Raw genomic sequence first — 72,089 nt, 5'->3', positions numbered from 1 at the left:
GGAGACGTATTTTAACATTGTTATAGCTGAGGAACCTCACAACACCTAAGGGCAGGTAAACTAATCATAAAAGGAACCATGTGTCAAAAGCTGAAGCTTACGGACTGTGCTTGAACCAGGAATCGTTGACTTTATGACAGACCAGAATCCATCCAGACCATACGTACTATCCTTTCTGTCGTACGAATAGATTCCCACCAATTCTGCTAACTGTACTAGAATTTGAGTATTTGTACCATAATCTTGAAGCCGCTCAAATGCATTCATATTCTGCTGTACTCCTAAAATAAAACAACGTCGTTAGAGCTGTTTACTAATTTCCATGTGTAGTACAGAACAAATACGAAACAGAATCCTCTACACTCCTGTTTGTTACATTGATAATGCTGTAGAGAACTCGGTGATTTTTCAGAGGCACATGCAGTATACAGACGACGAAAACCGTAACATTTGCCTGACTCGACAAGTAAGATAAACTTAGTACGTGTCTAACACATGAGTACTGGCTTAACAGTTCAGTTCCAGTTAAAAAAAAAAGAAAAACTGATTGGATGCGAAACATAAAGTAAGTACTTTCCAACTCTTTAAATTAATCCATATGAGTGTGTGGGGAAGGGCGGGCGGCGGGGGTGGACCATGTCTTTAAAGCGATACTTTAGTTGAAGCAATGTATTATCAGTGTTCTGTAAAAGTAGAAAAAGCTTTTCAAAACTACAATGAGGTGACAAAAGTCACGGGACAGCGGTATGCACATATACAGATGACGGTAGTATCGCGCACACAAGCTACAAAGGGGCAGTGCATTGGTGGAGCTGTAGTTTCTACTCAGGTGATTCACGTGAAATGGTTTCCAACGTGATTATGGCCGCACGTCGGGAACTAACTGGCTTTGAACGAGTAATCATTGTTGGAGCTAGACGTTTGGGACATCCCATTCCTGAAGTCGTTAGGGAATTCAATATTCCGAGATCCACAGTGGCCGGCCGATGAGGCCGAGCGGTTCTAGCCGCTACAGTCTGGAACTACGCGACTGCTACCGTCGCAGGTTCGAATCCTGCCTCGGGCACGGCTGTGTGTGATGTCGTTAGGTTAGTTAGGTTTAAGTAGTTCTAAGTTCTAGGGGACTGATGACCTCAGATGTTAAGTCCTATAGTGCTCAGAGCCATTTGAACCACAGTGTCAATAGTGTGCCGAGAATACCAAAATTTAGGTTTGCATAGAGTTGTCAGTGCTAACAAACAATCAGTACTGCATGAAATAACCACCGAAGTCAATGTGGGACGTACGACGAACGTATCCGTTAGGGTGGTGAGGCGGAAGCTGACGTTAATGGGCTGTGGCAGCAGACGACCTACGCAAGTCCGTTTGCTAGCAGCACGACATGGCCTGCTGCGCCTCTCCTGGTCTCGTGACCGTATCGGATGGACCCTGAAAGATTGGAAAATCGTGACCTGATCAGATGAGTCCAGATTTCAGTTGGTAAGAGCTGAGAGTAGTTTCGACTGCGGCGCAGTCCTCACAAATCGACTGACCCAGGTTTTCAACAAGGCACTGTGCAAGTGGGTGATGGCTCCATAATGGTGTGGCCCGTATTTAGATGGAATGGACTGGATTCTCTGGTCTAACTGAACCGATCATTGACCGGAAATGGTTATGTCCGGCTACTTGGAGACCATCTACAGCCATTCAGGAACTTCATGTTCCCAAATAACTACGGAATTTTCGTGCATGGCAGTGCTCCACGTCAGCGGGCCACAGTTGTTCGCGATCGGTTTGAAGAACGTTCTGGACACTTCGAGCGAACTATTTGGCCACCCAGATCGCCCGACATGAATCCCATCGACCATTTATGGGACTCTATAGTCAGATCGCACACAAAATCCTGCACCGGCAACGCTTTCGCAATTATGGACGGCAGTAGAGGCAGTATGACATCCGACGGTTTATTGAGTCCATGTGTCGTCGAGCTGTAGCACTGCATCGAGCAAAAGGAGGTATACCGTAACTTTTGTCTCCAATCTTGATTGTGAAAGGTTATAGATTAACCTTTTTTCGAAAGGTTCACGATTAATACTTATGATTAGTTTTCCTCTTTTTTTAAGTTAATGAGAAATATGCAGTTCTACCCCGAATTTTAGAAGCTACGATTATTTAATCCGAACTGCAATATGGTATATTAGATTTTCTATTTTTTTCTGTTTAAAGGAAATGGAAAAAACGAGTGAGGGAGATGGGTAAAGAAAACGGAAAAAATATACAAGAAAACATCAGGGTTACAAAAACAAATAACTGAATGGGAATAGGACATAGAACTATTGTAAGTAGGCTGTTTAGGTTTTTATGTCGGTAACGCCACGTAGCGCTCTCTATTGAAATCGGTGACTGCGCTCTGTGCAGTCTGTGGCTGGTTGGACTTGCTGTTGGAAGTTATTCGCCGGTGTAATGTTGGACACTTGGATGTGAACAGCCGGTAGCATTGGGCAGCTGGAGGTGAGCCGCCAGCAGTGGTGGATGTGGGGAGAGGGATGTCAGAGTTTTGAGAGCGGACGATCTGGACGTGTGTCCGTCAGAAAAAGGAAATTTGTGACTGAATGTCACGAATATATATATATATATATATATATATATATATAATTAAGGTAAATACATTGTTTGTTCTCTATCAAAATCTTTCATTTGTCAACTATACGCCTATGAGTAGTTAGTGCCTTCAGTAGTCAGCATCTCTTATTTAGCTGTCAGTATTGGCACTCGCTGTATTGTTCTCTATCAAAATTTTTCATTTGCCAACTGTACGCCTATGAGTAGTTAGTGCCTTCAGTAGTCAGAATCTCTTATTTAGCTGTCAGTATTGGCGCTCGCTGTATTGCAGTAACGAAGATTTTTGTAAGGGCATGTTAGTCAGGGCTATTCTTTTGTAAGGATTGTTGAAAGTCAGATTGCGTTGCGCTAAAATATTGTGTGTCAGTTTAGAAATGATCAGAATAAGTAAAGAGAGAAATGTCTGAGTACGTTCAGTTTTATTCAGCTTTATTGGTATCAAGTAACGTAGGAGTTTTACCGGCACAGTCATTCTTTACATTCAAAGGAGAAGTTTCACTATCAGTTCAGTTAAAACCAAATTCGGGAAACTGTTACAGAGTGAAATTTAAGATTTATGATTGTACAATGAAAGCAGTCATTACAGATATAATTTTACTTATTTTAAATTGTGCTCCTTGATGTCGGCACGTTTGGTCATGTTGCAAGTTTGAAGACACGATCACAGTGCTAGAGACATGTTTGAAATAAGTTTTATACCCATTCCCCATTTCAGCGCTAACTGTGAGAGAACATTCACAAAAGTGAACTTAATTAAAACAAAATAAATTAACGCAGCAGTTACTCCCATTCTAATGACTGATTGTTGAGGAGTGAATATGTCTAGGAAAAGAGTTAGGTTGTATGAAATTCTGGTCGATAGTAGTCACGATGAACAGCTTAACCTAAACTTGAAGCAAATGAACAAGACGTAAGTGCAGAGGATTTTATTTTCTACGCTGACAAGAAAATAAGTTAACGTTATGTAGATATTCTGCATTTATTAATTTCATGATTTGCATCGCAGTGGTTCCTTCCAGAAAAGTATTACAAAAATGTTTTAATCATGAAGATATTGTGTTTTCATGTTTATGTATAGCAGCAAAAAGTTGTATTAAATTATTGCTTTAGAAGTACTTATGTTGTTGTATATATTACGTAAAAGAGAGGAGGAACTATTCATTTTACAGTTACAGAACCATCACTCTTGATTATGATTTTCAGTTTTGTGAATATGCCCAGAATGAGACACTCCAGTACTCCAAACTGGAGGCACATGCACTCTAACAACAACCAAAAACTCTTCTGAAGGTGAAATTGGTTTGTAGTGCTACAGACCAGTGGAACTTAATTTCTAACTAGAGTAATCAATTGTTCTCGTTATTTCTGCACACTTCAGTTTTCCAAACAGGAATAGGAAGACTAATTTATTCATCCCACTGCTGATTTAAGTGGTAATCACACTACAGATGCGTGAGTGGGAGAGTTACTTTTCGCAGAGGTAGATAAAAGAACCATTAACCGGTAACATTCGGAGCGAAATTTGAGTGTGATCTTATATCTATCATCGTTTAGAGCACTTGTAGATTTAGAGAAAGTTTTTTACATTGTTGATCAGAATAGACTCTTTAAAACCATGAAGTTTGCAGAGATAAAAAACAGGAAGCGAATGGTTGTTTACAGCTTGTTCAGAAACCTGGCTGTAGTTGTCAGTCAAAGGACATGAAACGGAAGCAGTGGTTGAGGAGGGAGTGAGGCATGGTTGCAAGCTATCCCGACATTATTTGATCTGTACAGTGAGCAAGCAGTAAACGAAACAAATGAGAAATTTGTAAAGGGAATTTAAGTTCATGGAGCAGAAATAAGAACTGTGAGCTTTGGTGATTATATTGTAATTCTGTCAGCGTCAACGGAAGACATGGAAGTCCATTTGAACGGATAGTGTACCGGAAAGAGGTTATAACACGAACATCAACAAAAGTTAAAGAAGCTTAATGAAATTTAGTCGAAATACACTAGGCATCGTTGAGAGAACTGTATTAGGAAAAGAGACACTAGAAGCAGCAGAAGAGATTAGCTATTTGGGCAGGAAAATAGCTAGTGATGGCCAAAGTAGAGGGGACGTGAATAACAAACTGGCTACAACAAGAAAAAATTTCTTAAATAGATAATATCACATCGCCTGAAGATGATCAGTATGAAACTTACCGAAACATTGGCGAAGAACGACGCTCTCACTCGGCTGATAACCCAGAGAGACTTCATCATAGAGATTTTCAACATCTACTGTAAATTTAAGCGTTAGGAAGCCTTTTCTGATAGTATTTGTCCGGAGCGTAGCCTTGTATGAAATTGAAACGTGTACGATAAGCAGTTCAGACAAGAAGAGAACAGATATTTTCAAATGTCATGCTACAAAAGAATTCTGGCGATTAGATGGGTTGATCAAATAGCTTCTGGACAGATACTGAATAGAATTAGGGAAAAAAATTGTGGAAAACTTGACGTAAAAAGGCTATTGGTTGGCTGGACACAAGTAGAGGAAACTGTCTCTTTGGTTATGCGGTGAAGTAGGGAAAGAGGAGGGGGTGGTAAAACTGTAAAGGGCGAGCAAGGGATGAATAAGTAAAGCAGGTTCAAATGGATGATGTAAACTACAGTAGTTATTGAGGGATGAGGCTGACGCAGACAGACGAGTTTGAGAGCTGCATAAAACCAGTCTTTGGATTGAAGACCACCATCTCAACAATTACAGAAACGATTTTTAATGAGATCCTAACGAAACCAATATCGTTCTCCTGGTCAATACGCTGGTCGTTTTAGCGTGCACTATAAAGAAATCTAAGCGTTTACCCAGTGATGCAGCTTTCAGAATTCACGATATTGAACTAGAATGATGAGACAACCTGGTTCCGGCCCTTTTTATACAGCAAGTGAAAGCGGGAGGATCCCACTGGTGGCGGCTGCGTTCCAGCAGTCGGTTTAGTCCAGTGTACGGTACTTGTGATAAACGCCCCGTGGGCCAGCTGGCGATTATCGGAGCTGCAAACAATTCAGACCGTACTGAGCCACCACTAATGACGTCAGTCCCATATGGCGATTAGCCGCAACACGCCATTGCGCATTTGATGTGGCGGAGTTATCCCATCCTCGCGATGGGTCCATTAAACACTCCGCTTTGCTAATTTGCTGGCGCTCGTTTTAGCTGTGCCTGCGCCGCACGCCACAAAGCCGGAACGCCATTCGTTCCGGCGGTCGTAATTTTAGTCACACTCAGCACTTCCAGCACTAATTCAGAGCCGATATCTAAATCAGTGCCAGCGAACAGCCAAATATTTCACGGAAAAATGAGGAGCTGTTTCCTGCGGTGTGGAGGCTACGCTCATTACTAGTGACGGGAACATTGCAACACTTCTCCTTAAAAGCAAGTCTCGGGGAGTAGTAGAGTTGTGTTAGATGCAATGCTTAGCTGTGGCCCTAGAAAGCGTCTTTATATGGATGTTTGTAAAAGCATGAGCCGTCATTCTTGAGGGGGCAGTCAAGCTGAAACCATTCGAGCTTCTGTAAAGGCATTATGCTACTCCGCTGCAGAGTATGCCTGTCCTGTTTGGTATAAGTCAACACATGAAAGGCAGGTGGCTATTGCCCTAAATGGCACATGCAGAATTATAACAGGCTGCTTGAAGTCAACTCCAGTCAAACGGCTCTACCACCTTGCAGGAATTGCACCACCTCCTGTTTGACGAGAAATAGCAGCAAACAGGGAAAGAACGAAACTGGAGCAGGAGGAAGCGTATCCCACACGTAGGCAACAACCCTACCCACAAGGACTAAGGTCAAGGAAAAGTTTCCTCAGAACATCGGAGAAACTAACAACCACTGATGAAGAAGCCAGGCTGCAACTGTGGAGGGCTAAGACATCCCACCCTCCTGGTTGGAAAAGATTTTCAGAAACTTTACCCCCGGTCGTGATGAGAATTGGCCAATCTGGAAGTCCTTGAATAGGTTGAGGTCAGGAGTGGGGAGATCACGGATTAATCTGGCAAAATAGGGATAAATTGCAGCCGGCCGCGGTGACCAAGCGGTTCTAGGCGCTTCAGTCCGGAACCGCGCTACTGCTAAGGTCGCAGGTTCGAATCCTGCCTCGGGCATGGATGTGTGTGTTGTCCTTAGGTTAGTTAGGTTTAAGTAATGCTAAGTTCTAGGGGACTGATGACCTCAGATGTTAAGTCCCATAGTGCTCAGAGACATTTGAACCATTTTTTTTTATAAATTGAAGGAAACAAAACCCAATGTGACTGCGGGGAAGAACAGACTGTTCAGCATACGCTTCAGTGTCGACTGTGTTCAGCTACCTTCACATAAGGCAATGTAAAATGTATTGGAAATGGCCAAATTTATGTCGAAGATTATATAAAGTGTATTGATCTGTCAACAATTGTGTGAACTGTGTTTTATGTATGTTTCTGACACGAAAACAATAGTAATTAGATGTAATGTGAATGCTGTTTGCATGATTAGATAATAATGACTATTTTGCAGTGACCAGTTTTAACGACTTTCGCTACTCGCACCTGAGCATATCGGACCCCCTAGGAGGCATCACAAGAGCGCCCATGAACGCGATAAAATAATGGTCTCAGTTCGGCGAGGAAGTGAATCCACAAATTTCTTCTGGTTTGACACATCCAGATGAAACCACTCATTGATCATTAGTTCTCGTTGAACTATCAGTTTTCCGAGATGCTGATAATTCCAAATTGTTTCAGACATTTTCTGTGGGTTTAAGATAGGGTAATTCAGCTGACAAATCAATGTGCGATAGAGTGTCTGATTGTCTGTCAAACAGGAACACACGCTTGTAGCCTTATAAGCAGGACTTCGTCGTTTTGGAAGGCGGGAGTGTTCTCTGCACACTCAACTTGAAGGTGTAGTTGAAAGGACAATACGTGCTCACCGAGAATGTTGAAATACACATCCTCGTTAACATCCACGGTGATTTTTTTTAAGGAGACAGCTCGTATTTTCTCTGGTGAACTTATAGTTTACAGGGTTTTCGCAAGCTGTTATGGGGACCGGAAACTAATGTCGTTTCTGCACATGTCGATATTCGTTTACCACTTCGCAGCTAATTGCATACTTCAAAGTAGTGACAAGGAAATTTTAATATTAGAATGACTTGTTTACTTGCAAATAATTAGATCTTAATTTTTTTGAGATTTACGGTGAAATAGCCAGCCAAATAACAGACGAGATACACATCCGGCATCGTATGCGTTTTGAGTTTCGCAAGGGTATTGCAACAGTTGCTACCAAACAAAAATGGTTCAAATGGCTCTGAGCACTATGCGACTTAATTTCTGAGGTCACCAGTCGCCTAGAACTTGGGACTAATTAAACCTAACTAACCTAAAGACATCACACACATCCATGCCCGAGGCAGGATTCGTACCTGCGACCGTAGCGGTCGCTCGGTTCCAGACTGTAGCGCCTAGAACCGCACGGCCACTCCGGCCGGCCTACCAAACACATCTGCGACGTTTACCTAAATACATGAAACGTTAGTAAACGCGAAGATTGATTCTGTAGGTTTAAATTTGGGCATTTTGATCTTTCCTACTCTTGTCGATCAGGAAGACCAACAGATTTTGGCGAAAGTGGAAGCAAATCCGTGTCAAGCAATGGAGGAACTGTCGAGCATTGTTAAACAACCTTGGTCGACCATTCAAGAACATCTGCAGCAGATTGCTGAAGGCAAACAAAGCTAATGGACTCATGATACTTAATGCTTCAGCGGCACAATGAAGAAGGGTTTCACGATTGCTCGATCGCTGGAGATGAAAAATGGGTCGTCTATGATAGTCCAAAATACAAAACGCAGTGTCTCTCTCCGAATGAATCGTCACGAAATACGACTAAGCCAGGTTTAGAACCCAAAAACGCTCACGTGGGTGTTTGGTGGGATATTGACGGAGTCTTTCATTTTGAAGTGTTGAAACCTGGAGAAACTGTGAAAGCAGACCTTTTACTGTGAACAACTGGATCGAGTACATCAGTCTTTAATTGAAAAGTGCCCAGCGAATGTCAACAGAAAAGGCGTTATTTTCCAGTACGGTAATGCAAGACCGTAATGCGCAAGACAAACCCTGAAAAAATTAATGAATTGGGGTGGGAGCTATAGGATTTCATTTCATTCCAATCTCTACAACATTTTCTAAGAGGAAAGAAAAAATCTTAATATGTGGCTGCTATCCAAAAACCAATTGCTTAGTATCGTTCCGTCACTGAAAATTTGCACACTGGATGGAAAACGGTCGTTGATAACGATAGTGATTACTACAATGATTAAAAATAAAAACGTGTTAACAATTTGTGTGTTTCCAGAATGATGATGATTAATTTATCTGTTTGATTTTAGAGTAAAAAACGACAATACTTTTCTGTTCCTCTAGTACTGTGGCTCGTACATGAAATACAGAGAAGGAAGAAAAGTTCCGCTTTTAGAAAATTCTGTTCTGAGTATCTACACCATTGTGTTCTGGAGTCACGCTCCTATCTTCACATATCTTACTGTAGATGAAATCACGTCTGCATGCTGCTCGTTAACCAGCATCGAGCCTACTGAACGACTGCTCCCAGTTACCCAACGTGCAATAACGAGGATGTTTATAGATTTATCTGTACAGGTAATACATCTAGAGAAAAGATTTTGACTGCCCAAATATGCGGCAAGGATCTCAGAAATAAAATAATTACAGTGACTGAAATTTTACGTGCAAGTTTTCTGTTTTATCATGAGTATAGGTCTAGATACTGTTTTAAAATACAGTTGCATCGACATTCTCTTGTCTTTGAACTAACCGACAGCAATAAGTTACCATTTGTTACGTATTTTGATCGATTTGGACATTTGAAATAGTTAAAAATATGGGCAATTCAAATTTATAGAATAAAAAGAAACTCATTGAGGATCACACCGAAACATGGGAAACAGAAAACGAAAAGCAACTGTTTTTTCACAGGCGAGAATCCTCGATTTTTATTTTTTTCTCACGGGTAGATCCTCGATTTTTATTTTTGTAGCTAATCCAGGTGTAAATATAGATGATTCTCTGAAAGTATTTGTATGGAGTGTAGCCATATAAGGAACTGAAATGTGGATGATAACTAGTTTAGACAAGAACAGGATAGGAGCTTTCGAAATGTGGTGCTACAGAAGAATGCTGAAGATTAGATGGGTGGAACACGTAACTAATGAGGAGGCACTGAATAGAATTGGGGAGAAGAGGAATTTGTGGCACAACTTGACTAGAAGAAGGGACTGGTTGGTAGGACATGTTCAGAGGCATCAAGGGATCACCAGTTTAGTATTGGAGGGCAGCGTGGAGGGTAAAAATCTCAGAGGGAGACCAAGAGATGAATACTCTAAGCAGATTCAGGAGGATGTGGGTTGCGGTAGTTACTCGAAAATGAAGAGGCTTGCACAGGATAGAGTGGCATGGAGAGCTGCAGCAAACCAGTCTCTGGACTGAAGATCACAACAACAGCAACTGAGAAAGAAACGTCATGATATTCGGTTATATATTAACGTCTACTATTACATTGTATTTCGGCTGTTCATTGAACCAAAAGACGACTCCAGCAAAATTAGAATTAATTGCAATAGTATCGAAGGAAATTGACGGAGATCCGAAATGTGAAATAATTTGGGTTAAAGCAGGCTCAAACATGGTAATGGGATGTCTCTATAGGCCCCCTGGCTCAGCAGCTGTTGTGGCAGAGCACCTGAAGGAAAATTTGGAAAATATTTCGAGTAGATTTTCCGACCATGTTATAGTTCTGGGTGGAAATTTTAATTTGCCAGATATACACTGGGAGACTCAAACGTTTATAACGGGTGGCAGGGACAAAGAATCCAGTGAAATTTTTTTAAGTGCATTATCTGAAAACTACCTTGAGCAGTTAAACAGAGAACCGACTCGTGGCGATAACATATTAGACCTTCTGGTGACAAACAGACCCGAACTATTCGAAACAGTTAGCGCAGAACAGGGAATCAGCGACCATAAAGCGGTTACTGCATCGATGATTTCAGCCGTAAATAGAAGCATTAAAAAAAGATAGGAAGATTTTTCTGTTTAGCAAAAGTGATAAAAAGCAGATTTCTGAGTACTTGAGGGCTCGACACAAAAGTTTTGTCTCAGGTACAGATAGTGTTGAAGATCAGTGCACAAAGTTCAAAACCATCGTACAATATGCATTAGATGAGTATGTGCCAAGCAAGATCGTAAGAGATGGAAAAGAGCCACCGTGGTACAACAACGGAGTTAGAAAACTGCTGCGGAGGCAAAGGGATCTTCACAGCAAACATAAACATAGCCAAAGCCTTGCAGACAAACGAATGTAGTGTGAGGAGGGCTATGAGATAGGCGTTCGATGAATTCGAAAGTAAAGTTCTATGTACTGACTTTGCAGAAAATCCTAAGAAATTTTGTTCTTATGTCAAAGCGGTAGGTGGATCAAAACCAAATGTCCAGACACTCTGTGACCAAAATGGTACTGAAACAGAGGATGACAGACTAAAGGCCGAAATACTAATTGTCTTTTGCCAAAGCTGTTTCACAGAGAAAGACTGCACTGTAGTTCCTTCTCTAGATTGTCGCACAGATGACGAAATGGTACATATAGAAATAGATGACAGACGGATACAAAAACAATTAAAATCGCTCAAAAGAGGAAAGGCCGCTGGACCTGGTGGGATACCAGTTCGATTTTACACAGAGTACGCAAAGGAACTTGCCCCCCTTCTTGCAGCGTTGTACCGTAGGTCTCTAGAAGAGCGTAGCGTTCCAAAGGATTGGAAAAGGGCACAGGTCATCCCCGTTTTCAAGAAGGGACGTCGAACAGATGTGCAGAACTATAGACCTGTATCTCTAACGTCGATCAGTTGTAGAATTTTGGAACACGTATTATGTTCGAGTATAATGACTTTTCTGGAGACTACAAATCTACTCTGTAGGAATCAGCATGGGTTTCGAAAAAGACGGTCGTGTGAAACCCAGCTCGCGCTATTCGTCCACGAGACTCAGAGGGCCATAGACACGGGTTCCCAGGTAGATGCCGTGTTTCTTGACTTCCGCAAGGCGTTCGATACAGTTCCCCACAGTCGTTTAATGAACAAAGTAAGAGCATATGGACTATCAGACCAATTGTGTGATTGGATTGAAGAGTTCCTAGATAAGAGAACGCAGCGTGTCATTCTTAATGGAGAGAAGTCTTCTGAAGTAAGAGTGATTTCAGGTGTGCCGCAGGGGAGTGTTGTAGGGCCGTTGCTATTCACGATATACATAAATGACCTTGTGGGTAACATCCGAAGTTCACTGAGGCTTCTTGCGGATGATGCTGTAGTATTTCGAGAGGTTATAACAATGAAAAACTGTACTGAAATGCAGGAGGATTTGCAGCGAATTGACGCATGGTGCAGTGAATGGCAATTGAATCTCAATGTAGACGAGTGTAATGTGCTGCGAATATATAGGAAGAAAGATCCCTTATCATTTAGCTACAACATAGCAGGTCAGCAACTGGAAGTGTAGTGGACTGACAAGGCAGCCAGTCCACAGTGATGGGTAGCCGAAAGAAAGGCACACGTACACACACGCCAACTGGCGTGAATTCTGGAACAGGATAAGTATTGAATGCTAATAAGAAAAGTATGCAGCTCCTCGAATACTTAACTTTTATTTATCCTTGTTGTATACATCGTTCTTCTTGTTGAGACATTTCATGCGATAACTATCAAACTATGTAAGGCTAATGGCGCCTTGCTAGGTCGTAGCCATGGACTTAGCTGAAGGCTATTCTAACTGTCTCTCGGCAAATGAGAGCAAAGGCTTCGTCAGTGTAGTCGCTAGCAAAGTCGTCGTACAACTGGGGCGAGTGCTATATCGTATCTCGAGACCTGCCTTGTGGTGGCGCTCGGTCTGCGATCACACAGTGGCGACACGCGGGTCCGACATGTACTAAATGGACCGCGGCCGATTTAAGCTACCACCTAGCAAGTGTGGTGTCTGGCGGTGACACCACAGGAAGCAGTTAATTCCATAAATTATCTGGGAGTAGGCATTAGGAGTGATTTAAAATGGAATGATCATATGAAGGTGATCGTTGGTAAAGCAGATGCGAGACTGAGATTCATTGGAAGAATCCTAAGGAAATGCAATCCGAAAGCAAAGGAAGTAGGTTACAGTACACTTGTTCGCCCACTGCTTGAATAATGCTCACCTGGTGTGGGATCCGTACCAGATAGGGTTGATAGAAGAGATAGAGAGGATCCAACGGAGAGCAGCGCACTTCGTTACAGGATCATTTAGTAATCGCGAAATCATTACGGAGATGATAGATAAACTCCAGTGGAAGACTCTGCAGGAGAGACGCTCAGTAGCTCGGTACGGGCTTTTGTTGAAGTTTGGAGAACATACCTTCACCGAGGAGTCAAGCAGTATATTGCTCCCTCCTACGTATGTCTCGCGAAGAGACCATGAGGTTAAAATCAGAGAGATTAGAGCCCACACAGAGGCATACCGACAATCTTTCTTTCCACGAACAATACGAGACTGGAATAGAAGGGAGAACCGATAGAGGTACTCATTTTCCAATGTTCAGAGGAAAATGTCGTAGTCAAACGCGTTATTAAGACAATTTATCCCAAGTTCCTGTGTCATTGTCTGTTAATGACAATTCATGTGGAATAATGTTTTGCTTTGTGCGTTCTTCATTCCAGTTATAAATTCATCTATTTACTCTGAACGTATCTGCGTTCCTCAATGCCCGTTTACTGCGCTGATGTTTTTCACAAATCAAGTACGACATGATATATTTAGGGTGAAGTCTTTTCGTTTGATAGAGTTTATAACGTTAATGGCCAACTATGACTGCATTCGCTTAATTAACCACTATCGCTGTGCAAGAACGTAAAACGGTAGTGAAAACTCATTAACACTGTAATTGCTTTCCCACATTACTTTGAACTCGTAATTCTGAGTTAACGACTTGTACGTAACTTCTCATTTTCTCTTAATGTGTAGGGTATGCAAATAACACTCACTGTGAAAATTTACGGCGTACGTGGTACTGCAGCGGAAAGTTACTGCATTTTCACAAAGAAGAACGCTCTAGGACAGCTTGCGGTGTGGAGATGGCGAGCTAAGTGCAAAGAGAAATAAAGTGATGTAATTTTATTCACTTTGTAGCGCCGCAGCCTTGTTGACTTCATGCTGTGAATGTCACAGACAGCCGAGGTGGAAACAGTTAAATATTTAGAATGTCTCGTGACGTTTGAAAAAGATTTACGAGACCAGATATGAACCTGGATTTCCTGCTTTTCGCGAGCAGCCACTCCAACAATTTCCATAACACTGAGTCACACGTTTACTATGCAGTTTTCACTCATTTTGAATGTTAAATTGCCTGTCTTGATCTATGTATATACTCGGCAAGTCACCTTACCTTTTTTTTAATGGTACTTTGTGTACCAGCATCACTTCCCCTCTCCTGTTCAGTTCGCGGGGAGAATGTTGTTTGTAAGCCTCTGCGTGGCCTCGAATCTCTCTAATTTTACCTTCATGGTCATTTCGTGACGTATATGGAGAAGAAAGCGATATGATGGTTGACTTTTCTAGGAACATCGAAAGAGGTAGCTCAGCGGTTAGCACCCTGGGTTGGCTCAAAAAGCAGAAATCGAGGATTTACCCGCGAGAAAAAAATAAAAATCGAGGATTCACGTCTATGAAAAAAAAAGAAACAGTTGCTTTTCTTTCACTGTTTCCCATGCTTGTTTCGGTATCATCCTCAATGAGTTTCTCTTTATTCTATAAATTTGCATTGCCCATATTTTGTAACTATTGCAACTGTCCAAATCGACCAACATACGTAATAAATCGCAGCTTATTGCTGTTGGTTAGTTCCAAGAAAAGAGAATGGAGACCATACTTTGTTTAGTCGATGTGCAATTGTATTTTAAAACAAACCTGTACACAAGATAAAACAGGTAACTTGCACGTATAATTTCAGTCACTGTAATAGTTTTATTTCTGAGGTTGGTGCCTCGTATTTCAGCAGTCAAAATCTTTTCTCTTGACATTTTATCTGTACACACAAATCTATCGACACCCGCGATATTGCAGGTTCGGTAATTTGGCGCAATCTTTCAGTAGGCTCGATGCTGGTTAACGAGCGTGCAATTTTCTGTTTGCAGACGTGAATTCGGGCGGACGACGGGTCAAATCCGCTACCAGCCATCCAGATTTAGGCGTTCCGTGATTTCCCTAACTCGCTTAAGGCAAAAGCCGAAATGGTTCTTTTGAAAGGCCAATTTCCTTCTCCGTCCTTCTCTAATCCGAGCTCTTGCTCCGTCGCTAATGATCTCGTTGTCGACGGGACGTTAAACACTAGTCTTCTCCTCCTCCTCTTCTAGGAACCTACGCTTTCGGAATTTGAGCTGTGAAACTCGCTTCGATGCAGAGCGCCTCTCTTGCAGCGTTTGCTGTGAAGTTAGCTGAGCGTCTCCGTGTCGCTATCGCACTTACTGTGTGAACCTACAACGAAACGCGCTGCTATTCTTTAGATCTTCTCTGTTTCCTCTATCAGTCCTGGTACGCATCGCAGACCGTCGAACAATGATCAAGTACTGGTGAAACGGGGTTTTGTAAGTTATCTCTTTGTACTTCCTCAGGATTCTTCCAGTGAATCTCAGTCTGGCATCTGCCTTACCTGCGATTAATTACACGTGATCACTCCACTTTAAATCGCTCTGTACAGATCGTCCTAGATATTCTACTGATTCTATCTATCGCTTGAGCCTTGTCCCGCAGTTACACAGGGTCAGTCACTGTTATTCGGATTTGGCATGTTAATGTTAAGGGGTGGCCGGATGCCCTTCCTGCCGCCATCCCGTACCCCCCCCCCCCCCCCCCCCCCCGGGACGGAATTAGTGTACCCTAAATGCCTGCATCGAGTGTAGTCCATGGAATCATGGAATAGTCCGAATGTGTTCAGATGTCTGCGAGCCGAGTAACTGAGGCGGAACATGGAGACCAGCCCGGTATTCACCTAGCGGGATGTGGAAAACCGCCTAAAAACCACATCCAGGCTGGCCCTCGCCGTTAATCCGCCGGGCGGATTCGATCCGGGGCCGGCGGGCCTACCCGAGTCCAGGAAGCAGCGCGTTAGCGCTCTTGGCTACTCTGGCGGGTTAGATATTCCATTGATTGTCCTGAAATAATGTAATCATACAGTAATGTTTGTGCTCGATACGTTAAATTTATTTATGTTGAGGGTCAACTGCCAAACATGCCGCAAACTTTGATTCTCTTTGCAGGTCTTCCTACATTTTGCTACTTGGGAAGAGAACGATGGCACACATCTCCTTCGTGTAAGGAGAACCACCACCAATTGCGAATAGCCAGCTATTTACAAAAAATTAAGACCTCCTGCACGTCTCCAGTCCTGAGTCTTTCAATGTAACCCGTGCCATCGCCAACAATTTGCCGAAACTACTTCCGAAGATTCTGTCACGGGATAAGAAGGGATGGAGTCGGTAGAGAACCGTAATTTGCCGTACCAGAGGGCTGAATAATTTACAGTCTTGTGGAAGGAAGGAATCATTTTTGTTTTCGTATTGGTACATGCAGTACACCTAGATCAAAACGGTAGGAGTCATTAGGGCCGCACAATGAATACGTGACGGAACCACAATCGGTATTAGCACTTGCACTAAGAACTGTTTTGATTTGTACCTTCACTGACCCAGTTTGTAAAACATGTTGAGGGGAATCTTGCAACGTACCTGCTCTAAAAGATTTTATTAATTCTCTTTAAGGATTTGTACACACGCTCCTACAGTGAGGTGACAAAAGTCATGGGATACCTTCTAATACCGTGCCTGACCGGCTTTTGCCCGGCATAGTGCAGCATCTTGGCGTAACATGGACTCAGAAAGTCGTTGGAAGTCCCTTGCAGAAATACTGAGTCATGCTGCCTCTATAGCTGATAATTGCGCAAGTGTTTCTGCTACAGGATTTTGTGCACGAACTCACCTCCCAATTGTGTCCTATAAATGATCGATGGAACTCATGCCGGGAGATCTGGGTGGCCAAATCATTCGCTCTAATTGTCCAGAATGTTCTTCAAACTAGTCACGAGAAATTGTGGCATGGTCAAATGGCGCATAGTCAACGATACAAGCTACATGCTTGTTTGGGAACATGAGGTCCATGGATGGCTGAAAATGGTCTTCAGGTAGCCGAACGTAACCGAGGACCTAATCCATTCCATGTAAACAAAGCCAGACTACCAGCTATCACAGTGCCTTATTGACAATCTGGGTCCTTGACTTTATTGTGTCTGCACCACACTCGAACCCTATCATCAGCTCTTACAAACTGAAACCGCGTCTCATCTGACCAGGCCACAGTTTTGCAGTCGTATAGGGTCCAACCGATATCGCCACGAGCCTAGGAGAGGCGCTGCGGGCGATGTCGTGCTGTTAGCACAGGGACTCGCATCGGTCGTCTGCTGCCACAGCCCATTAACGACAAATTTCGCAGCACTGTCCTAACGGACACGTTCTTCGTACGTCCCAAATTGATTTCTGCGGCTGTTTCATCCAGAGTTGCTTGTGTGTTAGCACTGACAACTCCATGCAAACGCCGCTGTTCTCGATCGTTAAGTGAAGGCCGTCGACCACTGCGTTGTCCATGATGAGAAATAATCCCTGAAATTTGATGCTCTTAGCACACTGTGGATCTCGGAGTATTGAATTTCTCAGCGGTCTACGAAATGGAATGTCCCATGCGTCTAGCTCCAAGTACTATTCCACGTTCAAAGTCGGTTAACTCCCGTGGTGTAACCATAATACCTCGGAAACCATTTTACATGAACCACCTGAGTACAAATGACAGCTCTGCCATTCCACTGCCCTTTTATATCTTCTGTACGCGATGTCACCGCCATCTGTATATGTGCATATCGCTATCCCACGACTTTCGTCATCTCAGTATATTGAGACGAAAATATACGCAGTGGGTGTTCTAATCACAATTTAATCATGGACATGGCCAAGTACTAAAGCCTCACAGTATGTGACTACGTGTTACAAAAGGCGCAAACCTCGTGAACTCTAAGAGTGGATAAAAGACATTGAAAAAGATATTGAGAGTGGGCGTAAGAAAATAAAAGAACGAATATCGGAAGCAAGACTGTCCAAATGGCCAGAAAACGTGCTAAATTGGCGCTTGGTCGTTACACACGCTAAGATTAGCTAAAGTCAACTAATTCTGCGACTGTAATCGAGGAATAGAGGAATGATCAATAGTTTTCACGAAGCATGGTGATTTCGTTATCCACATCAGGCAGCGGAGCTTATCATGTATAGCTCCATCGCCTCGCATTCACTACGAAAGTGCACACCCACAGCAGAGTTATATCTGCAATTCCGCACAGCCTGGAGTTGTTACATTTTCTGACCAACCTAACAAAGATGCAAGCGTTTCTGTGGCCAAAGGCTTTCCTGCTTCAGAAGCATCGACACTGACGCGATATCTTTGCTTCTGGAGGTATTTCGTCTGTTGAAGGCTGACGAAGCGCTAGACTGTGACGAATTAATGATTATTGTCGGACATCTAGGCAAGGGAGGCAACTATCCGTTTGTGGGAAGGTAAATGAAAACTTTAACCTTATTTGCAATTGTAAAAAGTAGCCCAAAATTGTACGGGAATTCACGTAAAAGATATACACTTCTAAAATCGGATCATTCTTTTGAAAACAATAACTTTGTACTTCAACAAGCAAGTTAAAATAGAGCCCAGGGATTTTACCTTTATTCATGTAAAACATACAGTCTTGTGAAACTGGTTGAATCTTTTTGAACGCTGTAGTGTTTTGATTAAATAGAGCTAATTTTTACATCGAGCACTCTAGTTAATAGCAGAGACAGTAAAAGTTTACAGAGAGACTGTGATGGAATTTCGTCCGTCATATGTTTTAGGCGAATTTCATTCTTTTTGTTGTTCCTCTGCACTACTTCACTTGTTAGCCACAGAGAAAACCGGTTGCAGTTAGACCCCATTGTTCGATTAGCTTGCTTAATATTACTGTCACACTGAATCTAAAAATATATTATTAGGTCAAGTGGCATAAGCTGATCTAGCATATTTGCAAAATAAATAACAAAGCTAAGGTAAAGAGATGTACTGCCTCAGTGTACTGAATTCTTAGTCGTAGCAGCCTTGATCATTATTTAAGCACTCACTTCTATTTCATCGTTGTGTAACGTGGGAGAGGAATCAGCAGGCGCACGGTGCGTGTTGTGCTAAAGAAGAACTTGACCTGTCAACTCCACTGTGTTCAGGAGTTATCATTGGAGGATTGTGACAGGCGGATGGATTATGGGGAAATTTTTCTGTCTGGTATAACGATTGGCCGGATTTGTTCACGAATATTATTTGGAGCGATGAGGTGGTGTTTCACGTTGTGGGATTCGTCAGGCGACACAATTGCCATTATTGGTCAGAAACAAATCCAGAAATGAAACTTCCTGGCAGATTAAAACTGTTTTAATCTGCCAGGAAGTTTCATATCAGCGCACACTCCGCTGTAGAGTGAAAATCTCATACTGGAAACATCCCCCAGGCTGTGGCTAAGCCACGTCTCCACAATATCGTTTCTTCGAGGAGTGCTAGTTCTGCAAGGTTTGCAGGAGAGCTTCTGTGAAGTTTGGAAAGTAGGAGACGAGGTACTGGCGGAAGTAAAGCTGTGAGGACGGGGCGTGAGTCGTGCTTGGGTAGCTCAGACGGTAGAACACTTGCCCGCGAAAGGCAAAGGTCCCGAGTTCGAGTCTCGGTCCGGCACACAGTTTTAATCTTCCAGGAAGTTTCATAACAGCGCACACTCCTCTGCAGAGTCAAAATCTCATTCTGTAAATCCAGAAATGACAATCGAAAAATCACAAAGTCTGGTAGTCTGTGAGCACCATCGTCTCTTTAGTCCATTATTACTGCGGCACACCTGAACAGCGACCGGTATCACCAGATGCTGAATGAATATGGATGGCCACTGATATCACAGTGGGAGAATGTTACGGATACCTTTTTACAGCAAGGTGGAGCACCACCTCACTTTGCCTGCATCGTTCGTGACTGGCTAGACACATTTTTTCCAGAGTTTGGTTGGGACAGCGAGGACCTCATGAATGGCCTCCGAGAAGTAGCGGCTTCACTCGTTGTGACTTCTTCTTTTGGGGTTGGACCAAAGAAGAGGCGTACCGAAGAAACTCAAGCCCTATGGGCGTATTAGAGGAGAGGATCACTGTTGTCATCGGAAATGTACCTGTCACTCGCAAAAATCAATTGATGACATTCCTGTACGTTTACAAAATGGTTCAAATGGCTCTGAGCACTATGGGACTCAACTGCTGGGGTCATTAGTCCCCTAGAACTTAGAACTAGTTAAACCTAACTAATATAAGGACATCACAAACATCCATGCCCGAGGCAGGATTCGAACCTGCGACCGTAGCGGTCTTGCGGTTCTAGACTGCAGCGCCTTTATCCGCACGGCCACTTCGGCATATGTGGAATTGTATTGCAGAGCACATATTCTCATGGTTGTGAGAGCAGCCTACAACTGGCTTCATGGGTATTCGTTTAAAACTAGGAAGCGACTTCTCACACACACTGTAGATATCGTTCGAGAAGACATGCGTTAGTTTTTACACGAAGTCCTCTACGCGGATCACAAGTTGAAGTATTAGCTGTCAAATGAGATTTTTAATTAATCATATCATTATACAGATATTTTTCTTCTTTGTACACTGTGCGCTACAATACCCTGCATTATGCTGCCGCGTACTGGGCAGAGCGACCTTCGGTAGCGCGCTTGCAGCGCTGGCGATGCTGCGTGCCCGCCTGTGATTGGCCTGCTGGCTGATGACGTAGCAGGGCGGCATGATGAGCGAGCGGCGCAGAGCAGCGGGGACACCGTAATTGCTGAGTGAGTGCTGCTGCTGTCAATGGGTCGCATCGCTCCGCGGCTGGCTGGTGCCGGGAACAATGCAATCTGCTCTCAGCGATTCTAAGTGTGTGTGTGTGTGTTTGTGTGTGAATGAGAGGGAGATGGAGGGGGAGAGAGTGTGTGTGTGTGTGTGTGTGTGTGTGTGTGTGTGTGGGCGGAGAGAGCAGGGAGGAACATCAAGTGTTAATAGCGGCGATGAGGGCGCGTACGGCGGTGCTATGCAACTGCAGTCTCTAATGTATGCAGAATTTTCTGTCGCTCGTTGAGGTGTGTCACGGCAGTGTTAATTGTTGAGAGAGAGAGAGAGAGAGAGAGAGAGAGAGAGGCATATCAGCTTTTATAGACACATGCTACACAAAACTCAAAATCAATTTGGTTCAACAGAGCTTATTCTGATTAAAGTTCCCGCTTCTACCATCAAACGTCCACAGTATAATTTCTCCCCTTGGCAGTGCTGTCTGTTTTTACAGACCGTGGCCCATACATCAGCTTCATCTTATACTTGCACGTATAGTTAACCTTGAACTCTCACTTAGTCAGTGTGATTGTGATCAAGATCGAACCTCGCAGTACTTTCATATGTACTCTTAAGTGTGGCTATAAAATAACTGGACGGTCACAGAGCAAGTACGTGTCAGCCAAAGATGAACGAGCAATAGCTGTAAAGCGTGAAGCCTTCTCAAATGAATGCAGAATTTCTGATGTCTGTAGACACATCAGTGTGGCCGTGGCCTTCGTTTGTGTAAGAGCTGGTATCTTGTTTTGCCGGAAAAGTGGCAAGTGTATAACGGAGCAACGAAATGTCGCGATGTTTCACACGAAACTTGGAAAAAATTGCTACTGAAACACATCTTTTACTATACGAAGTGTGTGCCGAAGATTATTTATCATGTACACCAGTTTTTGAGTGGTTTTAGGGTTTCCAAGATGGGCACGAAGACGCCCGGACGCCCTTCAACCATGAAAACTGATGAAAATTTCGAAGAACTAGGTAATCTGATTCCATCTCACTGTCATTTGGGGATTCAATCGATTGTTGAAACCATTGGAATTGACAAAGAATGCGTAAGGCAAATTTTGCATAATTACATGTGAAAAGTGTGTGCGGCTGTTGCTGAATATTCTCACGACTGAACGAAAATAAGCTCGTGAAATGTTTGTATTGATATTTTGAATACCGCTGAAAATGATCCCAATTTCATGGAAATGGTGATAACATGTGACGAGTCTTGGTTTTTCACTTGTGATCGACAAACTAAGCGCCAATCCGTATACTGGGAGGACCAACGTTCACCGAGAGTGGAAAAAGTTCGAAGGAGCAAATCAAGATTCTACACGATGATGATGGTTTTGTTCGATATTCATGGAGTTATGTATCTTCTCCGGGGTTCCTGGAGGTCAAACTGCTAATCAACATTACTATCTTGAGGTTCTTGCTCAACTCAGTGAGAAAATAAGAAAATAAATTACCCAAATTGTGGACGAACAGGTCATGGTTTCTGTTTCAAGACACCGCACCGGCTCATACCGCATTTTCTGAGGTTTCTAGCCAAGTACAGCATTCCAGTGTTAGGTTACCCACCTTACCCGCCTGATGCTCCACCATGTGACGTCTATCCAATTCCCACGGTCAAATCTGCATTAAAAGTAACAAGATTTGAGAGCGCTGAAGCGATGAAAGACAAAAAGCGGAACACTTCATCAAGGAGCTCAAACAGGAAGATTTCGAGCACTGTTTCCATCAATGGAAAATTCACATGGAACGTTGTAGGTATAGAAGAAGGATTATATTGAGGGTGACAATAATTGAATCGTATGTTTCTTAAATAAAATGTTTACACCAATAGTCCAGCTACTTTCTAGCCACGGATCGTAATCTACGAGGGCCATTCCAAAAGAAATGCACACTATTTTTGTAAAGATACAGTTTTCATTCTGCATGTGTGAAAGTTTTACAGTGTGTAGATACATCCTTCCCGCTTGTTTTCAAACTTAGTTCAACCTGTTCCCGTGAGTGGCGCCGTCACAGCATGTCTTCAAGATGGCTGCTACACTTGACGTTCGTCAGAAGCAACGTGTTGTCACAGAATTCCAGTGCTGTGAAAACGAGACAGTGGGAAACATCGACAAGAGGTTGATAAAGGTGTATGGAGATGCTGCTGTCGATCGCAGTACAGTTAGGTGGTGGGCAACCAGGTTAAGTGATGAAAGCGGACACGGCATTATTGAGGATTGTCCTCGTAGCAGCAGGCCTCGTACTGCACACACTCCAGACAATGTGCAGAGAGTTAACGAATAGGTGACTGCTGACAGACGCATCATAGTGAGCGAATTGTCACACTACGATGGGGTAGGGGAAGGAAGTGTTTGCAGAATACTGGAAGTGTTGGCGTTAAAAAAGGTTTGTGCCAGGTGGGTTCCCAGGATGTTGACAGTGGCTCACAAAGAAACAAGGAAAACGGTATGCAGCGAACTTTTGGAGATGAATTTCTTGGAAGAATTGTGACAGGTGATGAAACATGGCTCCATCATTTTTCACCAGAGACAAAGAAGCAATCAATGGAGTGGCATCATGCAAATTCACCCAAGAAAAAAGTTCAAAACCACACCTTCTGCTGGAAAAATTATGGCTACGATGTTTTTCGATTCCGAAGGACTCTTGCTTGTGGACATCACGCCAAGTGTAACCACCATAAATCTGATACATATGTGACGACACTGAAGAAACTTCAAGCTCGACTGAGTCGTGTTCGACCACATCGGCAAAAGCAGGATGTTTTGCTGTTGTACGACAATGCAAGGCCACATGTCAGTCACAAAACCATGGAAGCGATCACAAAACTCGGATGGACAACACTGAAACATCCACCTTACAGTCCTGACCTGGCTCCATGTGACTATCATCTCTTTGGGAAACTGAAAGACTCTCTTCGTGGAACAAGGTTTGAAGATGAGGACTCCCTTGTGCACGCTGCCAAACGGTGGCTCCAACAGGTTGATCCAGAATTTTACCGTGCAGGTGTACAGGCACTGGTTCCAAGATGGCGTAAGGCAGTTGAGAGGGATGGAAATTATGTGGAGAAATGAAAATATTGTTCCTAAAGGATGTATCTACACACTGTACAACTTTCACACATCTAGAATGAAAGATGGATTTAAAAAAAAATAGTGTGCCTTTGTTTTGCAGTGACCCTCGTATATACCCGTCTAGCTAAGTAAGCTGCTCCTTCGCGTCCCGTCACGGTACAGGCTCTCCACCGCGCCGACTTAACAGCGTAGCATACGGGCTCGCTCTCAGGCGTTTTACGCCGACAACAGCAGGCTGGCCATCCAAGGACGTGTGCTGTTCGTCATGTGACACGTGACTTTGAGCAGGTGTGTTATTCTCTTTTCTACCAGTGCCCGAGAAGCACGTCGCTCTGATTTGGTGGAAGACAGCCTTGGAACTTTGTGTGCTATTTGTGTCTACAGAATTCACAGAAAAAGTGGGATTAATGAGCTGTAGTCATCGGTGCTTGCTGAATTTATTTGGTGAACACCTTAGTGTGCAGACTGTATGAACAGTTATTCTGAGCTAACCGCTGTACCGTACAGTTCTTTGCACTTTGTGCGTTACATTGTTTTAGGTTTGAGTTCACCCCGATTTTGTTTAAAGAGTTTACCGGTTCCAAATGCTAACTGCTGTTTATGTAGACCACGTGAGCGTTCTTGCTTAAATTTTATTTCTGTATTCTTTTGTAGAACTAGCCTGAGTTATCAGAAATTAAAACCAAGCGATGTATGTTCGTACAGTCCTCTTGACTGAGGTGTGCATTTTACCTAATTCTACGTTTGGCTGTCTGTTTTTAATTGCGGGCTCTATAATGAAGCAACTGCTACCTATTCATGAGAGTTCAAATAATTTTTCTCTGATTTACATAAATGCTGTATTTTACATTGTTTTCATAGTTGCTGATTGCTCATTGTGATTTGATAATGCATTAGGTAAATGTTGATTGATTGCTTAATAAATTAATCTGGAAGATTTGTTAACTGAATTTTTTTCTGTCGGTGCTAGTAGTACCTGTAATCATAATGTGGCTTATTGAATTTATTTTGAGATACACCCACCTGAGTGAGGTCAAACTCTATGCAATGTCACGGTTTGAAATCTCAAATTAATGTTGAATAAATTATAAATACCACTTTATTATTGCTCATTTCCTAGGACTGTTATAAATAATTGCATTCATTTGTGTCTGTCAAATTTCACGAGTTAAAAAAATTTCATAATAAAAGTTCGTACAACTTTTTAAATAAAATCATTTCATGAGGGCGTGCTCAAAAGTAATGCCTCGGATTTTTTATGTGAAAAGTCTTAAAGTCCCTAAATTACAATAAATGTTATTAACTTTCTACGTTTTTATCCTTCGTATCTATGTACAGTATGTGATGAAAAGTATCCGGACACCTGGCTGAAAATGACTTACAAGTTGGTGGCGACCTCCATCGGTAACGCTGGAATTCAATATGGTGTTGGCCCTCCCTTAGCCTTGGTGACAGCTTCCACTCTCACAGGCACACGTTAAGCCACGTGCTGGAAGGTTTCTTGGGGAAGGACAGCCCATTCTTCACGGAGTGCAGCACTGAGCAGAGGGATCGATATCGGTCGGTGAGGCCTAGCACGGAGTCGGCGTTCCAAAACACCCCAGAGGTGTTCTATAAGATTGAGGTCAGGACTCTGGGCAGGCGAGTCCAGTACAGGGATGTTATTGTCGTGTAACCACTCCGCCACGGGCAGTGCATTATGAACAGGTGCTCGATCTTGTTGAAAAATGCAATCGCCATCCCCGAATTGCTGTTCAACAGTGGGAAGCAAGAAGGTGCTTAAAACATCAGTGTAGGCCTGTGATGTGATAGTGTCAAGCAAAATAAAAAAGGATTGCAAGCCCCCTCCATGAAAAACACGACCATACCATAACACCACCGCCTCCGAATTTTACTACTGGCAGTACACACGCTGGCAGATGAAGTTCACCGAGCATTCGCCATACCCACTCCCTACCATCGGATCACCACATTGTGTACAGTGATTCGTCACTCCACACAATGTTTTTACACAGTTCAATTGTCCAATGTTTACGCTCCTTACACCAAGTGAGGCGTCGTTTGAAATTCCTGTGTGAAAGTCTGGATAGTCTGCCTATTACACATTGCGTTTCTCTTCAACTGTCGGCGGTCTGTGTCAGTCGGCCTGTGCGCTTTTGTGCTGTACGTGTCCCTTCATGTGTTCTTTTCACTATCACGTCGGAAACAGTGGACATAGGGATGTTTAGGAGTGTGGAAATCTTTCGTAATGACACAAGTGGCACCCAATCTCCTGACCATTTTCGAAGTCCACGAGTTCCACGATGTCCAATGACTACTGAGGGCGCTAATGTGGAGTACCTGGCAGTAGGTGGCAGCAAAATGCACCTAATATGAAAAAAAATGTTTTTATGGGGTGTCCGGATACTTTTGATCACAAAGTGTACTTGCTGTCCCCTCTCGCTAGAAGACTCCGAACTGTAGCTTGTAATACCGCGGTGTGTAAATTACAATAAGTATGTCAGTGCGTGAGAAACGGCATGCTGTAATCGAGCTTTGAATTTGAAATTTTAGGGAGTAAATTTCCTAATTACAGATACAGGAAGTTCACTTACTCCCTTAGCGTGATGGCAATGAAATAGGTAGCCAATCGTGAAACTCTTCAACTTTAACAGGTATGGATTGGCAAGCCACTGTTCACTCAACAGCAGAAAACCACACTAGAAACTATAGGTGAGCTATAGTGAGATTCTGTTAAATGTTGGCAGCGGAACATTTAACGTTACCCAAGTGGCCGTATGGGTGAGTTCGTGGTTCGGCTGCAGTCGTACATTCTACTGAGTTGCGACGACGAATGAACAACCAGATGATTAAAAGATTTACTCGTCCAAAACCGGCAGCCATGTCCATACTACTCGTACTCAGACTTTACCACTCAGGAACACTGCCTCTGCCTGATGTGTTGGTCAGTGTGGCCACGAGATTGAGTGTACGTATCGTAGAACTTCGTTTTGACCTCTCCAAGGCGGTCCAAGAGTTGAAAACCACTGCTCGTCTTGGGTGCTATTTACAGCTGCCTAGTCAGTAGACCAAAGTGACCTCGGCGTTCATGGCCTATGTAAATGTGTCTTCTGCAGTGGTCCTGGAAGCACCGCTCCGGAACGTGACGCTGCAAGGCATTGGCCTCCTCTGACGGCCAGTTTCACCTGAGAGGTGTATCCCTGCACATGAAAGCGTTCCGGTTCATATAAAAACTTTGCGACGATTTGCAACTTTTCGATTCAGCTAAGTTTTATAGAAACCAAGCAAAATTGTTGTATACATGGGAATCAACATTAAGTTTATCATCTCTCAGTCGTCCTCGAATCACATTTAAAACCGATATGCAGATTACTCATGAATTACTGAAGTTTATGAATTAATTTTTAAGTTTGTGCCGTGTTCGGCACTATGGCGTAGGTTGGCAACACCCGATCTGTCCATCCTCCCTATCGACGCTGCTTGTGAACTCTCAGACAGAGAGAAGGGTTTCATTCCTTTTTTTTATCGACTTTCCGTATAGCCATCTCAATAGCGTAATGTCAGTGATAACAATACCAACGCCAGGTCAACACAACATCCAGTCTCCGAGCGGAGAAAATCTCCAATCAGGCCGGGAATCAAACCCGAGACTCTTCGCTTAGCAATCCACCGCACTGATCGCACAGTTACCGAGGCGGACGAGAGAAGGGTTTGTCTGTGCGAGCGCAGTGTCGGCTAGTTGGAATCGGTACTGTGAGTAAGGAAGCGCCTAAGCGGAAGGGACCGTGGTTTGTCGCATGGAGGACTGTCTGTCATTGTGTATGCTTAGCACGATCACACTGTGCACTTATAGAACGTGAGTAAGCCGGAGGTATAAAAATTATGTGTTTCCAATGTGTCGGACATTTAGTTTCATCAGGTACTGTGTGCTGGTGGTTGTGTTTCCATTTCATGGTTTTCCATTCTTACTCACGAAACTATTCATAGATATTTCTTGCGCTACGTGAGCTGTAGAGATTCAAAACTTTCATGTACACATTCCGTTGCAGGGGCATTAAACTACCCAGTAGGAGCTGCCTTCTGTGTGTAGTATTTAGATATTTCATTAAAATGTGTACAGTGTATGCTTGCTTATTTCTTAGTTAATTTCAAGCTTATGGAGGGCGCATGCGTCAGTGAAACTTTGTGGTGCCTGTTTTTAACGCTGGCCTGTTTCAAGTTTACTGCGAGATGTCATGTGAAAAATGGAAATGAGCGTTTGGCGTCATTGGCAGGTCCGGCCGCCTTGGTGCAGGTCTTATTACATTCGACGCCGCGTTGGGTTACCTGCGCGCCGGATGGGGATGAAATGATGATGAAGGAACTCTAAGGCTGCTGATATAAATACTGGACGTAACGGCGCAGAGCCTCGAATCCAAGCAAAAAGGAAGGAACTGTTCCAAGTATTACGTTTATTCTATGTTTACTAGTGGATGCTATACCAAGCCATTTTGAATGTTTATCAGAGTTAAGTAAAATGTAAAGAGCTCTGTACACCTTACTGTTATCCTTGTAGTATTTCAGTTGAGAGTACAATCTTGCATTCTTATGCCTCTTAAAGTAACTGAAATGAATTTTATTTTCCGTAGATATGTTAGGTTTCTGAGTAAGTTATAGGTAGGTTTAGTTAGTTGAGCAATATTATAAGATTGCTCCCTTCTGGATTCCTGTACTGAATAATCAGAAGTGTTAACCTTTGTTAATTTACTAATTATTTGGATTGTTTGCCGATGTAAGATAAATTTTTGTATAGAGCACAGGTTGTAGATCTGTCAGAACTTGGAAGAAACGACATTTTGTGTAAGAAGTGCGTCACTGATTATTTTGTAAAATTTTTTGTTTAGTTAAGACACAATCACATGTTTATGACACAGCCGTAACCGGTTTCGGCCATACGATGACCATCTTCAGATTCTAATTCAGATTGTCAACGCATGAACCTGTGTTCAGTGTACGCCGCCTTTAGACTCTGAAGATGGTCATTGTATGGCCGAAACCGGTTATGACTGTGTCATAAACATGTGATCCTGTCAGAACTGTGAGAACATGAAAAAAAAAACCTGCGCTTTATTAATGTAGCTGTGACTCAACCAGTCCTTTCAACCCTCTCCTATCCTACGCTCCCATTTAATGCTACAGATTCAGGTGCTACATTTTCCTTTAACTGAGTAACTACACTATTTTGGCCGGCTGGAGTGACCGAGCGGTTCTAGGCGCTACAGTCTGGAACCGCGCGACCGCTAACGTCGCAGGTTCGAATCCTTCCTCGGGCATGGATGTGTATGGTGTCCTTAGGTTAGTTAGATTTAAGTAGTTCTAAGTTCTAGGGGACTGATGACCTCAGAAATTAAGTCCCATAGTGCTCAGAATCATTTTTAACACTATTTTGTGACTGTGTCGCCATCCTTTAATGCCGTGGCATCACAACGATTATTTGTGTTTTAGCGCTAAATGGATTTATCATGACATTAATTCTTGCACTCTCTCTGAATAGCACTCAAATCTCAGTTTGATACATACGTACCATGTAATCAGGTAGACGCATATTCACTGACAGATAGATATATGTGGTTTATTTTCTTATCCCATGTGATTATAGCCCTTTGAGGGTGTCTGCAGCGGTTCGAGAGTTCTATGCAGGCTATGTAGTAAAATTTCTGGTGTTCAGCACCAGAATACAGAGATTATATCGGTCAGTCTGCTTGAAGAAACGGGTACAGACCAAAAAGTACAGCGTCATCGGCTTACAAGGGTGACATTTTATTATGATTTTTGTTCCTCGATAATTTTAACTTGATTTCTGCACTCGTTATTCAGCATCACACTTTACAATTGCACTTTGTTACGAACGATAAGTGTTTACGACAGAGTGTATATGTTGCGCGATTCATCAGGTCTCTGAAAGACAATATTGATGCGGCTCAGTCAACATTTGCTGTTATCGACCAATACAGGTACTCGTAGAAAGTTCACTTATATTGAAGACACGATATATTTGATCGAAATAACGGCTATCTATTTCAGCAGTATCGAAAGAGAATTAAGACACAACTGGTCGCATTTCGCTGGCACTTTACAGAAAGGCCACAAAAACAAATAGCTAGTAATTTTCATACGTACCGAGCTGATAAAAAATTGGGGAACATTAATTTTCACTGTTTACGTCTAAATTACGTTTAAAGATAGGCCTACAAGTAGCTGTCTATTGGAAATTGTGCAGCTGTACTCACAGCAGTGGTCCGCAACATCTAGGTGTTGGCGCCCAGTCGCTTACCTGAAGAAAAAAGATAAATTAGGTTTAAATTGCACTCGTCATCAGGCGCACGGCTTGCTATTTATTGACAATCATGCGAACCAACATGCAAGACAAAAGTAAGGTTTCATTAATGAACCATGTGGCGTCCACAGTTTACATTCGCAGTATTAAACGATGACAGTAAATTTATGTAATCCGTACTCCACACCAGAGAACGAGGAGACACTCTACTGAAGGAGTGAAGAAAAGCTTGCAGTCTGACCAGCATTCCGAGCAAAGCGGGGAAAGAATTCTTCCGACAAATGTTGTTGTTGGGGTCTTCGAGCTGAAGACTGATTTGAAGCTGCTCCCCACAAAGGTCTGTCCTGTGCTATCCTTTTCATCTCTGTGTAACTACTGCAGTCTACGTGAGTTTTGAACCTGCTTGCTTTACTCAATCCTTTGCCTTGCTCAACAGTTTTTATCCTCTCCCCCCCCCCCCTCCTTCCACACAAACCACACTATTTCATCGATTACCAACTTAACTACTTCGATATACGATTCCTTCGCTGGTGCCCTACCTTTGTTTTTCCTCAGTTTCATTCAGCATCTCATCAATAGTCATTCGATCTACCCGTACGATCTTCAGAATTCTTCTGTAACACCACATTACGAAAGAGTGTATTCTCTTGTTGCCTGAACAGTTAGTTGTACATCTTTGAATCCCACACGAGACTAGACTACACACAAATAATATAAGAAAACTTAACACTTAAACGTAAACTCAGTGTTAAAAAATTTAGCTTTATCAGGAACACATTTATCGTTATTGATAGTCTGCATTTGATGTTTGTATTTGAAACGAAAATTTAGTAGTATGACTTGATTTGAAATGAAAACATCTGCAGATCACCAAAATATTGTTTACGCTTTACAACTTACAATAAAAACAACAAGCACTTAAACGGAAATAAGAGAGAAAGGGTTCTAACTATTAGTATTGTGATATGAAATGAGGAATGGATGAACAAAGTAAAGCGAGCGGTAAGTATACAAATTTTAAAAGTTAAGTATGTTGTACCACAACAGTTTTATGAAGAACGACTTTAAGAAGAAAAATAAAATCCTAGATATTCAGAATTAATTAAGGGAATATATTAGTTGCACCGTCGAACTTCTCTGGTATGACCATTATATACAAGAACATTTCAGAAGAGACACCAGAGAAGAAAAAGTCTTGATTACAAGAACGTACGGAAAAAGCTCATAGAAAATGCGATGAGGATAAACACTTTTAGGAGAAGCAATGAATTTCGAGGTGATTAAATTTCGAGATTAACAACTCATATGAAGACGTTCCTATGTGTTTGACATCTGTTGGAAATTACGTAAGCCATGTTCACTTTGGTGTAAAGCGTATCGCCCTCCTCTCTCTTAAATAAGGTAAGATACAGCGTACAGACTAGTACAGTGGTATTACATTGCTAATTATCGTCTCTAAAAGCACAGAAAAATAATACTAAGCTTGGCAATATCTCAGATGATATTGTGAAGTAATAATCAACAAGAGTTTGAAGAGAGGTAAGTCACCTACGTATCAACCGTAATCCAGAAATTAAACCCAAAATAAATAAATAAATTTAATAAAGGAAAAGACAATGTTATTATTAACGGTTAAAGTTTACGAAATGTCTTTGATCAAGCAGAAAAAAACGCCTTTAGAAAAGAAAAGGGGGAGCATGACGGAAGTGCCTGGCTAAATTCATTAACAACCTTATATAAAAACAACGGCTGGAGGAACGTACAACAGAGACACCTTTGTACACCAGGGCCGTATCTAGCCACGCGTTCCTGCAACTGTAGAAAGTCATCAACATCAACAAAGAAACATGTGTTTATTAACCAACAGTTCAAGAATAACTCAAGACACGTATGAGTGAATGCGTTTATTTAGAACAGTACTTCAGCCATGTCTTTCTTACAAGCTAGCGGAAAATGGAAACAGAGTAGCCTTTTGTTTACAACGACATATTGAAACCAAAGGAATCTAATGCAAAAATAATAAAGCAATCACATAGATTTCAACTTCTACGCTGTAACATACAGTACCAGGGGAAAAAAAAGGACTGACTCACCCTGAAGGGGAGAAGTAAACGAAGTGAAACTTCATGGATTGAGGGAGGTGTGTGATGTTATTTCAGTGATCACAAAATCGCATCACATTTACAAAGAACTTGGCAGTATGAACCCACTGATCAGTATGACGTTGCACCCTCTCTGGCTTGGATGCACCCACTAATTCGATTGGGAAAGAGTGCCATAAACCCATTGTATCCTCTCTTGAGGCAAGCTGACCCACAGCAATTGTAACTGGTCCTTTTTATCCTGAATACTGACACAAGGTCGAAACTGACGTCCGAGTTGGTCCCACACCTGTTCTATAAGGAAGAAACCTACAGATTTTACTGACCACGATAGTACTTCAGATCAAGTATGCAGTTCATAGAGTCAGGTTGTAACACTACTGCAGTAGTAAATTTGCCAAATATGGCCTATACTTGCAGTAAATGTTACCCTCTGAGAGGAGTTTAGAAAATTGACCGAGTTTACCTAACGGAAAGATTAGTATCGAACCTTAATTTCGTAATAATAGGTGTGGGTAGACAGCAGAAATAAATAATTTTGCAAGACGTAACAGCAACTGATTACTGTTAAATGAAATAGTTATACGGTCGCCAGCCTAATTAGACATAATAATGTAAAAACATTATTTATAAAGAACCTCTTTACTAATTCAAACGAATTTTCATTAAATACTGTTCTGTTAAGTGCAATGAACACACCCGAATGCACAAATTACACAGTGAATAGCAGCAGTTGTCACTTTAGCAGTAAAGCAGTCACAAGATTTGCAAATGAGCCCTTTCTCTTGCTTGCTTTAATCATTTCTTTCGTCTTTAACTAATATAGTCTTAAGTTGCTCTACACAACCGACACAAGACCAGATAGCACATGATAATAGTCAAGTACAATTGTTGTTGTTGTTGTTGTGGTCTTCAGTCCTGAGACTGGTTTGATGCAGCTCTCCATGCTACTCTATCCTGTGCAAGCTTTTTCATCTCCCAGTATCTACTGCAACCTACATCCTTCAGAATCTGCTTAGTGTATTCATCTCTTGGTCTCCCTCTACGATCTTTACCCTCCACGCTGCCCTCCAATACTAAATTGGTGATCCCTTGATGCCTCAGAACATGTCCTACCAACCGATCCCTTCTTCTGGTCAAGTTGTGCCACAAACTTCTCTTCTCCCCAATCCTATTCAATACTTCCTCATTAGTTATGTGATCTACCCATCTAATCTTCAGCATTCTTCTGTAGCACCACATTTCGAAAGCTTCTATTCTCTTCTTGTCCAAACTATTTATCGTCCATGTTTCACTTCCATACATGGCTACACTCCATACGAATACTTTCAGAAATGACTTCCTGACACTTAAATCAATACTGGATGTTAACAAATTTCTCTTCTTCAGAAACGCTTTCCTTGCCATTGCCAGCCTACATTTTATATCCTCTCTACTTCGACCATCATCAGTTATTTTGCTCCCCAAATAGCAAAACTCCTTTACTACTTTAAGTGCCTCATTTCCTAATCTAATTCCCTCAGCATCACCCGACTTAGACTACATTCCATTATCCTTGTTTTGCTTTTGTTGATGTTCATCTTATATCCTCCTTTCAAGTCACTGTCCATTGCATTCAACTGCTCTTCCAAGTCCTTTGCTGTCTCTGACAGAATTACAATGTCATCGGCGAACCTCAAAGTTTTTATTTCTTCTCCATGAATTTTAATACCTACTCCGAATTTTTCTTTTGTTTCCTTTACTGCTTCCTCAATATACAGATTGAACAACATCGGGGAGAGGCTACAACCCTGTCTTACTCCCTTCCCAACCACTGCTTCCCTTTCATGTCCCTCGACTCTTATAACTGCCATCTGGTTTCTGTACAAATTGTAAATAGCCTTTCGCTCCCTGTATTTTACCCCTGCCACCTTTAGAATTTGAAAGAGAGTATTCCAGTCAACATTGTCAAAAGCTTTCTCTAAGTCTACAAATGCTAGAAACGTAGGTTTGCCTTTCCTTAATCTTTCTTCTAAGATAAGTCGTAAGGTCAGTATTGCCTCACGTGTTCCAGTGTTTCTACGGAATCCAAACTGATCTTCCCCGAGGTTGGCTTCTACTAGTTTTTCCATTCGTCTGTAAAGAATTCGTGTTAGTATTTTGCAGCTGTGACTTATTAAACTGATAGTTCGGTAATTTTCACATCTGTCAACACCTGCTTTCTTTGGGATTGGAATTATTATATTCTTCTTGAAGTCTGAGGGTATTTCGCCTGTTTCATACATCTTGCTCACCAGATGGTAGAGTTTTGTCAGGACTGGCTCTCCCAAGGCCGTCAGTAGTTCCAATGGAATGTTGTCTACTCCGGGGGCCTTGTTTCGACTCAGGTCTTTCAGTGCTCTGTCAAACTCTTCACGCAGTATCACATCTCCCATTTCATCTTCATCTACATCCTCTTCCATTTCCACGATATTGTCCTCAAGTACATCGCCCTTGTATAGACTCTCTATATACTCCTTCCACCTTTCTGCTTTCCCTTCTTTGCTTAGAACTGGGTTTCGATCAGAGCTCTTGATATTCATACAAGTCGTTCTCTTATCTCCAAAGGTCTCTTTAATTTTACTGTAGGCAGTATCTATCTTACCCCTAGTGAGATAGGCCTCTACATCCTTACATTTGTCCTCTAGCCATCCCTGCTTAGCCATTTTGCACTTCCTGTCGATCTCATTTTTGAGACGTTTGTATTCCTTTTTGCCTGCTTCATTTACTGCATTTTTATATTTTCTCCTCTCATCAATTAAATTCAATATTTCTTCTGTTACCCAAGGATTTCTACTAGCCGTCGTCTTTTTACCTACTTGATCCTCTGCTGCCTTCGCTACTTCATCCCTCAAAGCTACCCATTCTTCTTCTACTGTATTTCTTCCCCCCATTCCTGTCAATTGTTCCCTTATGCTCTCCCTGAAACTCTGTACAACCTCTGGTTCTTTCAGTTTATCCAGGTCCCATCTCCTTAAATTCCCACCTTTTTGCAGTTTCTTCGGTTTTAATCTACAGGTCATAACCAATACATTGTGGTCAGGGTCCACATCTGCCCCTGGAAATGTCTTACAGTTTAAAACCTGGTTCCTAAATCTCTGTCTTACCATTATACACTCCTGGAAATTGAAATAAGAACACCGTGAATTCATTGTCCCAGAAAGGGGAAACTTTATTGACACATTCCTGGGGTCAGATACATCACATGATCACACTGACAGAACCACAGGCACATGGACACAGGCAACAGAGCATGCACAATGTCGGCACTAGTACAGTGTATATCTACCTTTCGCAGCAATGCAGGCTGCTATTCTCCCATGGAGACGATCGTGGAGATGCTGGATGTAGTCCTGTGGAACGGCTTGCCATGCCATTTCCACCTGGCGCCTCAGTTGGACCAGCGTTCGTGCTGGACGTGCAGACCGCGTGAGACGACGCTTCATCCAGTCCGAAACATGCTCAATGGGGGACAGATCCGGAGATCTTGCTGGCCAGGGTAGTTGACTTACACCTTCTAGAGCACGTTGGGTGGCACGGGATACATGCGGACGTGCATTGTCCTGTTGGAAGAGCAAGTTCCCTTGCCGGTCTAGGAATGGTAGAACGATGGGTTCGATGACGGTTTGGATGTACCGTGCACTATTCAGTGTCCCCTCGACGATCACCAGTGGTGAACGGCCAGTGTAGGAGATCGCTCCCCACACCATGATGCCGGGTGTTGGCCCTGTGTGCCTCGGTCGTATGCAGTCCTGATTGTGGCGCTCACCTGCACGGCGCCAAACACGCATACGACCATCATTGGCACCAAGGCAGAAGCGACTCTCATCGCTGAAGACGACACGTCTCCATTCGTCCCTCCATTCACGCCTGTCGCGACACCACTGGAGGCGGGCTGCACGATGTTGGGGCGTGAGCGGAAGACGGCCTAACGGTGTGCGGGACCGTAGCCCAGCTTCATGGAGACGGTTGCGAATGGTCCTCGCCGATACCCCAGGAGCAACAGTGTCCCTAATTTGCTGGGAAGTGGCGGTGCGGTCCCCTACGGCACTGCGTAGGATCCTACGGTCTTGGCGTGCATCCGTGCGTCGCTGCGGTCCGGTCCCAGGTCGACGGGCACGTGCACCTTCCGCCGACCACTGGCGACAACATCGATGTACTGTGGAGACCTCACGCGCCACGTGTTGAGCAATTCGGCGGTACGTCCACCCGGCCTCCCGCATGCCCACTATACGCCCTCGCTCAAAGTCCGTCAACTGCACATACGGTTCACGTCCACGCTGTCGCGGTATGCTACCAGTGTTAAAGACTGCGATGGAGCTCCGTATGCCACGGCAAACTGGCTGACACTGACGGCGGCGGTGCACAAATGCTGCGCAGCTAGCGCCATTCGACAGCCAACACCGCGGTTCCTGGTGTGTCCGCTGTGCCGTGCGTGTGATCATTGCTTGTACAGCCCTCTCGCAGTGTCCGGAGCAAGTATGGTGGGTCTGACACACCGGTGTCAATGTGTTTTTTTTTCCATTTCCAGGAGTGTATAATCTATCTGATAATTTTTAGTATCTCCAGGGTTCTTCCATGTATACAACCTTCTTTCATGATTCTTAAACCAAGTGTTAGTTACGATTATGTTGTGCTCTGTGCAAAATTCTACCAGGCGGCTTCCTCTTTCATTTCTTAGCCCCAATCCATATTCACCTACTATGTTTCCTTCTCTCCCTTTTCCTGCACTCGAATTCCAGTCACCCATGACAATTAAATTTTCGTCTCCCTTCACAATCTGAATAATTTCTTTTATTTCATCATACATTTCTTCAATTTCTTCGTCATCTGCAGAGCTAGTTGGCATATAAACTTGTACTACTGTAGTAGGTGTGGGCTTCGTATCTATCTTGGCCACAATAATGCGTTCACTATGCTGTTTGTAGTAGCTTACCCGCATTCCTATTTTCCTATTCATTATTAAACCTACTCCTGCATTACCCCTTTTTGATTTTGTGTTTATAACCCTGTAGTCACCTGACCAGGAGTCTTGTTCCTCCTGCCACCGAACTTCACTAATTCCCACTATATCTAACTTTAACCTATCCATTTCCCTTTTTAAATTTTCTAACCTACCTGCCCGATTAAGGGATCTGACATTCCACGCTCCGATCCGTAGAACGCCAGTTATCTTTCTCCTGATAACGACGTCCTCTTGAGTAGTCCCCGCCCGGAGATCCGAATGGGGGACTATTTTACCTCCGGAATATTTTACCCAAGAGGACGCCATCATCATTTAATTATACAGTAAAGCTGCATGCCCTCGGGAAAAATTAAGGCTGTAGTTTCCCCTTGCTTTCAGCCGTTCGCAGTACGAGCACAGCAAGGCCGTTTTGGTTATTGTTACAAGGCCAGATCAGTCAATCATCCAGACTGTTGCCCTTGCAACTACTGAAAAGGCTGCTGCCCCTCTTCAGGAACCACATGTTTGTCTGGCCTCTCAACAGATACCCCTCCGTTGTGGTTGCACCTACGGTACGGCTATCTGTATCGCTGAGGCACGCAAGCCTCCCCACCAACGGCAAGGTCCATGGTTCATGGGGGGGGGGGGGGGCAAGTACAATTAATACACACATTTACTATACAAATGCAGTAAGGAGACACAGGTTACAAACCTTCTACCTTTGTTTCTCAGTAATCACTTCAAGATTCATTAGCTAGAAACCTACTAATCTGATTTATCCTTTTTCTGTGATGGAATAGAAATATGGTCCCACGAACTATCCCTTTCATTGTAACAACAAAACTATACACACTTTCAAAATTTCATATGAGATCATTAAGTTTGTACTAATTTAACACTCTTTATCCTGACAACAACCTCTACAAATCAGAGATAATCTCCAGTAAAATTTTACTCAAGACAAAGTAAGTAGTTTTGAAAACAACTTTAAAGCAACAAACATTAAAACACTTTTGTTTTCCAAATAATTCTCTTCCCTAAACTAATATTCAATTTCATTTTCTAGTTAAGGCTCAAAATACTTAAACGTAAACAGTCTCTTTTATATGTATGAAAAACAAGTAAATTTTAACCTGCACATTAAGAGTACTGGCATAACTTTGCCACACATCAACAAAATGCACTGTGAAACTATTAATACTTTTTATGCAAAAGACACACTCGGATTTAAAGGAGAGGATCCTACTTGGATAAGTGCTTACGATGGGCATATTGTTCAAACACATTTTGAACATTAGGATTATATTTTCACAGAATCATACACAACATTACTGGTTCATACAATAATAAAGTTCTCATATTTCGTATATGTGACGAAGTGGTTGCGCAGTCGTGCTGGCGAGCATGTAGCGGCTAGGTGATCTTTCCATCGGCAGTAATTAGCTCTATTTATTTCTTCTTGGCGTCGTTATTATCATTTTTAGAGCTTCTCTCAAATCGAGAGCACCATTTTACAGCCACATATTAAATGCGAGACCATTCCATTTCACTTGTAAGCCTCACTCGGCACCTGCGCTGTTTACTCGTCAGTTACTTGCTGCCCAACTGACTGTGTTCTCTCACTTGCCGCCCAAACTGAGCGCCACATCCACCTTTTCCTAGCGCGCCAACTCACTTCCGTTGCAGAGGGGAACAACTTTGGGTTTCTCTTTATACAATACAAAGTCCCTATGTATGAACCAGTTGCCAGCAAACATATTTTTAAAAATCTCATTATTTAAACATATTAAGAAGTCAACACAAATATAGATAATTAAATACCACTTCCCTCCAAATAATACAAAGAACTTAACTTGCAAAGAGTAAACATGTCACACTACCTTTCCACTTCTTTACAGTAGTTCAAAGACGTTTCATAATTAAGAATATACACTTGACATTATGCAGGATTAATCAGTACAGGTTATAAACAATATTGATTGTAGTGTTACAAGGTACCTTGTGTGGCTGGGGATATTGTCGCGTGAGAGATACGACAGAAGAACGTCCCACTGTGCCGTCGAGTTTCCTCAACCACCAGCTGCCATGGCCTGAAGTCGTACTCGACGGATCACTAGTTTACGAGACCAGAAGTCGTATACTGTGTGTAACGTTATTCAAGTGAAAGTGTGCAAAAGTTTTCTAAAAGTTTGCCTGTCGTGTAACTGCTTCACCCAGTGGGATGTGGGAGACCGCCTAAAAACCACATCCAAGCTGGCCGGCACACCGACCTTCGTCGCTAGCCGCGGATTCGATCCCGAATCGGTATGCCTCCCTGTCCCTGGAGCGGCGCTTTTACGTACATGGCTATACGGGAGGTAATTACATGAAGTTCTGAAAATCTGTTTTTGTTGCCCTTTGAAGTCGTTCGATAGTCAACCTGGAACTGGGCGAACGTTCCTCGGTTTAGATATTTATTAACAAAGATGTGGGACGATGCGTTAGCTCTACACTTGGCCAGAAGATGATGAGAGTGAAACTCATCGAAATGCCTCGAAATTTCAACGCAGCTACACGGATGGAAGCCCATTAGAATGTCGGCAGCATATGCCGGGAAAGTCTACTTTCACTTTCCATTTCCCCTTATAAAGTCCACTTACTTGATCAAGGGATGTAACATTGCACAGTCCGGTACGTAGAATGCCAGTTTTGTTTTTCATTATTACGACATCCTCATGAATAGTCCGTGTTCGTAGATCTGAGTGGAGGGCCACTTTACATCTGGAATGTTTTATCCAACAGAGTTTCCCGATCAAGGAAAAAAATAACGATTGTAGTTTCCATTTGGTTTCAGCCGCCGGCCAGAGCATCCGAGCGGTTCTAGGCGCTACAGTCTGGAACCGCGCGACCGCTACTGTCGCAGGTTCGAATCCTGCCTAGGGCACGGTTGTGTGTGATGTCCTTAGGTTAGTTAGGTTTAAGTAGTTCTGAGTTCTAGGGGACTGACGACCTCAGTAGTTAAGTCCCATAATGCTCAGAGCCATTTGAACCATTTGTTTCAGCAGTTCACAGTACCAACACAACAAGATCATGTTGGATAAAACTACAAGGGCAGTTCAGTCACTCATCCAGAATGTTGCCCTTGCAACTACTGAAAAGGCTGTTGCTCCTCTTTAGGAACCCTGGGTTAGTCTGGCCTCTCCACGAATACCAGTTCGTTGTGGTCGTACCTACGGTACGGCTGATCACTTAAGCCACCCTACCTTGGGAAGGGCGATAGTTCGCGAATGTCAATCTGGAAGCTATGTTGAGTCATCTGGTTGCGGTATTTTCTGAAAGACTTTGTTAACTGCATCCGTACTGGATAAAAGTTTTAATCTTGAAGGTTTTATTTATTTATACCTACGTGCATATAACATATTAAGTTTTTATAAATGAACCTTCTATAAAACAATGAAATATGTCTCTCTGTTCTTTACTCACCCTGACGCGTTGCGGCAGCTATGCGTCGTAAATGAATAAGTTTCGTTTTATTTCTGTAAAAATGCAATACTGTTTTAAAGGCCCAACTCTGACATATATTTTGTGGTAGTTGCTCATTTTAATGTGTGTCGCTCACATCTCATTTTTTTATGGTGGTATTCTTTGACAAAAATAATGAATAGACGGCATGCCATCTCTTTGAAAAATATACGAGGGCGGTTCAGAAAGTAACCTCCGATTGGTCACAGTGCGGGTTGTGGGGGGAGTAGCGACGCCATCTGTGCGTCCACGCACTCAACAGGTCAGTCGGCATCAAGCCGTGGTCGAGTGAACGTCGTACCTGCGCTAGTTTAGTTTTTGTGGCAATTTGAAATGTTTGCTGCAATAGAAAACCCCGCCAAATGTGAAGTGCGTGCTGTCATAAGGTTTTTTACAGCCAAAGGATATTCTGCAGCAGCTATTCATCATGAGCTTTGTGCCGTGTATGGACCAAGAGTTATGAGTGAAGGAGTTGTCCGTGAATGGGTACGTTTATTTAAAAGTGGACGAGAAAACGTTCATGATGAAGAGAGGAGTGGTAGACCATCATTGGTGACTGACGAACTCGTTCAGACAGTTGATGCAAAAGTTAGTGAAAATCGACGTTTCTCAGTGTCGGAGTTTTCCACAGATTTCTAAGACTCTCTTGTACGAGATAGTGACAGCAAGATTGGGTTACCGTAAGTTCTATGCACGATGGTGCCCAAAATTCTTACCGACCACCACAAAACTCAAAGAATGGCCTCTGCATTAGACTTTCTGTCACGTTATGAGAACGAAGGAGAACCATTGTTAAACAGAATCGTGACCGGTGACGAAACCTGGATTAAGTACATGAACCCTGAGACAAAAGAACAATCAAAGATGTGGGCACATTCAAATTCGCCTACCAAACCAAGAAAAGCCTCACAAGATTTTTCTGCCAGAAAACTGATGGCAACGGTGTTTTGGGATGCCAAAGGGGTGTTGTTGGTTGAATTCATGGAACGTGGTACGACCATTAATCAAGACGTGTACTGTGAAACAATAAAAAAGTTACGACGGGCTATACAGAACAAACGCCGTGGTATGCTGACTTCCGGTATCGTTTGTTTGCACGATAACGCCCGTCCTCACTCTGCTCGCAGAACAACGGCCCTTCTTGAGTCCTTCAAGTGGGACGTTATCAACCATCCACCTTACAGCCCAGACCTGGCGCCAAGTGATTATCACCTCTTCATGCATTTGAAGAAATGGCTCGGGTCACAGCGGTTTGATGACGACGAAGAGCTCAAAGATGCGGTCACAGGCTGGCTCCAGGCACAAGCGGGTGATTTTTATGCAGAAGGAATTTCAAAGCTTGTGAAGAGATACGATAAGTGCCTCAATCGCTATGGAGACTATGTAGAAAAATAGTGCAAAGATGTAGTTGTAAGATGTATATATTAAAATATTTTTATTTAACTTGGTGTATTTTTTTAAATCAACTGGAGGTTACTTTCTGAATGTATATATATATACATGTACACGATGCATTCGGAGCAAGGAAACAATTTATCTGGTAGTAATTGCACAATGTAAGGTGGCTCTTCTGCAGAGGATGCTGGGAGCCATAGATTGCTATGGGCACGTAGCACATGGGCCGCTGAGACAAGCCTCGCCTGCTCCTTGTCCTCCTCCTCCTCCTCCTCCTCCTCCTCCCAGCGCAGCCAGGTGATAGCTTACAAGAGAAACTAACTTTTATTTGGTCATCGCGTCGCAGAAATACCACAAAAGTTGATGGCGAGCTGCTAGAAGCACCAGGTACGGCCTCTCCCTTTATTCTAAATAATAATAATAATAATAATAATAATAATAATAATAATAATAATAATAACCTCTGTGAACAACGCCACACACGAATCAACACCGCTTTCGCAATGGCTACTTCTTTTTGTATGACTGGTCCTCCGCAGCTTGTAAGTATTTGTTAAAATTACTCTATAACGTGGTTACCCACAGCCAGAAACGAGGTGCAACACCCTCAAGGACTGTGTCCTAACACACTCGGCTATATATGTGCCCACTGAGTAGTTGCAGTGTTAATGATTCATTTATGACGGTCATCGGAGATCAGATGGCGCTCAGGCGCCTGTCTGTGCGCCCTCTGCTTTGACTCTTGTGGCAGTAACTGTGTTGAGCTGAGGTGAACAGTGTTAGCAATATTCGTTCTTGAGTACAAGCATGCCCCACCAACGAGTACGTAGCCTGGTGAACAACTTCAACCATTTGAGCGGGGTCGCATTGTGGGCCTATGGGAAGCGGGATGGAAGTATCGACAGTCTGCTGCTGTACATGGTGGTGTGTCGCTGCTTCCAGCGGTGGTTTGTGGAAGATTCCCCCCCCCCCTCCCCCCCACACACACACCAGGTTCTGGACGTCTGTTCGATACAGACGCACGTCAAGGTCGACGACTTGTGCGCGAAGTGGGAAGAAAACTGGGCGCATGTTGCACCTCTTGCGTCACCAGCGACCACTAGGGACCGCCTGCTGTTAGCAGCACTGAGATCACTTGAGCATCTGGCAAGGCTATCACTGACACGAGAAGAGTCGACTGGAGAGTGGAATGCACTCTGTTTTCTTCAGTGTTGGAAATAGGTTCTGTCTGTACGCGAATGATGGACATACACGTCTACGGCGTAAACCTGGTGAGCGGCCTACTCCTGAGTGTATCCGCCCACGACACGCGGCTCCAGCCCCAAGTTTCATGATGTGCAGAACCATTAGTTACAACCCTCAATCACATTGGGCACTTCTACAGGTGAAGTAACTGGTGCCTGTTACATTGCACAGGTTGTTCTCCGCATACTACAGTTACCTCTTCAACAGGAAGGTGATACGATTTTTCAGTAGGACAATGCATGTCACATACAGCTGCCGCGACGCAAGGTGCTCTTCGTGGTGTACAACAACTACTCTGGCCGGCAACGTCAACAAATCTCTCGCTAACTGAACGCGTGTGGACATGGTGGAGCGGGGAATAACTCGTTTTCCAGATCCTGCAAGAACCAGTGCATAAAAGGATGCCATTCACCACCATTATGGTCGTTTGCATACGAGAGCGCGTTGCCGCCAGATGGGAGTACACTGTGTGCTGATGCGACTGTTTGGGCACCGTTTAGTGTGACACGTCATTTGGTCTGAATTTACTCCTACAATGACGAACTATCTGTCACATCACTTCCAATGAACTGACCTCGTCCCAGAGTGCTGCGTTTATTTCTGACAGTGTAATTAGGTTTCAAATATCCAAGGAGTTCTATATTTCCTAGATCCACTTCAGTTTTGATATGGTACAGATTTTATAAGTGAAATTCACGCCATTTTATATGTATTTTCACAATATGTAAGTAACATTATGTTTTTAATATTACGTGTACAACATACTATCGAGATGCATATGCGAGGGTCGCCCAGAAAGTAATGCACCGGATTTGTTTCTTCAACAATTGTTTATTGAACATAATGAGATTTACACTCATGAAAGAATAGTGTTTTGTCTACACACCCTATTTTTCCATGTAATCTCCATCCCATTCTACGGCTTCCCTCCAGCTCAAAACAAGGGCGCGTATGCTCTGTCGCTAGCAATCATTGTCCTGGTGGCGGAGCCAGTGCTTCACTGTGTGAATCACCTCTTTATCGTCCTCAAAATCTCTTCCACTCCGAGTCGTAGTGCGTCTGTCTTCGATAATGACAGCATCAGCTCGCTGCAACATGTCAGGTGTGACAGCCGAGGATGGTCTTCCCGACCGCTGCAAATCGTGGAGCTCCGCCGAACCTCCTCTAATGACCTCACCCTCCGTGCCTAGTGACTAACTGTACTTCCGTCGACAGCAGATACTCCATAGACTTTGCACAAATGTTTTTGAATATTCCCCGCAGTTTCTTTCTCTGCAGCAGGAAATTCAAAGATGGCACGTTGTTTGTAATGTACATCACCTACACACGCCATTTTTAAACTGTCCTGCAGCTACGCTATCTGTTGGAAGTGACGGGAACTAGGCGCATTCACTCAGGAGACTTCCAAGTAATGCATACGCAACGTTTCACAATCGTAGCCGGCCGCTGTCACCGAGCGGTTCTAGGCGCTTCAGTCCGAAACCGCGCTACTGTTACTGTCGTAGTTTCGAATCCTGCCTCGGGCATGGATGTGTATGATGTCCTTAGGTTAGTTAGGTTTAAGTAGTTCTACGTCTAGGGGACTGATGACCTCAAATGTTAAGCCCCAATTATGCTTAGAGCAATTGGAACCATTTTTTTCACATTCGTAGCTGAGAAAAAGAATGTGGCGCATTACTTACTGGGCAACCTTCATTATATATGGGCTCTATGTACGAGAAACGGTCTGGCAACAGAATCGTACATGCAGCTCATCATGTACAGCAATACGTCTTTAGTTTATAGCCACAGTGCACAATATTATTACATAGCAAAGTTTGGCAAGGAGCACAAACATTTCATAGCAGCCCAAAGTTAACCGAATTACACCGATCGCAAAACAGCCACCTATTCACAGTAAGAGAGTACTGAAGGCTATGAACACAGCGAAATGACGAAAGTTATAAACAGTTGTCTAGCGTTTCTCGATTCTCTGTGGTGATTGTTATGTTGTGAGTACTTTTAACAGTGGTCATTACAACACAATTTTTAACTGTGCACAACGTTGCCGTTTCTGGTGGCGGTATGGGTTACTGATGCAGTGTGTGAATCAAACTTGAGGTTGTTTGCTACAAAATGACACATCTGCCGATTCTGTAAGTTATCCCAATAAATTTCTTATCATTTCATAGTCGTAAACTCCTTTTTGACTCACCCCGTACTACCCACCAACTACCATGGCGTAGCATGTGCAAAGTGAAAGAACGTCAGTTAGCTCATCACCGCGTGCAGAATGGCCACTTGAAGATAAGCTCCCATTTCATGCTGTCGGCCAGGCTGGAGTTGCGCGTAATCCATTTATTGTCTGGCAAGCAGCGCCGCGGGCTGTGCTTTTACAACCGCCATTGAGTTGATGGCCTCCGGCTGCCGCGGTACACGCAGTAAACAGCTTGTCGTCTCATTAGCTTGTCCAGCGGCGGGACGTGTACAGCGCAATGCATTTGATTTTACAAGCTGAGTCCGAATCCCGGTGTTAATCTGCAACGCACACTTCATTATCCCCCAATCCGAAATGTTTCACAGTGCTGCGCACTGAGTACCTTTCACACTCGTAAGGAAAACAAATACGAATAATTACGCGTAATTTCATTAACCACGACACGCTAACGAAAATTAGTCCTTTAATTAGTCATTTCCGTCATAGCTGCCGTCAATGAGCATGTTATCATTCCATGTATTTCTAGTTTAACGACGTAGAAATGTTACTTGTGTAATACGCACTCATTATACTTTCAACGAATGGAATACCACTGGAGACTGCTGGCCGATGTGGCCGAGCGGTTCTAGGCGCTTTAGTCCGGAACCGCGCGACTGCTACGGTCGCAGGTTCGAATCCTGCCGCGGGCATGGATGTGTGTGATGCCCTTAGGTTAGTTAGGTTTAAGTAGTTCTAAGTTCTAGGGGACTAATGACCTCAGATGTTAAGTTTCATAGTGCTCAGAGCCATTTGAACCACTGGAGAATCTTTAAAATGGCTGCTTTCACTGACGCGGAGCGTGTTCGCTGTGTTTTTTGGTTTCATGAAACGAACTCTGCCACAACAGTTCGGCGTAAATTTCGCACCGAATGCGCTACAGAACTTTAAAGCAAGCCTACAATTTGCTCTTGGCACAAGAACTTTGCCGAGACGGGTTGTTCATTATGACATAAATCACCAGGTCGCCCGAGTTTTGATGATTATGTCCAACAGCTTAGGGACAGCTTTGTCCACAGTTCACAAAAATTAGTGCCACGTGCGTGTCTAGTGAGATTGGCATTCCACAAAAGACATTTAAACTTGAAACCGTACCGATTCACAATGCCACAGCACCATCAGACAGATAAGGTTCCTTGTGGAGGATTCTGTGCGGGAATGTTGCATCGGACAGAGGACGACGAGACATTCCTGAACACATTCGGCGATGAATCAACGTTTCATATCAGTGGCATGGTGAACATGCAACTGCAGAATATGAGGCAACCCTACAACACGTTCGTGACAGCTCCAAAGTTGGTGTGTTTTGCGCCCTTAGCAAACTGAAAGCGTGCGACCCTGATTTCTTCATGGAACTCTCACTGGAATTGTGTATCTAGATATACTTGAAAATATTTACTTTCACAGATGAAGATGACGGCGATGCGATGATTTATCACCAGCAAGACGGTGCACCATCTCATTTCCTCACAGAACTTCGAGGTTTCATCGATAATTAGGTCGGTGGATTGGCTGTGAAGGAGCAATCGCATGGCCACCCTGCTCTCCAGACTTGAAATCATTGCATTTCTTTCTCTGGGGTTTCATTAAAGACCGTGTGTATGTTCCTTCCCTACCAAACAATTTAGCCGACCTGAGAAATCGAATCTACACTGCCATCGCAAAAGTTACGCCCGATTTGTTGCAACGAGTGCGAGAAGAAATTTACTACCGATGTCAGATTTACCGTATCACAAATGGTAGCCACATTGAAGAAAAATGGCACTCGACACTTCTGTGACAAACTTGAGGTTGTTTGCTACAAAATGACACATCTACCGATTCTGTAAGTTATATCAATAAATTTCTAAATCGTTACATATTCTAAGGTCCTTTTTGACTCAACCCGTTCTTTGGCCAACACGTCTTACATATCAGGAAATGCTAGCGTTACTTTAAGCTCACTCGACCCCAGATTAGTTCACGCTTTAACGGACACACTGGTCGCTTCGGAGCGCTGTAGTTCGTGTATAACTGGTACCAGACACGCACGTGACTCTCCAGCAGTAGCGTAAGTTAAAACGGTGACATGGTGTATGGGAATTTTCGGTTTTTGTAATATTGCGGTCAAGGAGGGATGGATTTCAAACTGAAGTAATGCGCTGTGTTGTTACTTATAACCCATCCAAATTCCAGCTTTGTCTGAGTATTATGTACAGATAAACTAAAATTGCTCGAGTTTACTGCACAAAATGGGGTAAATTTGAGGTAAATATGGATAAAAATTGGTAACTGCGTAATAAAAACACTTGAAATCACCCTATGTAACATCATTGTATTGTAGCCAAGTTCCACAAAACAATATTTAACTGAAATTTCATGTAAATTTGAAGATAGTTCTTAAAAATATTCTTCAAAATTAATAGGTAGGATAACCTGAAAGTGTTCAATTACTGGGTCTAAATCATCTACGTCTCTAGTAAATTGAGTACTTTGTTAGGTCCTTTGATCCTCCTTTAAAGTCCTAGGCTCCCCTTGTTCCACTTATTCAGATATCTCTTCGTCAAATAGGACGTCCGTATCTACATCTGAGCAACTACGTAATTTAGGAAGTCCGAAGAATAATCAGGTAACTATTTGATAAGTTTACTTCCTTCTGTGGCATTGATGTAATGAAATCTAGTTTATTGCTGGCTGGTTGGTTGGCTGGTTGTTTGGGGAAGGAGACCAGACAGCGTGGTCATCGGTCTCATCGGATTAGGGAAGAATGGGGAAGGATGTCGGCCGTGCCCTTTTAGAGGAACCATCCCGGCATTTGCCTGGAATGATTTAGGGAAATCACGGAAAACCTAAATCAGGATGGCCGGGCGTGGGATTGAACCGTCGTCCTCCCGAATGCGAGTCCAGTGTCTTACCACTGCGCCACCTCGCTCGGTAGTTTATTGCTGATAACCTTGCTGTTGAGCCCCTGTACACCCCGCATTTAGTTTACGTCGACTTGTTTCTATAACAACTATTTTCTTTCTTTGGCACGTCGCTCCTTCTCACAAGCGAGGTTTACTTGTCTTATGCATTCTCCTTCCATTAGTTTCTTACTGAGTGTCGACGGGTAAGAGCACAGATTTCAGTGTTTTTGCAGAAAGTTTCCTCAAATCTTTCAGGTGAAAGATCCTCAGGCAGTGTGTGTTGAGTGTCACCTCTTGCGGAGGTTACACTGAAGAATTGTCGTCACATTGTTGGAGCTGTGGGGATTTACCCCAAGACACCTACGGGGATTTACGCCATTTCACCATTTTCTGAAAAACGCGCCGTAGGGGACGAATTGGAACAATTGCTTCGACACGAAAGTGAAGCTTAAATGCAGTAGTGTCTACCGTTAGTTCGTCGATTCTTCTTTTCCAATTCTACATTATATAATGTTGAAGTAAAACTTCGGAAAAGTTACATGTAAGTAGCCAAAAACAGACTTATCTCATTTTCTCATCTTCGTAATGACCTGCAGAGACAATCTTTCATGGAGTGAAAAGTTACAATAAAACAAATCTGCCATCTGGTGGTCAATTCCTTAATCGATGGCAAGTGGTTTAAGAACTCGTTGGGGGTCTTTACGCCACGCAGGGCTTTACCTCCACCCACCTTACATGCCAGCCACGTGTATGGAATCACCGCAGTAAGATGGCTGAATGACACTGCCCGACTTCTTTGTGTATCAGTGCAGACTGTTGTTGTGTATTGACGATTTACTGCGTTATCCGTTGTTAAGCTTGAGGCTACTTTAAGACAGATAGAACACTTCAAGACAAAAAACCACAGATATCAGGCAAGTGGCAGGAGTAGGCGGTAGCGCTTCGGTTACACGAGGAGCTTGCGTGTTGCAGACTCTCAAGGCAGTTGTCTCAAAGTAGTAGAGAGTTAACTGATAGCTCCATACATCGGCTGGATGCTGTTGTAGGGTACCACAGTAGACGTTGGACGCAAACAGGCACGTATTAGCATACGCAACAAGCATGATACTTACTCCCGAGAATAGCAACGTCAACGGAAACACACAGGTTAGAGTGAGAAGGGTAACGAGTGAGACTGCCGGAACAGCAATCTTATTCGCGAGGGAGATGTCTCCACATTTAGCGAGAAGTAAAGTGACGTAAAACACTCTTGTTGCAGGCCATTCTAGGAAGAGTAGATATGCTTAGTTTTCGGTTGAACGCTGTTACTACCAAACATGGAGTATGTTCGTGTAGACGCCTGCAAAGTGCTGTTGGATTGGTGGGCTGACTACGGATAGGGAGAACAATTCGCCACTACAGTCCTTTCAAAACACCAGATTTTTGTGGTCGGATGATTCCTCTATCACAATATTTGGGCGCCAACTCCGCATCGCTTGACAGTAATATCGGGTAAGCTCTGTTTTCTTACTTCGAGTGCTGCTGAACTGTTTCTACAGGGTAAGACCCAAAAGTCCGTTAACATTTGAAAATAAATACTTCCCGGAATAACGTAGGTAAAGACGCAAAAATTTACGCCCATGCTTGATATAACATGAACTTTTACTTAAACAAAAAAAAGTGCACAAAATGAAAAACTAATGGCGCTATATGTTATAGAAAAGCAATAATCAGGGAAACAAATCGAGTTTTAGCAATGGCGATGTTCTTTACAACTGAAGCTCAGCATATCCGACGCCATTCATCAACAATACCAGTAGTCGAGGGACGATGTTGCCAACAACACTCTACAGCGTATCAGTAGGTATGGTGAGAAACTGGCGTCGGATGTTTTCTTTTAGGATTCCTAATGAAGTCTGAAGATCGCGTTAGACTTGCGACTTCAGTTAACCTCACAACCAATAACCACACGGATTGAGGATTGACGACTGGGAGGCCAAGCATGACGATAGTGGTAGCTCAGCACGCGATGCCCACCAAACGACGTGCGCAAGAGAGCTTTACCACGTGTAGCAATACGGGTGGAGCACCATCCTGCGTAAGAGAGTACCTTCCAAAAGGTGTTTATCAGCCTGCCTAGGGTTTATATGACTCACTCTGTCACTACAGTTCATTTTATGCACGACTCTCATGCGGTGTCACTGATATGTTTCTGGCCAATGCGATCCATTGACCAGTTGTTGTATTTGTTTTTGGTTTCAACGAAACCTCATATTATTTCAGGAATGCGTGCCAATGTTTTTACCTCTCTATCTGCTGTAGCAAGTCAAATTTTTGTGACACTAGATATTGAGCGTCGGTGACAGAGGGGAGCAAAGTTCACTATTTTGTCAGGGATGGAGGGAGGGAAAGCGACACTTTATGGGCGGTGGAATGGATTCTTTACTAGGCTCAGTGGGTGAGTAAAACATTACATTGATTACAATACAATACATAAAATAAACCGCGACAAAATAAATAACCTATACAAATTTAACAGTAAGAATGAGCAACAAAAGAATACCTACAAGTATATATAACGATGTATATCCTTTATGTGTGTAAAACGATGATTAACGATGTATGTCCTTTATACAAGTAAAACAGTGATCAATCTCCATGTATTTTGTGTACCACGTATTAAAAGTAGGTTACGTAAAATAATATAGTGCTACAACGAGGGCACACTCTATGCTTCCTAGTACAGTCGCTGGACGGCAATGGCACTCCACACAGAGCAAAACAATATCTGTAATTCGTTTACGCGCCAAAACGGCTCCCAGTAGCATGTAAATAGTAATCTGCCGCTGCAGTTTAGTGCGTAAGTGACTAGTGATGGGCTAACGAACATGAGTGTCTACAGACTATGTTGTTTTATATCATATGGATATGTGCCCTCGCAATATGTAACGAATGTATTTAAATGTAGTGACAACGACATGTAAATGTGTCAGCTCATTTTAAGTTGATATGGCTTAAAGCCACAAAAATGTAAGTAACATGCTTATGCACTTGCATGTTTCATTCTGTGTAATCGCCGAATATCAAGATACATAACGATTTTGTTAAATAATGTATAAACATTTCCAATCAATGATCGTCTCAGTTGCATCAGAGGACCCACTCCACTCCATGTAAACACAGCCCTTACTATTATGGAGCCACCATCAGCTTGCACAGTGCGTTGATGACAAGTTGAGTCCATTGCTTCGTGGGGTCTACGTCATACTCGAACCCTACCATTAGCCCTTACCAACTGAAATCAGGACTGATGTGACCAGGCTACGGATTTCCAATCGCCTAGGGTCCAACCGATATTGTCACAAGCCCAGGAGAGGCGTTGCAGGCGATGTAATGCTGTTAGCAAAGGCCACGCGTCGGTCGCCTGCTGTCATGACACATTGTAAGTAGGCTGTTTAGGTTTTTTTTTATTTGTAACGCCACGTAGCGCTCTGTATGAAAATCACAGGGTTGTGCTGTGTGCAGTCTGTGGCTGGTTTGCATTGTTGTTTGCTATTGTAGTGTTGGGCAGCTGGATGTTAACAGCGCGTAGCGTTGCGCAGTTGGAGGTGAGCCGCCAGCAGTGGTGGATGTGGGGAGAGAGATGGCGGAGTTTTGAGAGCGGATGATCTGGACGTGCGTCCATCAGAAACAGTAAATTTGTAAGACTGGATGTCATGAACTGATATATGTTTTTTGAACACTATTAAGGTAAATACATTGTTTGTTCTCTATCAAAATCTTTCATTTGCTAACTGTACCTACACTCCTGGAAATGGAAAAAAGAACACATTGACACCGGTGTGTCAGACCCACCATACTTGCTCCGGACACTGCGGGAGGGCTGTACAAGCAATGATCACACGCACGGCACAGCGGACACACCAGGAACCGCGGTGTTGGCCGCCGAATGGCGCTAGCTGCGCAGCATTTGTGCACCGCCGCCGTCAGTGTCAGCCAGTTTGCCGTGGCATACGGAGCTCCATCGCAGTCTTTAACACTGGTAGCATGCCGCGACAGCGTGGACGTGAACCGTATGTGCAGTTGACGGACTTTGAGCGAGGGCGTATAGTGGGCATGCGGGAGGCCGGGTGGACGTACCGCCGAATTGCTCAACACGTGGGGCGTGAGGTCTCCACAGTACATCGATGTTGTCGCCAGTGGTCGGCGGAAGGTGCACGTGCCCGTCGACCTGGGACCGGACCGCAGCGACACACGGAGGCACGCCAAGGATCCTACGCAGTGCCGTAGGGGACCGCACCGCCACTTCCCAGCAAATTAGGGACACTGTTGCTCCTGGGGTATCGGCGAGGACCATTCGCAACCGTCTCCATGAAGCTGGGCTACGGTCCCGCACACCGTTAGGCTGTCTTCCGCTCACGCCCCAACATCGTGCAGCACGCCTCCAGTGGTGTCGCGACAGGCGTGAATGGAGGGACGAATGGAGACGTGTCGTCTTCAGCGATGAGAGTCGCTTCTGCCTTGGTGCCAATGATGGTCGTATGCGTGTTTGGCGCCGTGCAGGTGAGCGCCACAATCAGGACTGCATACGACCGAGGCACACAGGGCCAACACCCGGCATCATGGTGTGGGGAGCGATCTCCTACACTGGCCGTTCACCACTGGTGATCGTCGAGGGGACACTGAATAGTGCACGGTACATCCAAACCGTCATCGAACCCATCGTTCTACCATTCCTAGACCGGCAAGGGAACTTGCTGTTCCAACAGGACAATGCACGTCCGCATGTATCCCGTGCCACCGAACGTGCTCTAGAAGGTGTAAGTCAACTACCCTGGCCAGCAAGATCTCCGGATCTGTCCCCCATTGAGCATGTTTGGGACTGGATGAAGCGTCGTCTCACGCGGTCTGCACGTCCAGCACGAACGCTGGTCCAGCTTGTAACGCCGGAAATGCATATACTCCTATTTCCATCTATTGTACTATTATTTTTTTTCCTTGTTTTGTTACCTCAAGATATGACATTTCTGTCTCTTTATATATTGTAATTGCTTTACTGTTTGGATATATATATATTTATGCACTTATGTCGATGTATAATTGGTTTGTTTCGTAAATATTATTTGTATTTTTACGCTGGGTCTTGCCTAGGGAAAACTGCTATCGAACGATTACGTCGATAGGTCGTGTGAAGAATCAAAGTGTGTAGGATCTTTGGTAGTGTTAACTCTGCCGCGTGGAGCGCGGGCTGAGCAGTGAGAGTCTGGCGGGAGTAGCGAGTGGAGCAGGTGTTGTGTGACGCTCCCGCGAGTTGCCGCGCTTTCGGGGTTTGGCAGCATGTAATTGCGCTCGACTCGCGATGATAGTTTCTGACATGGTGTCGCGGACGGGAAGCATTAGCTGGCGCACATCAAGAGCCCGTTTCGCCTGGTGACCGTGTCGAGAAGAAGGCGCGCCAACATCCAGCTTCTGCAACAGCGACGGCCGACAATGAGTGACTGTCGCCACCTCCTCGATCGACGGCTTCAAACCTTCAATCAACCAACAAGGAAGACTAAAAGCACGTAAAGTTTCAGAACTGTATGGCAGACCTCAGCTTTTAATCTTGTTCCATTTTCGTAACTATAATTACAGCAACTTAGCATGAACCTTTGTTGCTCATTGTCCCAATTGCATTGCCAAGCAGGGTCCCTTCCTTTTCCGAAATGAACCCGAGTGTCGTTGAAATTCAAACGCCAGCATTAAAATAATATAATTAGATTTCACTGCTTTAATTTCAAAGTTCAGTAGCTGGCTACAATATTTAGGTTACACGAGCACAAATTTAGAGTGCGAGCTTTGTTACCGTATTTTAGCTTACCTGTGACTGCAGCTCAGCTTGGTACGTACTACATTTTACTATTGTTAATTGTTCAGAATCATTTAATTCAAGATCAAAGTTAAATCTCTTATTTCTAAATTGCGTAGATTCAAGTAGCTTTTGAAATGATTGTTGAGGTAGTCCAAGACTAACTGTATGTTACTGAATTTCGATGTGCTTCAGAAAGAAAGCTCACTATTAACTTCAGTCACTAAATTAACTTTCGATTTTCCGGTTTTATTAATTCTTTTGCTAAATTAAGTCAGGATGTAGCGAAATTTATTACTTCTGACAAACTTTCAGTTTTCACACTACACGTGTCAACCTTCAATTGCCACGCTTCTAGTGCTAATTATATGTGTAATAACCTTTCTTTTTCAGTTACTATAGTAATTGTCCTTAGGACTGGCGACCGTGATTTCCCCAAATCTCAAATACCTAATTACCGCTAGTTAATTGTTAACGTAACGGCTGCACATTTACCTTCTTTATTAACTTTACCCCTTTTCAAAATTAATTTCCACCAGTTTCATTAGCACATTTCCTTTCATTTAGATGTAACCCTTTCCTCCCTCTTTACCGACAGGTTAACTTCGGTGACGATTGCTTTTCCAAAACTCCCATTAGGTACACGCGGTTTCATTTTTCACTGTCATTAAGGTCGGTAAGTGAGGGGGAGGTTACACGTGGCGACCTGGTGACAGGACAATCTTCGGATTTGAGGTTGTTCTGGACACGAATTTTGCATTGTGCAAATCTCGTAACAAAGTACTGGTTACGTACAGGCCGTTACGTCAGCGAGAATAAGTAGTGGGAGTAATCCTAATTATATTTGAGGTTTGGCATTTATATTGAAAATTATTAAAATGAGTGAAGGCAACAATTACCAAAATTTGGTAGACTTGGATACGGAACAATCGGTCGAACAGTGGGAAACGCGCACCGCGGTACCCATTGTTCAGGGGCAGGCGGCTAGCATGAAAGACGCGACCGCCGAAACGCAACAAAGAGCAGAAATGGAATTCCAAACTTTAGAAAATGTTTCGGAATCGGAAGCGAAAATCAAATCTGTACCCCTTGATGATGAATACGGGGGAACATGTATAGAGGAACCAGCTACGGAAGTAAAACCGGTAGTCTCCGGGAATTTAACTGATTTATTGAAGGTTTTGATTAATGAAATCAAGAGTCAATCGGCAGAAATTATAGCTCTGTCTGCCAAGCAAGAAGCTCAGTCTGAAAAGATTGAACGAAAGCTAGATAATCAGAACAAAGCTATTAATGTTGTTAACAACAATGTTGGAGTTGTTAATACAAAAGTTGATAAAATCAAAGAAGATATTGTTGTAATTAATACCGAAATCGGTAATCTTAAACAGGAAATGATAGGCGTTCAGGCGGAAATTGCGAGCATAAATACTCGTTTTGATTCCGAAATTAGCAGAATCGAGAAAAGTGTAGGAGAAGCAGTTGCTCCGATCATCGAGAATAAGGTGACGGAACAAATTCAATTAGTGAAAAAAGAGGATCAACAGAAGGTGGAAACTTTAAAGGCTTTAGTGTCCGAAGTAGACACTAAAGTGACGAAGCAGGCTAATACCTGCGAAGAGAAAAAGAGGGAAGTGGAAACGCTTGCGACAACCACTTGCCAAGTAATTACGAGAGTGTCGGAATTAGAAAAGAAACTTGACGAAAAACAGAGCTATGTGCCAATCTGTGCACATAGTTCGGAGTTGTTGACGAAAGAGGAGCGGTTCGACCCCTTGAAAAAAGGCGGTATACACGCGACGGATTTCATTAAAAATTGTGAAAGAGTTTTACCCAGATCATGGACTAATGAGAGAAAAATTAATGCGGTTATTGATGTGCTGGCTGGTGATGCCAAGCGTTGGGGCTTAAACCTCGACATTATGAACCTGACTTTTGACGAGTTTAAAAATTCGTTTCTGGCTGAATACTGGTCAGAGCAAAAACAGCAAAGTGTCTGGCGCGAATTTGTCGTATCGAGGCCTTTCGATGCGAATTCGCGCGGTTCGATGAGGGAGTTTTGTGAGGGCTGGATCCGCAAGTTGGAATATTTGCGTGATCGCCGCACGGAATCCGAAATAGTCTGGGAACTCTACAAGAAGCTTCCAGATGATACAAAACGCTACGTAGGAAGCAATTACAGGACAATCAATGATTTCCTGGAAAGAGTTGAGGACGAGGACAATTGGCGCAATAATCGCGACAGTGGTAGAGGCCGTGGTAACAACAATGGGTACCACCCCAACCATAACAACGATAACCATGGGAATAATGCATACCGCAGCAATGACAATAATTGTTCGGACCGTAATAACAATCGGTACAATGCAAATAATAACCGGAATGACGGAAACCAGTATCATACTAGCGTGATACGGGCTGCGCAGAATAGTAATAACGCCAGAGGGTGTGACCAGCCGCCTCAGCAGTATCCGGGGAGCGTATCTGCTGGGACGAGACAGGAAAACCATTAGCCGCGCCGGTGAGGGGCCGACCGGGCGTGGAGAAATTTTGGCGGCCCAATAACAGGAGAAAACCCAGGTGTCGTCGTTATGAAAATTCCGTATGGAATAATCAACGGCGGGAGAGTGTGCCAGTGTTAGGAGAAAGGAGTGCGCCCACGAGTAGTAAATCAGCTGTATACATGGCAGCAGAAAATACATTCACTGTCAGTGAGAACAATTTAAGTAGTGTTCCGGAAATCGATTATAAAGTGGCAGCTGTAATACCCACAGCGGAACTGGAGATTGAGTTTAAGAATGATTCGCAATTGTTGAGAGAAGATCAGATGTCGGATAAAACGTCCGTCATCGAGCGAGGGGATGCAGAGAGGGATGAGGTCTGGTTAAGGCAGTTCGGTCGCTTATACGACGAACTAAGAGATTATAGGGGCCTGTACGGGAGGAGTGTTTATAGGGAGCGCGGGCAGGATTTGCCGCGTCTCGTCCCACAGGAAGATGGTATTTGTGAAGTGATGGAAAGTTCTGGCCCTAACCGGCAGACTTTACCAGAAATAGTTGATGTTAATGGGGAGCACGAGCAAGATTCGTCGTGTTTCGTCCCGCAGGAGTTAGATGTTGAAGTAGTAACGGAAAGTTCTGGCCCTAACCGGCAGACTTTACCGAAAGTTATAGTGGTAGAAGTAGCCGACCCATCCGACGCAAACCTCCAGTTTAAACATTGCGAGAGTATTAAGGAGAAAGATTACGAAAATTTTAGTGATAGCCGGACACGATTGGTAGAAAAGCACATAGATTACAGCGTGTATGAGGTTAGAGCTGACATTATACAGTCAGACGATAGCAGTGTGGGTTGCGCAGATCCAGAGGAAGTAATTTCAGATGCTACTGGGCACATTCCTCCAGGTAGATTGGCAGATGAGATCAATCTGACCAAAGTGGAATCAACGAAGGTGACAATTAGTGAATCGATAGCAAAGCAACACTCACTAGTTGACGAGTTGCAGGAAAAGGTTTCGGTATTGGAGGCGAAGCTACAGACTAAGCCTCAGGACAGACGTGTTGAAATTAAAACTGTATGTGAACAGAGGCTGAAAAAGCCGCCAGATAAACCGGATTTGGGATCAAAGCCGGATGGTTTTTTCTGGAATGACCTGGATATAGACGAGGATTTACTGTGGGAAAATAAAGAAACAGTCGAGGACAAGTGTAGACAGATAGTAGTGTCTGTTAATATGCACGACCTACAACTAAACGTGTTGATTGACACCGGTGCAGAATTGAGTGCTGTATCTGGGAAAATATTTGAGTTACTGAAAGACAGACCTGGCATCGTAGTTATGCCAGTAACAGGAGTGAAAATTATCGGTGCTACTGGGAAGGCCAGTAAACCGGTCACAAAACAGATTTTTGTCAGCTTCGAGATATGTGGGGCACGATTTGAACAAGAGTTTGTCGTCGTGCCAGACTTAACTACGGAAGTAATTATCGGGTTAGATTGGCTGTTAAAGTACCGTGCAGCGATTAACTGCGAAAGCAAAACGTTGACATGTACGTCCCAAGATAAAACAATAGTAGTTAGTTTTGACGAGGCAGGAGACGGTGTGCATAGGCAATACCAGCCTATACACATTGTTAACTGGCCGGATGGTATTGACGTAGGTATGAAGCTGAACTACTGTAATGTGAAGAATCTCGGCATTGACAATAATGTAGAAAGTGAATTGGAAAGTATTGTAGACGGTGTGTCAAACGTAACACACGAACAAAGACGAGGCCGACTTTCCCGTACCTATTGCCATCACAACCATAGGGCATGGGGCAAATATGTAGCAGTATTTGAGAGAATTATGAACACCTTGAGACATGAATCTACGGGATTTTCTCCAGAGGAAATCCTGTTGGGTGACAGAAGTACAAGTTTAGTGGAAGAGATAATCAAATTCCCTCCACGGATTGACATTAGTATTGGTGTGAAAAAGGATCGTTTGCGAGAAGTAATGAAGCTAAAAGCCGATGCTCGCATACGTCGTCATGACACTAAAGCGCGTTTTGATTAATCAATTTAATTTTAATCAATTTAATCATGATCTAATCAACTGAAAAATCCAAGCTGCTAGTTTAAGTTTTCAGCTGAGTCACAGTAGATTAAGGAATGTAAATATGATTTTGTAAATAGCTGTAAGATTTCATAAATATGTGATTTACTAGTCATTGCCGATGTACTTAGACGCTGTTTTAAGTTTCAGGCTACTACATGCGTGTGATGATGGACAGTGTTGAGTTATCCACTGTGATAGTATTAAGGGACTCCTTGAGATTACTCGGGAGTGAGTTTTTCCTAAAGAATTCAGTGAAACGGACGTTCTGGAAACGCCGTCACAAGGGCGAGTGAGATCAAGCGTGCCGCACACGCGGGCGCAACAATACTGGCGAGGCGAGCCGCTGTCGGCTCTTGTGCCGCTGTCGGCATTCTTTGTACTTGCGAGTACGAAAGGCGGAATAGTTTTTCTTCCCGGACAGCTGATGTGAAAGAATTCTGCTGTCAATATTTATGTTTTTTTCGATCTACTGGATATTATTTTCTTGTTTAGCGTTAAGTGGAATCTCATGACGAGATATTAATTATGAAAAGGTTATGTAAAAATGTGTATTCTATGTAATTAATTATTAATTTGCGTATTTTGATCTACCTGTTTTTATGACCATGTACTCTGATTAATTTTGCAAATAGTATTCCATTTCTCATAGTGTTACGAATTTTAATGATTTTGGAATAGCTAAACCATTTTCTATATTTTCTATGAATTTTGATATGTTGTCAACCTGTTTTATTTTGTGAAAGATGACAGAGTGGAATAAGATTAGGAGTGTCCCCACTCAATTATTATGGTCTAAAAATTGATTTATGATTAATTAGACGAATGCTAAATTTTGTTGATGTTTTGAGCAAATGCATTTCCGCTGTTTCTTTTTTGGGACATTTTCTGAGTCTGTTTACGTTACACGAACATCCTCAGACAATGTGGGGCACGTGTAACGCCGGAAATGCATATACTCCTATTTCCATCTATTGTACTATTATTTTTTTTCCTTGTTTTGTTACCTCAAGATATGACATTTCTGTCTCTTTATATATTGTAATTGCTTTACTGTTTGGATATATATATATTTATGCACTTATGTCGATGTATAATTGGTTTGTTTCGTAAATATTATTTGTATTTTTACGCTGGGTCTTGCCTAGGGAAAACTGCTATCGAACGATTACGTCGATAGGTCGTGTGCAGAATCAAAGTGTGTAGGATCTTTGGTAGTGTTAACTCTGCCGCGTGGAGCGCGGGCTGAGCAGTGAGAGTCTGGCGGGAGTAGCGAGTGGAGCAGGTGTGTTGTGTGACGCTCCCGCGAGTTGCCGCGCTTTCGGGGTTTGGCAGCATGTAATTGCGCTCGACTCGCGATGATAGTTTCTGACATGGTGTCGCGGACGGGAAGCATTAGCTGGCGCACATCAAGAGCCCGTTTCGCCTGGTGACCGTGTCGAGAAGAAGGCGCGCCAACATCCAGCTTCTGCAACAGCGACGGCCGACAATGAGTGACTGTCGCCACCTCCTCGATCGACGGCTTCAAACCTTCAATCAACCAACAAGGAAGACTAAAAGCACGTAAAGTTTCAGAACTGTATGGCAGACCTCAGCTTTTAATCTTGTTCCATTTTCGTAACTATAATTACAGCAACTTAGCATGAACCTTTGTTGCTCATTGTCCCAATTGCATTGCCAAGCAGGGTCCCTTCCTTTTCCGAAATGAACCCGAGTGTCGTTGAAATTCAAACGCCAGCATTAAAATAATATAATTAGATTTCACTGCTTTAATTTCAAAGTTCAGTAGCTGGCTACAATATTTAGGTTACACGAGCACAAATTTAGAGTGCGAGCTTTGTTACCGTATTTTAGCTTACCTGTGACTGCAGCTCAGCTTGGTACGTACTACATTTTACTATTGTTAATTGTTCAGAATCATTTAATTCAAGATCAAAGTTAAATCTCTTATTTCTAAATTGCGTAGATTCAAGTAGCTTTTGAAATGATTGTTGAGGTAGTCCAAGACTAACTGTATGTTACTGAATTTCGATGTGCTTCAGAAAGAAAGCTCACTATTAACTTCAGTCACTAAATTAACTTTCGATTTTCCGGTTTTATTAATTCTTTTGCTAAATTAAGTCAGGATGTAGCGAAATTTATTACTTCTGACAAACTTTCAGTTTTCACACTACACGTGTCAACCTTCAATTGCCACGCTTCTAGTGCTAATTATATGTGTAATAACCTTTCTTTTTCAGTTACTATAGTAATTGTCCTTAGGACTGGCGACCGTGATTTCCCCAAATCTCAAATACCTAATTACCGCTAGTTAATTGTTAACGTAACGGCTGCACATTTACCTTCTTTATTAACTTTACCCCTTTTCAAAATTAATTTCCACCAGTTTCATTAGCACATTTCCTTTCATTTAGATGTAACCCTTTCCTCCCTCTTTACCGACAGGTTAACTTCGGTGACGATTGCTTTTCCAAAACTCCCATTAGGTACACGCGGTTTCATTTTTCACTGTCATTAAGGTCGGTAAGTGAGGGGGAGGTTACAAGCTGAGGCGCCAGGTGGAAATGGCATGAGAAGCCGTTCCACAGGACTACATCCAGCATCTCTACGATCGTCTCCATGGGAGAATAGCAGCCTGCATTGCTGCGAAAGGTGGATATACACTGTACTAGTGCCGACATTGTGCATGCTCTGTTGCCTGTGTCTATGTGCCTGTGGTTCTGTCAGTGTGATCATGTGATGTATCTGACCCCAGGAATGTGTCAATAAAGTTTCCCCTTCCTGGGACAATGAATTCACGGTGTTCTTATTTCAATTTCCAGGAGTGTATAAGTAGTTAGTGCCTTCAGTAGTTTGAATCTTTTATTTAGCTGGCAGTAGTGGCGCTCGCTGTATTGCAGTTGTTCGAGTAACGCAGATTTTATGAGGTAAGTGATTTGTGAAAGGTATAGGTTAATGTCAGTCAGGGCCATTCTTTTGTAGGGATTATTGCAAGTCAGATTGCGTTGCGTTAAAAATATTGTGTGTTATTTTAAGCACAGTCATGTATAATTTTTCTAAGGGGACATTTCATATGTCGACACTTAGCTGAGGATACCTCACTGGAATCTTCTGATTTTTTCTTGTAGTTTGTGTAATTAGTGTAGCTATTGTTTATTGCTAGCGCATTATTATAAAGAGAATTTCCTTTGTAGTAGTAGTTTTTCATTGTTGTACAGTTAAACAGTTGTGGCATTCATGTAGATTTGCACCAAGTATTTCGCAGCTGCGCTTGCAATTAACTAGATATTATTTTCTGTGTTATGTTAATGTGTTTTCTTATTTTTCCTCTTCAAATTGTGCTTTTCTTGTTATCGTGGGAAATACATGATAATTATGGCGTGTGAAAAACGTAACACTAGGCTCCAAAGTAAACTGAGAAATGACAATGAAGACGAAAGCAGTGTGTTAGCGCCACCGTGTAATGAATTAACTAATGTTCAAAGTAGTAATTTGGTAATTGTGTATAGGGAAATGGAGTGGGCTGCAAATAATGGTGTAGACAGAGAAACAATTAGTGAACAGGGAAGCATTATCGGTCGATCGGTCGGCAACAGCTCGCCTCAGGAATCCGAAATGACGGGACACAATCTTGCAAATACTGTAGATTCAGGTTTTGCGTCCTCACCGTTTTCTCAAATAAGTAAAGATACATTTTCTGCTTTTGAAAATGCGAATATTGGCGGTTCAAATGCACTGCCGAATAGCATGGAGGAACAGGTTTCAGACACCAGTGCATTGTTATTACAATTAATGCAACAAATGGGACAAAAGCTTCAAAAGTTAGACACAATGGAACAAAATCTCCAAAAGTTAGACACAATGGAACAAAATCTCCAAAAGTTAGACACAATGGAACAAAATCTTCAAAAGTTAGACACAATGGAACAAAATAGAGACAAACACAGCAAAAGTTAGACACAATGGCTTCAAAAGTTAGACACAATGGAACAAATGCTTGAACAAACACGTGAAGGTATAACTGCTGAGTTACTTAAAATCGAATCGAAATGTCAAAAAGTCTGTAATGACGTAAAAACACAAATTTGTGAGCATTTTCAACCTATTTCTTCACGTCATGAAAATGCATTACAGAATCACGATGCAGCCATAAAAGAACTGCAAACTATTGTTCATGAAAATCACGACACCTTGCAAACTAAAATTCACTCAGTTGCATCTACCGATTCGGTTACGCAACTTGCAAAAACTCAGGAAAACTTAAAGGACACAGTAGATACGATTTCAACACAAATGGACACTCTGAAACATGGTTCAGAAAAACACACTGAAGAAATCAGTTCACTATCGGAGGAAGTAGACGAACTTTCGGATCAGTTCACTAACTTATCTACAAAGGTGGATGATGATCTGAATGACACAAGACCTGTAGCCTTCACTGACACAGAAGAGTATGAACAAATTAAGAAATTCAAATACAATCAGAATCAAATTAATACGCAACAAAAAAGAGAAATCCAGGAAGTACAAGATCAGTTGGCACAAGTAATACAAGAATTACATATTTCAGAGGACACTCGCGCTCGAACACGGGAAGAACGAAAAACCACAAAATAATAACAGGGCATTTCGGAAATTATGAAAGAAATTGGCAAGGTGTACCGAATTTTGAGACGGAACCGCCGACACGACGTAACAATGACCGATATGCGACTCGCCGACACGATGATTTTTGACTATAAGCTGTTCATTACTACTCGTAAATTCAAAACATTTAAGAATTCTGGCAACGACATTCATCCACAAGCATGGCTCCATCAATTCTCCCATTGTTTTCCTCCCAACTGGTCATTGGAGCACAGAATTTATGTGTGGCTACTTAAAGAATGAACCAGCTGTAAGAATGCGATCGCTCATTCACGATTGTCACAGTGAAGGAGAATTTTATCATGCCTTCCTCTCATCATATTGGTCTCAAGCTACACAAGACCGAGCAAAACATAGCATCATAATGATGAAACATTTCGAACAATCTGAATTTTCTGTCCTGTCAAATATTTCGAAGACATGTTACATACGAATCAGTATCTTTCAAACCCATACAGCCCCTCAGAACTCATCCGCATTTGCCTAATCAAATTGCCTGAAAATTTGCGACATATTATTTTTGCGGGACGTTGCAAGGCGACATTGAAGCTTTTCAGGGACTGTTACAAGAATTGGAAATTGACACTGACAATCGCGGAACGCGAAAACAGGAGCACAACAATTACAGGTCACATCCGTCACAATTCCGCGTTGACAGAAATAATAAGTGGACACGACAAGGCTATTCTTACAACGCAAATCGTAAACAAAACAGACACCACCCATATGATAACCACTGGCAGAGTAATAGTTACAGAGAAAGATCGCATTTCCGTAGTAATGAATATGACAGAGACAATCATAGAAACGGACAATATGGGAACCAGAACTATTATTATCACAGGAGTCAAAATAACTTCAGATGCAATGGTCCACCGTGCAGTGAAAATTCAGGGAGAAATTCTCCACCACTTAACCGACAAGAAAGAAACTACAGGAGCTACCGACATGACCACAGACGATATAATCATAACGACAGACCTGAATTTCATCAGAACTGGCGGGATTCAAACAGGGCTGGGCCCTCTCGGCAAGGTGAATTTGTAGAAGTTAGGTCTCCTAATCCCAATAACGACGCACGCCAACAAAGAGATAGCAGACAATGACTTGCACCCCAGGCAGCCACGTGCGCCAGCTGGCTCAGAGAAAAATAACATAGACGCTAACCTTGAGAAAAATTTAGCATTCCTTACCGACGTATACCACATGATAATTGCGTTGAAGTTGAAACTCTGGTACTAGGAAGAGTAAAGGTTTACACCACATTTCACATGAAAAACGTTTATTAAGAGAGAATCTGTTTTTTTAACTTAGTCTTTGCTATAAAATTTTTCACTTCGCATTACTAGTACTCTTTGTCACACTTAGAAACTGTTAACATGCACCTATGTTTCAAAATTAACTATCCAGTCAAGAACCTAGGGAACATATTCAGACAGTAATTACGAATGCATTGTTATAGTGAACAGACGACACAGTGTTGTTATTTGTACATGCTTGCTTGTTAGTTGCACGATTACGTAACGAATATATGGCTTACATACTTAGAACATATACTGCTAATGAGATTTTAATGCAACATTTTGGTTTACTTGAAAAGATATTCTTTATTTGAAGTACATTCTGTGAGATCAAAGATGACTTAGTATTTAGTTTCTTTGACAGCTACACTACTATATCACGACGCTACTAATTTGTGGCACAATTTACACTGTTGCTTTTGCGGTGTGTCTGTTTTATATCTGCACAGTTTTTCTGAATTCTTCTGGAAAGTAAAATATGTTTTAGTAGTAACTTTGTGGTATAGCTACAATGAGACAGCCTTTTCCGTAGCACAACAATACGTTACAGTACAGTAGTTTCTTCATCACGGCAATAAGCGTAATAACTAAGATATCTATACTTTTGTTTATCGTGAGGTAAGTACATTGGCTTCTGCAAAACTTAGCTTTCGGAGGACGATAACTACGACACTTCCACAGACATTATCTTACAACAAGACGCAAAATTTAACGCTACAGTACACGTATTTGAGTGATTAATTTTGTACTTAAAACATTTATTTTTAAAGAATTTTGAATGACAAAGATACTATGGTTTTCCGTGATGCATTTCATTCTGTTTCTGTAATCTGTAACACCTGAGGGTATAAATACATTAATCCTCAGGGGGGGTACACGCCTACTTTGTGTACCAAGTGTTTGGCAAGCACAAGGAGCCATAGCTAATGTGGTATTTGCTTATACAACTTTACACGTCGATACCATATTTCTGTAACACAGAATTACACAGCTCCCTGATTATTTTACAGAGAAACAAACTTTTTTTTTACTACATCAGTGACACATGTTTGCGTAATTACACAGTTTGATAACTTCATACTTATGGAATTGTATTTTGTCTGTACTTTGTGAACTCTTCATATTTTTTCGGAAGCATTGTGATACTATGAGAGCTTCGAATGATGTATTTGGTATGGGATCATGATTTTTAAAGTACGTTTGAGGTAGATGACACTATTGAAATGAGCAGAGAATTTTTCTTAGATTTTGAGACTATTGCAGAAAGCTACGATGTTTCTGAGATTTGACTGAGGTTTTATGATGTTACTTTTACGACGACAATGTGTATTATGCTGTTGAGGTATGTTTATGATCAATAAGCTGGTGCTATATGAGAAATTTGATTATGCTACATATTTATAATGATGAAATATTGAAGAATGTCGACGAATATGTATATGTGTAATAAGGTAAGAAATAATGAGTAGTGGTTAGGGACGCTGATTTGTGAAAAAGGATGTTGGAAACCAAGAATCGTACTTTAAGAGTTATGAAATGTGTGTAAATGCGTGAATGTGTTACAATGCCGACGAAAAGTTTTTGGACACTTATATTTACAGGATTTTGTTTCTACACTTTTGTAACGCAAATTCTCGACCTATGAATTTTTTTTGTATGAGACTGTCACTATAGCGCAGAGTACTGTCGTAAAAATTTCGGTAAGGAAGCTAAGTGATCTTGACGTAATGTGATGTGGGCATACAGCTATGCCACCTGCCTCGAGAAAAAGCCATTAGGTGGAGAAAAAAGAGGCCATTAAGCTCACTATTGACATTCCTTTGTAGAAAGCATCGCAAATACGACACGCTCAAACTTGGAAACATATGATAACACTGTGGAGCTCTTAATTTATGATATTTACTAAAATGACTAATGAAATGATGAGAAACATTTTACATCTGTTGTCTTGCTAGTTGAGAGATTTGCTCATTTTGTTTAACATCTAGTTTCTAGCTGCACTGCAGAATTGCTTAAAATAAAATTTAATAGATGTACTAATGTAAATATTTTCTGTCTACAGACCCAGTAAATAATAATTTTATGATTTACTTCCAAGAAAACGAGGGAACATAAACAGACATTTCCCTTTGCAGGAATTGCATAAATAATTTTTTTACGATTTGATAACATGTCTGCTGGAGTAAGTTCTCGTGATGCATCACTCTAGTGTTAAGATGTGACATAGGTATTAAACATGGCCAATTTTACTGTTATATTTTTTCCGCTTTTGGGTTTGTCATGTTTAGATATAAGTTATTGCATTTGCTGCTGCTGTTTGCCAGGCATAGCGCTACTGAATTTCACTTTGTATTACTCTGTTAAGCCAGTTTTTCTACTGATTTATTTTTCTTGTTTGCTGCACATTGCCTTATATTAGTTATAATATTGCAGCTGCTTTGCTAATTTAGATATACTGCTGCTTGCTTTGCCAATTTGCATTTTCTGTCATTGCTGTTTGGGTTAATTTGTTGTGTGTTGCTGCATTGCCTCATTCCTTAGTATATATATCTGAGCCCAGTAGATTTAAGTTAGCTTAAGAGGGGGTAGGCTATATAAGAGAATGAGTTGTGATGAATTGGAGGTAATGCGTTGATAGGTATAAAAAAAGTGAAATAAGATTAAACATCTATGAAATGAAATTTAGGGTTGGACTGCGGTACCAAATGTCACACTGAAAACAAACCATGTCCTGTCCTTTTGTGTCATTCCGCTATGTGTTTGTGTACCATTCTGTATTTGTGTTCTTCCCGTCTTTATGTGTTTACCTGATAAGACTTATGTTGTGGAACTTTTCTAATACTCAGCTACATTCACTATGATGAGGAATAATGTTGTCCTCAAACATAATTTGCATTTATTATATGTTATTTACTTTGTAAAGATGTTTAGACATTATTTATTCTGTTTTGTTTTAATGCTCACATGTGAAGTTGATGTTTCGAAAGTTATTCAGACCTTTTATGTATTTATTTATGTCATAATTCCTGTAACACTGATGTATATGTTTTTTTTCTATTCTTTTGTAAAGCCCGTATTACTACAAATGTTATCTGTATTGTTATATTCTTTAATGATGTATTTTTTGCCTTCGTAATAGTATTCTTATGTTGTAAATTTATAATTGTATAGACACCAGTTCTTCAAATTAAGTTTCATTTCAGTGCACACGTTTCTGTTGGTCATAATATATGCACAGTATGTGAGAAGTTGGGACTGTTAGTGCATGCACGTGTGTTGATAATTCAGCAAGGAACTGGTTAACAGCATTGCTGGTTCTAAGGACAATTCCAAAAACTTTGTGAGTGCACAATTGGTGGTTTATGGACTTGCTATATTCTCCGCAAGACTCTTTGATGGTGATTGTGCACCTGCACAGTCGCAACAGATGACTGCTGGCCATCTCTACAAGGACTACAGTGGGTCTGCTTCTCTGATAGCTCACCAATACCATTATTTCTACAAGGACTGCAGTGAGTTTGCACCTCTGGTGGCCCACAAATACTATAATCTCTACCAGGACTACATTGGGTCTGCTCTGTGATGACCTAACTACCAATATTCTTCAAAACTTCGACTGACTCTGCTGTGGGTTTGCTCTGTTGTGGCCCATTACCTGTCTGCATGTCAAGAGTCAGCAGTACTTCTTCAAGGCTGCATGGAAATCCACTACTTCCGTGTGCATTTTCTTTCACTGCTCAGACTTTGAGAAAAACACTGCAATTTTACTGTGATAAACGATCAGGACTGTCTTTATGGACTGTGAGAAAATTTTAACTTTTGACCAACATTGTATCAATAAGTGTGTGCATTTGATTTCTTTGTTATTGTAATTGTGAAAAAATTTTAACAAATATGTACTGGCCAGTGCCCAAAACAATTTGTAAATTTTTGTGGGGAGCATGGGAGCTATGTAAGTAGACTGTTTAGGTTTTTTTATTGGTAACGCCAGTGGCTGGTTTGCATTGTTGTTTGCTATTGTAGTGTTGGGCAGCTGGATGTTAACAGCGCGTAGCGTTGCGCAGTTGGAGGTGAGCTGCCAGCAGTGGTGGATGTGGGGAAGTGAGATGGCGGAGTTTTGCGAGCGGATGATCTGGACGTGCGTCCATCAGAAACAGTAAATTTGTAAGACTGGATGTCATGAACTGATATATGACTTTTGAATACTATTAAGGTAAATACATTGTTTGTTCTGTATCAAAATCTTTCATTTGCTAACTATACCTATCAGTAGTTAGTGCCTTCAGTAGTTTGAATCTTTTATTTAGCTGGCAGTAGTGGCGCTCGCTGTATTGCAGTTGTTCGAGTAACGAAGATTTTTGTGAGGTAAGTGATTTGTGAAAGGTATAGGTTAATGTCTGTCAGGGCCATTCTTTTGTAGGGATTATTGCAAGTCAGATTGCGTTGCGTTAAAAATATTGTGTGTCATTTTAAGCACAGTCATGTATAATTTTTCTAAGGGGACGTTTCAACATTAACGCCAAATTTCCCCTCATCGTCCTGATGGATAGGTTTGTCATCCCACAGTGATTTCTGAGGTTATTTTACGCAGTGTTGCTTGTCTGTTAGCACTGACAACTGTACGCGAACGCCGTTGCTCTCGGTCGTTCAGTGATGGCCGTCGGCCACTGCGTTGTCCGTGATGACTGGTAATGCCTGAAATGTGGTATTCTCGGCACACTCTTGACACTGTTGGTCTTGGAATATTGAATCCACTAAAGACCTCCGAAATGGAATGTCCCATACGTGTAGCCCTAACTAGCATTCCTCATTCAAAGTCTATTAATCGCCGCGTGGCGGCCATAATGATTTTCACATGAATCACCTGAGTACAAATGACAGTTCCGCCAACGTAATGTCATTTGATACCTCATGTACGCGATACTACCGCCACCTGTATGTGTGCAAATCGCTGTCCACGAGTTTTGTCACCTCCAGTGTGCAGTATTCCGAAGTCTTCGTACCGAGTGTGGGTGGGTGGGTGTGATCCCTTCCGCGACCATCTTCCATTTAAAAGTCGGAGCTGCCTCTAAGAGTACTGGGGGCCGCTCAGAGCATACCGCTGGCAAACGCTTAGGGCTGCGGCCGACAAATCGGTTAGTTCCGCAGAACGCCGAGGAGCGTGTCATCGGGTGAGAAACTGGTGGACGTGAGTGTGAAATATGCAAATGGGAGACGCGTTTGGGAGATGGCGATGATTAAAGGAAAACTCATAAATCACGCGCGCTGCAGCGGCCTGTTAATCTATTTCCAGGCGGCAAACTGTGGCCGGGGTGCCGCGCCGAATTTTTCTGACCCACAATTAATTACGTGGGGGGTGGGGGAGGGGCGGGGGTGGTCGCTGCGGCTGTGCAGGTGTGGAGGTGTGGAGTCTGCGGCTTGTGGGGCTTAAAGGGGTGCAGGCAAAACGGGCGCCATAGTGAAGTTGGTGGATAATCTTGTAAACTCTGGGTGTTTTTGTGTGCATATTCCGTGTCCTCAACAGAAATGTCACGCCTATAAATGAATTAAAAGCAATCCTGCCACTGACGTCCTACATCTAGAGGAATGCAATAGTTATTTAGTCGTGATAATATTCTACTCTAGCTTACTTAGGCGATCGATTATGTTGAATAGATACTCAACTACAATGAATACATCAATTCAAAATTATTTAATGTCAGACAACAGAAAAATGCAAAAATATGTACAGAAAGTTAAATCCTACTCTTAATCTAGCTTTGAGAGTGGGAGAATATCTGTGACTCCCCACAAAATCACGCCCCCTTTATCTGATGGACACACTAAGTTAGTCCTATGAAACAGAAGTCTTCTACCCTGACTAACAGCAAAGAGCTCAGAGCACAAGCAAATGGAGTTCAACACATTTACTGTGATTGCTTTGTGACAGCCCAGCTATGGTGCTGTGTCACCGATTGCAGTGCTGGGAGACTTGGTATTGCACCGTCGATGTGCTCGGTGCTGTGGTTGCTTTGCGGAGAATGTACGTTGTGTGCCTGTCAATTCTGTCAGCACAGTGGACTTAATACACAGGCCGCAGGCTCGTAGGGCTGAAGATACTGCGCCGGCCGGTGTGGCCGTGCGGTTAAAGGCGCTTCAGTCTGGAACCGCGTGACCGCTACGGTCGCAGGTTCGAATCCTGCCTCGGGCATGGATGTGTGTAATGTCCTTAGGTTAGTTAGGTTTAATTAGTTCTAAGTTCTAGGCGACTGATGACCTCAGAAGTTAAGTCGCATAGTGCTCAGAGCCATTTGAAGATACTGCACTAAGCCACAGACCGTAAGTCGAGATTAATGCTAGCTCGTAAAAGGATTGGAAAAGGGCACAGGTCATCCCCGTTTTCAAGAAGGGACGTCCAACAGATGTGCAGAACTATAGACCTATATCTCTAACGTCGATCAGTTGTAGAATTTTGGAACACGTATTATGTTCGACTATAATAACTTTTCTGGAGACTACAAATCTACTCTGTAGGAATCAGCATGGATTTCGAAAAAGACGATCGTGTGAAACCCAGCTCGCATGGATGTGTGTAATGTCCTTAGGTTAGTTAGGTTTAATTAGTTCTAAGTTCTAGGCGACTGATGACCTCAGAAGTTAAGTCGCATAGTGCTCAGAGCCATTTGAAGATACTGCACTAAGACACAGACCGTAAGTCGAGATTAATGCTAGCTCGTAAAAGGATTGGAAAAGGGCACAGGTCATCCCCGTTTTCAAGAAGGGACGTCCAACAGATGTGCAGAACTATAGACCTATATCTCTAACGTCGATCAGTTGTAGAATTTTGGAACACGTATTATGTTCGACTATAATGACTTTTCTGGAGACTACAGATCTACTCTGTAGGAATCAGCATGGATTTCGAAAAAGACGATCGTGTGAAACCCAGCTCGCGCTATTCGTCCACGAGAATCAGAGGGCCATAGACACGGGTTCCCAGGTAGATGCCGTGTTTCTTGACTTCCGCAAGGCGTTCGATACAGTTCCCCACAGTCGTTTAATGAACAAAGTAAGAGCATATGGACTATCAGACCAATTGTGTGATTGGATTGAAGAGTTCCTAGATAACAGAAGGCAGCATGTATTTCTCAATGGAGAGAAGTCTTCCGAAGTAAGAGTGATTTCAAGTGTGCCGCAGGGGAGTGTCGTAGGGCCGTTGCTATTCGCAATGTAGATAAATGACCTTGTGGATAACATCGGAAGTTCACTGAGGCTTTTTGAGGATGATGGTGTGGTACATCGAGAGGTTGTAACAATGGAAAATTTTACTGAAATGCAGGAGGATCTGCAACGAATTGACGC

This window comes from Schistocerca piceifrons, chromosome 1 (genome assembly GCF_021461385.2).
Source record: "Schistocerca piceifrons isolate TAMUIC-IGC-003096 chromosome 1, iqSchPice1.1, whole genome shotgun sequence".
NCBI lineage: Eukaryota > Metazoa > Arthropoda > Insecta > Orthoptera > Acrididae > Schistocerca > Schistocerca piceifrons.
This window is presented reverse-complemented; position numbering follows the sequence as displayed.